We start from the raw sequence: 72,089 nt of genomic DNA on the forward strand, positions 1-72,089 counted from the left end.
AGGTCTGGAGAGAACTAGATTCTAGTCCTGATTCTGTCACAGTGCGATCTTAAGTAAATAATTCTGTTTCTCTCAGCTTCAGTGTCATCATCAGTATAAAGAAATGGAGATAATGTCTGCTCTCCCACCTCCCAGGGTTTCTGGAAGAATTCAGTGAGATAATGGATAGGAAAATGCTTTGGAAATTGTAAAGGGCTTTGTAAATGCAAGGTATTATTTTATATTTATGATTATTATTAAATCTTCTGAATCAAATTAATTTGTAAGTTTTAGGCCTGCCACTCATTCAATCTCAGGAATTTATAGGGTAGAAAGAGACTACTCATACTGCAAAAATTTCGGATTCACTTATGCAACAACAATATTTCTATGGTTTCTATGGTGCACAAAGGTTTCATGGGAGTTTAATGAGCATATCTTGATGGGTTGATGAAAATAATTAGAGGCTTCCTCTGACTACTCTCTATCAGAACTGTTTGACGCTCCCCGAGATTCTCCATCAGAGGCTGGCCACCTTTTGGAAGAGGCATAGCAAACCTTTGTTCCCTTCCATTCCAGTAGAAGACAACTGCAGTGAATCCTCTTCGTTAGGGATGGAGAGGAGGATGGGGATGGGGGTGCACCCCCCAGGCCAGATGGAGCCTTTTGGCTGAAGTGCTTACAATCAAAGATCTAGAATTGGAAAGGATGTGGTAGGGGGCGGGCATCTAGTTCAACCCTCTCATTTTATAGACAAGTCTTAGGAAGATGAAGTAACTTGCCCAAGGCCAACAAGGCCCAAGGTCAGAGGCAGGATTTGAATCTAGGCCCTCTGACTCTAGAGCCAGCATTCACTCCATTATGCTACAGCTCCCTGGATGCTCAGGTTGATAGCCATCCAGGTACCTGGAATTGGAGCCATTGGTCCTGTGGAAGCAGTGGGCTCTACACTGCTCTCTATCCACTTGTGCTTCCTTCCATGACCCCAGATACCACAGATGTCACTGAAAACCATCTCATATGCTAGCCCAAGTCTTTACTTGTTTATATATCCAAGAATCTGTGAGGATTGGAGCTTTGTTCCTTTGAAAGTGAAACCAAAAAGATTCAGCTATTTATCTATTTTAGGAAAGGGAGGGGGAACCCTCCCTACTCTGGCCCCCACCCTTGGGACTTGGGTATTCCAGATTCCTTCAGTCCACTCATCTTACTAGGTAGTGGCTATTTTTTACTTGCCACCCTCAGATCTACCCCCTATAGAGAGATTTCTTTGCACAGGCACTAGGTGGGAAAAGAAGAAAGAGGGCAGTGTTATGCAGAAGTACTCATCAACTCCCAGAGAGCAATGGTGGTCAGCTTGCTTTTCTTCTAAGAGGGAGAAAACCCCAGATGCAACTCTTCCTCTCCTCTGGAAAGTTTATAAAATATAATAATATGCATCAATAAGGTTCTCTCTCTAATTTTCACTCAAGAGCTTGTGGGAGGGGAAGGTAAAGGGTGAAAAGGACTCCTTTGGCACTGACATTCAGAAATAATGAAAGACTTCTTCCTTCTTTTAGGCAGATCATTATCCTAATCCCCTCAAGGAAGTGGGAAAGTAGTTACTACTCCCAAATGGATAAGTTAAGGGCCCCTAGTCTTACTTATATCACCAATACAATTATTTCAAGGGAAGATTCCTTCTTGGTCTCAACAGAGAGAGGGGAGACATTGTTTCAGAACTGATAGAGAAAGATTGATTTGGTTTCTTTTTCAGATAAGTACAAAGGCCTCCAGGCTGGGATAGTTTTAAAATGCAAGGGGTGTCATTTGTGGGCTCACAAGGAGGTCGGAATAGATACATCTCCAGTATCTCCTTCCCCTCCTTCCCCACCACTCCCCTTCTCTAATAGAGATTTTAATTTCTGCCAGGAGGGAACAGAGGAAGTTAGGGTCAGAGGTTGGCCTCTCTCCTCAGAGAGAGAGAAAGAGGGTACTGGGCTAGAATTATATCCATCTGCTCCCTTAAATATTATTAGTCTAGAGAATATAATTTTTAGGTTCAAGCTAAACTGATCTCTGTTCATTAATGGGGAAGGGGAGGGCCAAGCTTTATATCCAAGGCTTGATTCTTCTTCCCACCAAATACAACTTCCACAATGAATGCACACATAGTAAATAGGAAATAAACCTATTTTTTCCAAATTGATAACAAAACAGAAATCACAGAAAGTACATACACAAGAATACATTCCAGACAATACAGACTGAAGAAACTCTCCCACAGGGAGTGATATAACTTGGCTCAACCAAGAGAGAGAGAATCTTACATCTCATCCAAAGGGGAAATTCCCCAAAGTCTCTGAGGATAGAGACATGATGGTGATTACCAGCTTCTCTCATGCTGGCTTCTTTCAAAAGCCCTTTTATCTCTTCATTGACCTGAAGAGAGAGTGGCACCATGTATCTTTTTTCTTAAAGCTAGAAGCCAGAAGTTGAAGAGTCTGGAACTCCAGGTTCTTTACTCTGCCCTGGCCTTCACTCCACAGGATATTGGTTTCCACCAATGAGGAAAGAGTCCCATATGAATGACCTCTGAGGCTCAGGTTACATTAATATTTCACAAAAAAGGGAGTGAGTGAGGAGAAACTTTATTTTCTTCTGTACAAAAATGAAAGAATAGGAAAACTTTGGAATTAATATCTGTCTTCCCAGGCAGTGAGAAAGGAGGGAGGAGACAAAAGTCACATTGACTTCCTAGGGCAAACTCAATCAGTTAGATTTTCTCTTCTACCACAAGTGATTTCCCTCACATAGTATATTGTTTGTTAGTGATCAAACAGGATTAATAAGCACTTACTGTGTATTAAGTGCTGTGCTACAATACAAAGAAAGAAAAAACAATCCCTGATCTCTAGGAGATTGTATTCTAATGGTAGAAAGAACGTGTAAATAACTGTGTACTTATAAGTTATATGCATTCACTCTTCCATCTCTGTTGTTTTCCCTCCAGAAGAAAAAATAATTTTTCCTTTAAGACTTACAGATCCTCTTTTCTCTATACTTTATGCCAAGCCAAAGGCACCTGTCTATGTCAGCAAGACTTCATTCATTAGAGTGCAGTCTGTGTTTGGGAGGCACTAGTGCTTTCATTTGCATGTGGTTGGCACTCAAGGTTTGTAGTCTAAAATCCAGATTTTATGTCCCTCTAACACCTCCCTTAGACCTTGCTGTATGCTTCTACTTTTGACCCTGCTTCATTCTTGGCACTGCCTCCCACCCTTTCTTGCTTGTTGATTTATCTACCAGGCTCTTTGTATTGGTTGGGCTCAATGCATCTGTGACCGCCACTTGTGCTGAGGGAAACTCTAACACTTCGTATTATTAATTCATATTTGTGCAGTACATTAATACGGTCGAGGACACGTCCTTCTCCTACCTACCTAGCTCCGATAGTAAATCAATACTATCAACTATTTTGGAGAGCAATCTGGAATTATGCCCAAAGAATTACTATGCTACCTATACCCTTTGACTTAGCAGTACCACTACTAGGTCCATTTCCAAAGATTATTAGGGAAAAAGGCAAAGAATCTTTATGTTCTAAAATGTTACAGAAGCTCTCTCTGTGGTAGCAAAGAACTGGAAATTGCAGGCATTTGGGGAATGGCTGAATAAGTTGTGCCATATGATTATGATGGAATAGTACTCTGCTGTAAGAAATGATGAGTTTGATGGTCTTAGAAAAACACGGAAAGACTTACATGAAATGAAGAGTGAAATGAGCAGAACCAAGAGAACTTTGTATATACTAACAACAATATTGATTTAAGAATGACTTTGAATAAGTCATTCTGACTATTACAAATATCCAAATTAACTGTGAAGGACATATGAAGAAAGATGTTATCTGTATCCAGAGAAAGAACTGATAAATAGAAGTACGTATAGGATATATGTGTGTGTGTGTGTGTGTGTATATATACACACACACACACACACACACACACATACACACACACACACACACACACACACAAAACCTATTTATGTTTAATGGTAGCCATCTCTAGGTGGAGGAAAGTGAAGAAAAAAAGAAATTTATATGATAACTTTATTATATATTTAAGAGGAATAGCAAGTTGTACATTATAGATTTGCAGTTTCATGTGAAGTCATCTTTTTATTATGCTATGTTGTGAAAATGCTTGTTTTATTCCATAAATTAAAAATAAAATAAATTTTAAAAAACAACACTATCATTTCTGGAATGGACATGTCAATTATTTGTCCTATGACTCCAATCACTATTTCCTCTGACATCTCTGTTGAAGACATCTTTTCTTGGCTATCATTCTCCTCTATAGTCTTCCTTTATTACAAGCCATTTTTGTCTCATGGGTGCCTTTGGCAATCTGGTGAAACTTATGGATACCTAGTTAGAATAATGTTATTACATGCATAAGATAAAATATGCAATTACAAAGGAAACCAATTATATTGTAATTGAATTGGTTTTCAAAATATTAAAAAAAGTTCTCAGACCCAGTTAATGAACCCTTATTATAAGTTCCTTGAGGGTAAGGACTATATTGCTTGCTTGTATTTGTATCCCATCACTTAGCACAATGCCTGACCCCTAGGAAGGACTTAATAAATGCTTTTCCCCCATTTATTCATTCACTTTAGGTTTACAAAGTACCTTTCTCACAAAAATCCTGGGAGGTATAAGAGATAGTGCAAGTATAATTATCTGCTTTATAGTGTTGGGAATATGATGAACAATTGTGACTGCAGGTGGGAAATAGAGCAAAGATCGCTTGCCCTACCTGACCTAAAGTGACTTGCATGGAACTAAGAGCATTATTGGGGTGTTGAAAGGGAATGCCTCACCCCAACTCCTCCCAACTGCTTTGAAGTTTTGCTAAGTGGAGTCCTTGGGATAATTTGAAGGGTACCTAGGAGTTAAAAGGAATTCAGGACAATGACTCAGAATAGGCACCCTGAGTGGTGCCCTGAAAGCAAGGGTTCTAAAGACAAATTTAAAAATGCCCAAGAGAGTTTATAGTTAGTAGATTAAGTAAAGCTTACTGAGACTTGCATTACTGATCAACTAAAGCTATTTCCTAGGCTATAAAGCTAAAGCATTGGCAGACCCTTTCCTCTATGGGGAGAGGAGATGGGGCCAGGGTGGAGGATTAAGAAGGAGAACCTCATCACATTTGAAGAACATCAGGTAGCAACAGAGTAGTAGTAGCCATTCATTGAAGAATACACATTATCTTTGAAAACCTATAGATGGCAGCAGCGGAACAATGGTAGACCAGCTGAGAAGCCACATTGCCCCTGAAGACCTGCCCCATACTTAAGACCTTTCAGACTTGGTAGAACCAGCTGTAGCTTTTGTTCCACTGGCACAGCCTTCAAAACCCCAAGGGTCCCCTCCATGCCACAGGAGGCATTGGAGAGGGCCTTTGGTGGAGGCATTTGGAACTAGAGTCTGGAAAAATAAGAGGTTCAGCTTTCTGACATACAAGGAGGGAACAGTAACCAGACTCTTGATGTTCAGTAGGTCTGGAGAAACTCATAAAGTGATTGTACCATATTAGTGGGTAGCAAATTACATGTGAGCTGGTGATGCAATTTAACAGTCGAAGAAATGCCAATGTGATTAGGGTTTCTGTGTGAAGACAAAGTCAGCCAATTTGGGAGCTAGGAAAGTATAAGTTCCAGCTGTTGGAAATGTCCATTGGTAAGTTTGGACAAAGACTAGGTGACCAGAGATCATGAGTACTGCCGGCTGAATTGAGGTACACAGTAGCCCTGAATGAAGGATTCTCTCTTGATTTCACTTCTAAAATGACAGAAAGAAACCAATAAAGAAACTCTCGTGAGGATTTTTCTTGGGCTCTACTTCCAACTTTTCCCTTGATTGTTTGTGGGACCTTAGTCAAGTCAATTACTCCTTTAATTTAATTCACAGCAAGCAGTCTTTCCTGTCAGAAACAAAAGTCAAGACTGATTTCCCTGTCAGAAAAACCAGCTCTGTGCATGGGTATTCATCATAGCACGTTAGACATAAACCTCTTGAGTGAATTTATTTCAGAATCACAGAATCTCAGAATTGGAAAAGAACTTGGAGGTCTTCTAATCCTACCACATCCCTGAAAAAGAATTCCCTTTATAAATTCCCTGTCAAGTAGTCCTCAGCCTATGTTTGAAGACCTCAAGTGGCAGGCAGCCTGCTACCTCTGGACCTCTGCTTTGGGGTAGTTCTAATTATTAAAAAATTTTTCCGAACACCAAGCCTAAATTTATCTTTTTGCCCCTTCCAACTACTGTTCCTGCTTCTTTCCATTGGGGCTAAGCTGCATAAGTCTAGTTCTCCTTTCACATGACAGTCCTTCAAATATTAGAAAACAGCTACTATTTCTACCCAGACTTCTCAAGACAAAACCTCCCTAGTTCCTTTAAGTGACACATGCCATGAACTCAAGGCTGTTCGCTGTCCCAGTTTCTCTTCTCTAAATACTCTCTGGTTTATTAATGTTCCTTCTAAAATACAGCATTCAGAACTGAACAGACTATTCCAAATGTGGTCTGATTAGGGCAGAGAGTAGCAGCGTTCCTACTGCCCTCCATCTAGGCCCTGCGGCCCTCTAAATGCTACCTCACCCCAAATTACATTACTGCTATATCACACTAACTGCCCTTAAGCTTGTAGAATGCTAAAATGCTCCCATATTTTGCAGATAAACTGCTGTCTGGAGAGGCCTTCCCCTTCTAAAAACTGGTTCTGATATAATTGCTTTGTTTAATAATTCAAACATTTTTGGCTTCATCAATATGGATACTCCTCTGCTATTATAGATAGTAATTAACACCTACAGAGGTGGTCTATCATGAACTGTTGTGGCTGAGAAAAGAAAGAATCATCACCAGGTGGTCAAGCATGTGATGATTGGCTCCAAATTTAGCTCTTATTGGGAATGTTTCTGACTTGGAGGGACCAGTCAGAACTTCATGAGTGCAGAACCCCCACTAGTGAAGAGGCACTATATAACAAAAAAAAAATATCGATCTATCTGTAATTATATTTGTATGCATGTGTACATACATACATATTATATGTATATATACATATATTTCTATCATGAGAAGCTAGGTGGCATAGTGGATAGAGCACAGGGCTTGGAGTCAAGAAAACTCATCTTCATGAGTTCAAATACAGCCCTAAACACTTGTGTGACCCTGGGCAAGTCACTTAAACTTGTTTGACTCAGTTCCTCATCTGTAAAATAAGCTGGAGAAGGAGATGGCAAATTATTCCAGTATCTCTCCCAAGAAAACCCCAAATGGGGTCATGAAGAGTCAGACATGACTGAAATGACTGAACAACAACAAAAATAGTCCAGTATGATATAAAACGCATTATTAATTGAAGAGTAATTAACAATGAATGGTCATTCACCTCTTCAAGTACAAGTTGGCATGCAGAATTTTAAACAAATAGTTGAGGAAATTGATGTCCTTCACTTAGATAATCTTAGCCTTCAAATTTAATGAATTTTCAAACTAGATTCCAATCATGTATAAAATGGTGCACTATTGTGGGATTGTAGAAAGAGGCTGGAATGAATTAGGAGACCTAGGTACAAGTACTGATGAAGTCACTAATTTGTTTTGGGTCCTTGGTCAAGTCACTTCTAACTTCTTTGTGTCTCATTTGTGAAATAAAGTGGTGCATCCTTGGGCAAGTCACTTAACCCCCCCAGGCTTCTGTTTCCTTATCTACAAAAGGAAAGGGGTTGGACTAGATGGTCTTGGAAGTACCTTTCAGGTCTAAATCTAGATCTCTTGATACTATGAAGGGGGTATTTGGATTCAATGATCTCACAGATATATTTCTAGCTCTGAAATTTAATAATACTAAAAAATGCTTTAAGGTATAATATTATGACCCATCTTAATTGAAAATTGTAAATAACTAAAAAAGATGAGGAGAACAAAGTCTTAGAAGCTCTAAAGGAGTTTGCCAGTCATTACTGAAGTACTTATGATATAAGAGTAGAATGAATGAATGAAGGAATGAGTAAAGAATCTGTTAAGTGCTTACCATGTACAAAGAGCTATGCTGAGTGCTGGAGATACATATAGAAAAGTAAGACTTTTCAAGGAGTTTACATTCTAATGGGAAAGACAACATGCACAGAAAGTTTCAGCTCCTAGTCAGATGGAAAAAGTCCCATGGTCCTTGGGTATAGCAGCAAAGTAGGTGGTAATGCCTCTTCTTTAATGCCATTTCCACTGAATCAATCATATGAGTTTCTGGTGCTGAGAATTTTGGTGATAAAAATCTTCAGTAGCTATGGCACCTGTAGGCTGCAGTTCCATTGGGGCTGCTTCTAAGGGTGACAGCTAGAGGCACTCTGTTGGAAGCACTGCTATTCCCAAGGCTCTTGGGTTTAAGGTCCTGAGCTGTCTCCATCAGGATTTGAGGGGTGCTGGTGATCAAGGTGGCAGTAGTGGTGATGGTTTGACTTGCCTGGCAGATGTTGCCTCCTGTCTTTCCTCAGGGTGCCTTGCTGCTTCAACTAGGCTGGCTTGCTTGCCCTGTGGGTGGCTAATGGGTAGGATTGGCTGACCCCTTTTCCTCAGGTGACGCTTCTCTGGATTATGGCTGTGAGTAGAGAGATGCTCAATGGCATAAAGAAGCTCCACAAGTTAGTAAAATACTATTATGTCATTTTACATGGGTTGGGGTTGGGTGGGGAATCACAATTCCCAAGAAACTCAAAACTGCCAATGGGTAACACCTAGCATGCTTTGGAAAAGATAACAGTCCTAATGTTTCTGTGGGCTGTGAGTTTTCAAATCAGTGGAGTCTCCAATTTTATTTTTCAAAAATTTTATTTGTATCTTTTTTATATATCACCTTCATTTCCAATATTCCCTCCTTTTTTCTTACTCAGTGAACTATCTCCCGTAACAAGGAATGGATAAGAAATAAAAAAAAAAACTGAGAAAAAAATAACCAATGCATGAACTGAATCTGCTAACACATACAGTGTTCCACACCCATAGTTCCCTGACCCCTGAAAGCCTATCTTGTTCCTTCAATTAAAATGTTCCAACCTACTCCCCCACTCCCATCACAAACAAATTTGTTGTTGTTTCTCTTTACATTTTTTTAGTGTGTATTATTTTCCTGGTTCAGCTTACTTCCCTTTGTGTCAGTTTATATTAGTTTCTCCATACTTCACTGAATTCATCATTTATATTCATGCAAAATCAATTTATTTAGCCGTTCCCTATCAGTAGATGTAATGGACATCTACTTTCTTTCCAATGCTTTGCTACAACAAAAAGTATTGCTATAAACATTTTTAGTGAATACGGAACCTTTCTTTTTGTCTTGGACTTATCTGGGCTTACATGCCTAGCACTGAGATCAAAAGGTATCGCCTTTTTTGTTAACTAGTATAATTTCAAATTGTTCTCTAGAGCAGTGGGACCAATTCACAGCCTCATCAGCTGTGTCTTTTTCCTGTCCAGTGGTTCCCAAAGTGGGCAGTCCTGCCCCCTGGGGGGTGCTGGGACCACCCAGGGGGTCACTAATAACTTCGGGTGCTATTGCACACTTAATCTGAGATTTCTCTCCTTGTTTATGAGATTTCCAGGGGGTGCTGAGTGATTTTTCTTTTGAAAAGAGGGTGGTAGGCCAAATAAGTTTGGGAACCTCTATGTAGCCCTTCTGACACAGCCTATGTAGGTTTGGTTACATGTGCCAATTGGATGAGTATGAGATAAAACTTTTGAGTTGTGATTTAAATTTCTTTTATTATTAGTGATTTGAAGTGGCCTTTTTATGTGGTTGTTAATTATTTGGTTTTTTTTTTTGAGAACTCTTTATTCATATCCTTTCATCATTGGTGAAAGTCTCTAATTTTTAGTTGGAAATTAATGAAGAAATGGGATTCTATTTCTAGTGGTCCTCTTCATAGCCAACGTTTCAGTACTATATCTATTTGATAATGGAAGGAATCCCTGCTCTCCTCTTTAAAGTCTGAAGATGCTTTACTTTTTATTTACATAGCCATGAAAAAACCCTGAACATCCAGGGGCTAATCTATTAATTTCAGGTTGACATAGAAGAAATAGGGGGATATCATGAAACAAACTGAATACAGTTTGCTTCCTCCCTGGTTTTGTTTGTTTGTTGAGATTTGGCTAGATTGCTGGACATGGCATCAGTGCCATACCAGCTAGGTGACCACAAACAAATCATTTAGCTTTTCTATATTCTCATTTTTTTCATCTATGCCAATAGATAATAACATCTGTGATACTTCTTTCTTTTTTTTTTGCACTGAATGTGGTGACTTTATTGATGGTACACAATACAGGACTCTAGGCTTCTCCCCCTTACTACAGGGGTGCTTTGGGACAAGGATGTGAATGGGATATGGATCCCCAGTACAGGAACATAGGTTAGGAATGTAGGCTCCCCAGTGGTGGATCTCCTTTTTTTGGCTGGGGATGAAGGTTCATGGCTTTCCACTTTACTCCTGGGAGGCCATGTAGACCATGAGGTCTACTACATGGTTGCTATAACCATACTCATTGTCATACCAGGTAATGAGCTTGACAAAGTGGTCATTGAGGGCAATACCGGCGCTAGCATCAAAGGTAGAAGAGTGACTGTCACTGTTGAAGTCACAGGATACAACCTGGTCCTCTGTGTAGCCCAAGATGCCCTTCTAGGGTCCTTCAGATGCTTGCTTCACCACTTTCTTGATCTCATCATATTTGGCAGGTTTCTCCAGGCAGCAGGTCAGATCCACAACAGATACATTGGGAGTAGGAACACGGAAGGCCATGCCTGTGAGCTTCCCATTCAGCTCAGGTATAACTTTGCCCACAGCCTTAGCAGCACCAGTGGAAGCAGGGATGATGTTCTTGGAAGCACCACGCCCATCACGCCACAGCTTACCAGAGGGGCCATCTACTGTCTTCAGGGTAGCAGTAATGGCATGGACTGTAGTCATGAGTCCTTCCGTGATGCCAAAGTTGTCATGAATGACCTCGGCCAAGGGGGCCAAGCAGTTGGTAGTGCAGGAGGCATTACTGACAATCTTAAGGGAATTATCATATTTCTCATGGTTCACTCCCATCACGAACATGGGGGCATCAGCAGAAGGGGCAGAGATGATGACCCTCTTGGCTCCACCCTTCAAGTGAGCCTCAGCCTTTTCCATGGTGGTAAAGACTCCAGTGGACTCTACAACATACTTGGCTCTAGCATCTCCCCATTTAATATTGGCAGGATCCCGCTCCTGGAAGATGGTAATGGCTTTTCCATTGATCACCAGCTTCCCATTCTCAGCCTTGGCAGTGCCCTTGAACTTGCCATGAGTGGAATCATATTGAAACATATAAACCATGTAGTTGAGGTCAATGAAGGGGTCGTTGATGGCCATGATGTCTACTCCACCTGAGGTGAATGCAGCCCTGGTCACCAGGCGCCCAATACGGCCAAATCCGTTGACTCCGACCTTCACTATCTTGTTTCAGGGATGCGATGCAACTGAAAACAGCAGATCCTGGCACCGAACTTGGAGAAAAGCCGAAAACTGTGATACTCATTTCACAAAGAGTATTGTTAAGTTCAAACAAAGTTCAATTCACTTCAGTATTTATTAATTACCTTCTCTGTGCCAGGCACTGTGCTAGGTACTGGTGATATAAATACAAAAATGAAAGTCCCCTTTCCCAAAGAGCTTAAATTCTCCAGCAGGAAAACATGTACACAAATAAGTAAATGCATAATATATAAAAAGTGATTTTGGGATGGGGGCACTAACAATGGGGAATAGAGGAAAGGACTCTTCTAGTTGAACTGGCCTTTGAAGGGAGCTAGGGATTTTGAGGGTGGAGGTGAGGAAGGAGAAATTACAGGTGTGGGGGACAGATGATTGAGCAAAGACACAGTGATGAGAGGTGGAACATCTTGTATGTGGAACTTCTAGCAGGACAGTTTGGTTAGAACATGGAGTATGTAATTATCTGGAAAAGATTGACTAGAGTTAGATTGTAAAAGGATTTAAATGCCCAACTGATCAGTTTGGATCTTATCCTAGAGCCAATAAGGAACCACTGAGGCTCACGTAATCAGATATGTGCTTTAAGAACATCAATCTGGAGGCTCTGTAAAAGAAGAGAGGTCAGGGCTAGCTCAGACCAGTCCGTTGGTTCAAGCTTGAGATTATATTGCAATGAAACCTTCATGAGCCATAAAATATTTAACAAAGAGAAGTTTGTTCAAGCATAGAAAATGTCAATAAGGGTGCAAAATTGGTTCAAGTAGAAATGGCTCCTCTCTGCCTCCAGGCCTCTCATAGGAACAGCGCCCAATCAGAGAGATCAGTTGACTTGCACAATATAGTGAGAATTCTGTAAAGTCTGAAGAGCACTGACTCTTCATTGGTTAGGGTTTTTATACCTTAGCCATGTCAGTGGCTCAAGCCCTAATCCCCCTGACCAATCAAATTCAGACAATGGCCTCCCTTTAAAGAGAAACCATCCTACCCTGCATAAAACAGATACTGCTCCTATCACACATGGAGACAAATTATGAGGCCATTGCAGTAGTTCAAGAGAGACATGAAGAGATTCTGTATTAAGGTGCTTATGGTGTGAGTGGAGAAAAGTCACTAGAGATGTGGTTCAGATGGAATCAACAAGATTTGGCTATGGATTGGATTTGAGGTGGAAGGGGTGGTGAGTGAGATGAAGCTCCTAGATTGTAATCTTGGTGACTAGAAGGCTGGTTGTTGTTGTTTTTGTTCTTTCTCTGTTTTTGAAGAGGACCAATGATATCACAAGTGATACCTTGATTTGCACATGAATTGGTTTTAAATGAGGCAGAGTTGTTCAAAGTCATCAGCCTCACTCCCTCTTCCAGAGTCATCAAAGTCCAGTGGCAAGACAAAAGTCAAGATGATTGTTGATGGCCCAGGGATGCAGTGGGTAACCTTAGTGTCTTTGCTGTCTGACCGAGCTCTAAGCACTCCTGTATCAGTAAGGCAACATGAGCATGAACATGCCTGTATAGTTTGGAATTGCAAAGTATAAGAGATTCTCTAGGTAGAAGGCAGAGGAAGTATAACATTTATTTAGACGCCAGAGGATCAAATCTCAGAACCAGTAATTCCAATTCGGTAGAGTAGTTTGTATTCCAAAACCAGCAAGTCCACCTCAATGTAACAACAAGGAAATTATCACACAGTATTACAGCAAGGAACCAAGTCATCCTATAACCATCCCCCCTGCTGAGGCCTTCCTGTAAACACTCACAATTCTAACTGTCTGTTTGCCTGAGTTTTTTCCCTTCTCAGTTCTCTGGTCTCCACAGCTCCCTGGTTTCCACTCTCTACTCTGCACTCTCTCTGCAGTTCTGTCCACTCACAGTTCCTACTTCTTCTTCTTGGGCTGAATTCTGAATCCTGACCTTGCAATGGCTAACTTCTGGGTATATATACTCTTTTTAGGGCCTGAGGGCTTCATGCCCAATCAGCTAAAGGGTGTAGGCCTGCCTACAAACAAACCTTTAATGAAGCTTCCCTTAACTGGCCACACCTGAGGCCTATTGAATGAGTGGGAAAGGTCTTTAGTCACTGATTGGCATCACAACTCTACAGCTCCTTCGACAGAAGGATGATATTGCTCTCAAAAGGAATAGGAATGGGTTTAGTGGGCATGATAATGAACTCTGTTTTTCCTGTATTTAGTTTGAGGCACCTAGGAAACATCCAGGCAGAGATGTCCAACAGGAAGTTAGAGATGTAGGACTGGAGCTTAAGGGCTAATAATGTATTTAAAGTACTTTGTCAACTTTAAAGTACCATTTAAATGTTAATTATCTGTGGGGGAAGTTGGGCCATTTTTTTTGTAGATAGGGGCTTTTCTGAGCCTTTATGTCCTTGTCTATAACATGAGGGGTTTGGCTTGACTCTGAGAGCTCTAGATTCTGTGGTCACCAAAGGAAACAGCTAAGTGAAATGGAGGGTGCTTGTCCTGTAAGGAAGAAAAAAAAATTAGTAAGTTCCTTCTATATACCAGGCATTGTGCTCAGTGCTTCTTACAAATATTGTCTCATCTGATTCTCCCCCAAACCCTGTGAGGCAGGTGATGCTATTACCCCATTTTCAGTCAGTCATTTTTCAGTTGTGTCTGACTCTTTGTGACCCCATTTGGGGTTTTCTTGGTAAACATACCGGAGTGGTTTGCCATTTCCTTCTTCAGCTCATTTTACAGAGAGGAAGGTTAGGCAAACAGGGTTAAGTGGCTTGCCCAGGGTCACACAGCTAGTAAATATCTGAGGCCAGATTTGAACTCAGGAAAATAAATCTTGAGTCCAGGCCCCACATACTCTTCACTGTACCACCTAGCGCCTGTTAAGGAAACTGAGTCTAATGGAGATAAAGTGACTAACTCAGGGTCACACAGCTAGTAAATGTCTGAAGCTAGATTTGAACTCAAGTCTTTCTGACTCCAGGTCTACTGTTCTATCCACGTGCCACCTACTGCCATTTAAACACAGGTAGAAACAATGCAAAATTTCTAGGTCACACAATGTTGCTATAAAAGACCTAATGTTTTTGAGAACTGTTTGCAAAGATGCTTCATTTAAAAAGGTAGGATCATAGCTCTAGAGCTGGAAGGGCCTTCAGAGTTTAACTATTCTGACCCTCTCATTTTATAGATGAGTTAACTGAGGCCCATGGAGGTTAAGTGACTTCTCCAACATTACATAAGTAAGGCAATAAGCATTAGCGGTTGGATGTGAATGTTGGTTCTCTGATGCCAGAACCAATGCTGTTTCCACTGTACCAGTTACTGAAATCTTTCTGTCTGTCTGTTGCTGTTCAAGGCTGATCTTTTCAGTGATTCTGGGTATCAGTTTCTTGACCCAAGTTTTGACTTCAAGCCAGCTGGTTGTCTTTAAGAGGTGAAAAGAATTTTTAAAAAATCAACACAAACTGGCTAGTCCTTTTCAACCCTCAAGTGCCAAGAAAATGTTCTCAAGTATGTGTCTTTTCTTTGTGGGCAGTTTGGAACTTACTGGACAGGCAAGTGTTGAAAGCCTTGCTGTATTTGCTCAGTGGCTGAGTTTCGCCAGGACAGCCCAAATTCCCTTCTAGACATGTGGATCTATTTTCTCAGAGCAGGGACAGAAGTGATATTTTTCATTTCTATGCCATAATTATTTTTGAGAGGTTGGAAAGTATGAAGCTGTTTCTCTAGGCAGAGCTTTACTGTATTGGGGGTGGTGGTGAGGCTGTTCCTTCCCCCTAGAAGTGACAGAATCCAGTACATGCTTTCTACTTTGAGGACAAGCCAGCAGTGACATTTGTAGAGCCTGGTTCAATTAAAATAAGATGCTGTGTTTCCTCTTTCTTTTTGGAAAAAAACCTATAGTTTACATCTGGAACGAGGCCATAAATGTCCATGATTCTAGAAGACATCACCTCAGTACCTTTGCATATGGTACCCTGAAACCTACAATGCCTTCACTGACCATATCTATCATGCCCATTTTGTTTGTTTTTGAGACTAGGTCTCTCCATCTTAACCAGGCTGGCAATGCAATGACCATTCAGAGATCCAGTCCTATTACTGATCAACTTGGGAGCATTGACTTATTCCTTTTCTTACCTGGGCTGTTTAACCCTTTTGGGGCTGGCTGGTCACCCTGCTGGACTTAGTATGGATACTCTACCGACTTTAGCTCCCTGTAGCTTACAGCTCCTGAGATTATGTGATCCAACAGCCTCAGACTCCCTGGTAGAAAGGAATACAAACATGCTCCTGGCTGTATCCATCATATCTTTCAAAATTCATTTCCACCAGGAGGCTTTTTCTGGTTAAATCCGGCTTAAGTTGTGGCTCATAGAGCTGGTATTACTGCATCACTTACGTAATTCACCTTTGTTTACATATTATTTGTATGATAAATAACAGGTACTAGACCTGAGATTTTATTGGGTATAGAGAACTTCCAGGTAAGGAAACTCTATCAATTCAGGTTGACACCTTCTCTGCAACTTAAAGTCTTCAGGGCACTGAGAGGGTTAGTTTTTTACCCAGCATCACACAGTGTGTGTGTGTCAGGAGTAGAGCTTGAACACAGGTTTTCCTGGCTCTGAGGCTAGCTCCCTACCCATTACGCCATTCTGCCTTTCATGTCATTAATAGAGAATACTTTATTCTTCCGGGTTTCCAGGTAAAAATAACAACAATGACAAAAAGAATTTGAGTGCAAATTATTTGCATTAAATGGTGTGTGCATGCGTGCGTGTATGCGCGCACAGACTTAAACAAAAATGTCTCCTGAATAGCTGAGAGACCTTGGTCAAGTTATGTTGACTGATGAACTATCTCCAAGGTCTCTACTAACTGTTGACCCTCTCTGAACTTCAGTCTTCTCATCCAATATGAATAACCCAAAGCCCCCTTCCAGCTCTAACATTCTACAATTCTATGATTTTGTGACCATATCTTAGACAATTCCCAATGTCCTACAAACAGTAAATACATTTTAAATATTAAATAAAATATGCAATTTTGTCCATATTTTTGGTGTTTGTGAGTCTGTGGCTATTTGAAAGGTAGGTACTGCCATTTGAAGGGACCAGGGTCATCTCAGTATTTAAGACTGACCATTTCCATTCTACTCTGGGCCATACAGATCTCCCATTTTCTTCATAGAGACAGGAATCTAGAAAAAATCTTCCAACTTGGTTACATCCCAAGGTGGGAATAGGTGATTAAAGACCCCCAACTGCACTAAGAGATAAGCCTGTCAATCAGTTTAAAAATTTGTGATGTCCAAGAGGTGAGTATATACTTTGTAAGTACTCTTAGAGTCTTTGTGCATATTTTCTCCAAGGTACCAAGTAGGCAAAACATTTCACACCGGTCAGGAAATCAGGCTCTATCCAGTTTTTTTTGGAGGGGTTAGGTGGGAGTATATGAAGGGGTCTGGACCTGTGACTTTATTCATGTAGGATATCTACAATGTGGGAACCCTTTCTTCTGATGTTCATGGGCAGCTCATATGTAACTCATGGTCTTATAGTTTGCTGAGGGAGTAAAAGTTTAAATAATTTTCCTTTGCCCACACAATCTAGTACATGTTAGGGTAAGATTTTCAAACTAGATCTTCCTGGCTCCTAGGCTCACTTTCTAGTCACTATAATAAAGTCACTTGTAGTCTAACACTTCAAAGGATCCGTGATCTTGTTGATTTCGGTACCACCTCCAACCGTGTAGATCAATTAATCAAGAAATATTTCATAAATTTCCTACTATGTATCAAAGTAGCCACACCTCATCATGTGCAATTTTTGTTTGTGTTCTTCCATAAATCTTCTGTAGGGAATTTACCTAATGTGCTGGAGGAATTTCTCCGGGGCTTTTATTTTTTTTTAACAGTTATCATTGTAATATTTAAGCTACCCATTTGTTATTCCTCATTCTCAATATTAAACTGGTTCATCTCCTTTTCCAGTCATGTATGTCATTGATAATATCTTTTATGATACTCTTTGCATGGGAGTCATGACTGGTAGCATGCTACATAGCTTACCTAGTCCCACCATGCATCCTTCTACATTTAACTGTGAGGAAATTTTGATTCTCTTAATATCATGGTGTTCAAAAATTCACTGTTATATGATATATAGCACCATTATACGGCATATGGCACCATTATATGGAGGGCAGCTAGGTGGCACAGTGATTTGGAACTGGAATCAGGAAGACCTGAGTTCAAATCCAGCCTCAGACACTAGCTGTGTGACCCTGGGCAAGTCACTTAACCCTGTTTACCTCAGCTTCCTCATCTATAAAATGATCTAGAGAAAGAAATGTAAACCACTCCAGTATTCTTGCCAAGAAAACCCTAAATGGGGTCACAAAGAGTCAGACGACTGAAAATGACTGAACAACAACAAACTATTATATGAAACCAGGAAAGTATTGACTATAAAAAAATGCTCAAGCAGCACACACAAAACAACACTCACAAAAAAGTAAGCAACATGGGATTGTTGGAAGCATTTACATTTTTAAACATTTATTTGTATGATTCATATCAAGTTTAGTTACAAACCACACAGCTATGATGGACTGACAATGTGTCTTTCATCTGATGACCAGCCTAAGTTGAGACAGATCTGTCACCTGCTTCATCAAAGGGTGGTACATTTTTTCAGCCACAGCAACTCTCAAAAAGAGTTTACTGAGTTTTAGGGGAAAGAAGAGAGATCAGTATTAGTGGAGGGCATACCCCAACATAGGAAAGCATTGAAGTGGAGAGAAAAAGCCAGTGTTAATAAATAGAAAAGAAAAATTGATTGCTTCTAAATCTGCCATAAAATTTGCTGAAGAAAACTAACAATTAACCTTGGCAAAGCTATAGATTTGGCGAGACATGGGGTTACAGTTTTAATGTGATTTTTGCATCTTTTATTGCAAGGTAAACTATTTTGACCTCAGAAATCACAAGAAGAAATAAAGAAGGAAACAGGTTGATCATATGAAAAGTTGAGTTGAAATTTGGAAGGAGAAATCTAAGTGTGAAAGAGTTAAGTTAGGGACATATTTTTAACTTTTTTTAACATTAGTGGGAGTTTGAGAGCTTTTGGATGAACAATCCTATCTGCTTGTGTGGGTAATAGAGTCTGGGTACAATCACTGCCATGTCTTTATTATTTGGAGCCATTGGTTCAAATGGCTGTATTATTTTTAAAAATAAATTCAGGCTTGTATTGGCTGCTACATGTTAGATGATAATTAATACATAGTGCTAAGTGCTTTACAATTATTGTCTCAAATTATTCTCACAACAACACTGGAGGGTAGGTGAAGAAACTGAGGCAAATAGTCTCTTGTGACTTGCCCAGAGTCACATAGCCAGCAAATAAATGAGGTGGGATTTGAACTCAGGTCTTCCCGGCTCCAGACCCAGTGCTCTATCTACTGTGTCATCTAACTGCCCATCAATTAATCAAAAAGCATCAATTAAGAACCTTTCACGTGTCAGGCTCTGTGCTAGGCCATCTAGGCTTTCTCTATATGGACAGTGCAATCAAGAAAAATCCTCTTCAGTGCCCTACCCATGAACTTGGAGCTCAGAGTGGGATGGGGGCAACCTCTGTTTACATCTCAGTTTCATCCTGAATTTCTTTCCTATATAGTCTATGAACTAGAGCCCACATTAGTGGCTGTTGTGGTTTTGGCTTGGGGATGGAGAATACTTGTCTATCAGGAGCCATACTATGAGAGGTATCTCATTTCTTTGCCAGAAGCAACCAGATGACTTTTGGTTTACAGAAGGGTAAGAATATATTTCCCATTACCAATTTCTAAGCCAGTTAGTTCCCACTAGTGGTATTTTAATCAAATATCAAGAGACCGTCTGCATTTTTTGTTTACCAACTCTTCTAAAATGGTCCCCAAATGATTTTAATGCTTTTCCTTTCAGAGGAGAATATAGGGATTTAAAGGGAGAGGATTTTATTACAGGCAGATATATCAGGGTGAAGTCCAGAAATGTCTGTATCTGATACAATGACTCTAGCTCATTTGGACACCCAAAATGACATTTATGGTAAGGGTACATTTGTTTACTTCACGTATTTGGAGAAAATACCGAATGCAAAGAGGAATAAACAATTATCACCTACGTCAGGGTCCTGAGGAATTTGGGTCATTGTGGTCTATTTTCCTATTTACTGCTGTTCATTCTAATGACTCAAAAGATGCTAGAAATAAAACTGGGCAGGGAGATCTTACCCATTTTATTATATTACCCGTGGGTAACCAAGAATGCATCCCACAGTCATGAATTCCTCAAATAACTTTTTTTGGTCTGATTTGACTTGAGAAAGTGTGGTTTCTGGAAGAGGACCTGGTGATAAGGCATGTTTCATTAGCAGAATTCTGATCTAGTTCAAACATAAATGAATTCTCTTTTTGAATCTAAAGAGGTTGGCCTGAAGTACAAGGGTCCTCCTGGGGACATGGCATAATTTCTATCACACATCTTTGACTCTTAACCTGTTTTAGATCTGAACATATGAAGCTTTGCCTCAAGGGGGAGACTTCAATGGCCATTTATTATAGTACTAGCTACTGCACATACTTTGTCACCAAAGTCCTATTCTGATGATTCATTGTGGCATATAGGACATAGGATCTAGAGCTGGCGAGAATGTCAGATGTCTTCTAGTTTCCCTTATTTTGCGCATGAGGAAACAGAGGCCCAGATCAATAAAGCGACTTGCTCAAATTCATATATGTAGGAAATAGCAGTGTCAGAATTCAAACAGGTCCTTTGTCTCAAGATCCACAGCTTTTTCCACCATACTGTTCTTCCCCCTTTGGTCTATATTCTAGGATGGTGTGCCAGCAAAGAACATACTTTTCTAGAAGAGACCAATGCAGAAAAGTTTTGAGGACAGAGCCAGTAATGGACATCCAAGTCTATTCTTGCTAATGAGGTTAGTGTGTTATAATGGGACCTCCAACCAATGTGGTGTACACTCCCCCCAACGATGCCTCACTCTTTGTCTGGGCTTGGCTCGCTCATTTCAAATTGTTTTCATATTACTTTTCGTATTAAATTCCCAGAGACAGAGTGAAGGTGTTCATACCCCATACTGTTTTTAGTCCTCACTGTAACATACTTGTCTTGTTATATTTTGGGGGCTTGTCCTTATAAAAAAGGGTATTAAAGAGAGAGTGTATCTTACATTCAGTTAAAAGGGACTTTTCCTCAGGGCGTCCATTCATTCACTTAACAAGCATTTATTAAAGGCCTCCTATATGCCAGGCACTATTTTAAGCACTGAGGATACAAAGACAACCCAACAAAACTGTTCCTGACCTTTAGGGGCCACTGGCCCAAAAGTGGTAATTTTTTTTCAGCCACAGACATTCATGAAGATTCTATCAGTAAGTCCTTACTGTGTCTCAGGCATCGTGTTAGGTAATGTGGATACAAAAATTAAAAAGTTAAAACAGCCCCTGCTTCTAAAGCTATTACATTCTAACAGGGGAGAAAATATGCACATATCTAAGTATATTCATGTATAAAGCAGATACAAGGTAACCTTGGAGTAGAAGGCATTAGCATCTGTAGGGGTCAGGAAAAGCCTTATGCAGAAGGAGGCACTTGGAATGAGTCTTGAAGGTTAACCTTGATTCCAAGAGGCAGAGGTAATGAAAGAGAACATTCCAAACATGGAAGAAAGTCAAGGTGAAGGCACCAAAATGGAAGATTGAGCGGGATGTGTGAGGAATAGCTAAAAGGCCAGTTTGATTGGATTGTAGAATGAGTGGACTGGGATAATGTAAAAAATAAAGCTGCAGAGGTGGGAAGGATGGGGCCAGGTTTTGATGAGTTAAATGCCAAATGGAGGAGTTTGTACTGAATACTAGAAGAAATATGGAGCCTCTGTTTGACCCGAGTTGTGTGACCTTGGGTAGGTCCCTTGACTGCTATCTGCCTCAGTTTCCTTAACTGTGAAATGGTGATAATAAGAACACTTACCTCTCAGGGTTATTGTGAGGATCAAAGGAAATAATGTTTCTAAAGAGCTTAGACTTAGCTGGAACATAGTAAATAATAATAAATGTTTGTTCATCCTTTTTCTTCCCCCATGTGGTGGGTGAAAGATGAAATGCCTGATGAAATAAAGGTTTGAGCTTCTGAGTATTTTGATTTGTTACACAATTGATACCAATTGCCTAACAAATTGAGACCAGGCCCCCTCAGCTTTGGCGCTAGACCCCAAATACAGGGAGACAGATTTTTACACACTGAAAAAAATTAATCAAATAAAGCCAATTAATGAAAAGAAAATAAAACATTAGGCAATCTGATTTCTAATTAGAAGAAAGATTAGATACTTTACAAGTGGGAGAGGGAGAGTGGACCTGTATAATTCCCTGCGTTTAGAAAAAGAGGTTTCCCACTCTTCCCAAGTGTCTGTAAACAATCAAAGGAACGTGGAAACAATAGCTGATTGAGCATTACAGGGCCAGTTTTCAGATAAAACATATGGGCTGCTTGAAATGTACAACTGCGAGAAAACTCCTTGCATAAATCTTTGGATCTGACTCAGTTTCTGGTCAGCATAACCTAGGTCCTTAATTAAGGGTCTCTAAGCAACAGGTAGAGGTGGTCCAGCTTTCTAGCCATGCAGGTCAAGGTTCAAACAATGAACTAAAGTTTTTTTTTCCTATTTCCACAATTGAATAAAGTTGTCTCCCAAGAGATAAGTTGGATAGACCCATAATTGAATAGAAAGGGAACTGAGCTACTTCCAGAATTGAGTCACAAGATCACCAGATGGAGTCAGTGTGGTTCACTCAATTCCCACAATTAACCCCTTGCTGTCCTAATCCCCTCAATTCTCTTACCCATTGGAGTTTAAAGTGTGTGTGTGTGTGTGTGTGTGACATAGTCAGGGCTGTGCTTTAGGACTTTCGCCCCCTAGATTGTAAGCTCCTTAAGGACAGCTAATCTTTTGCCTTTCTTTTCTATCTCTAGTGCTAGTACAATGCCTGATACATAGTAAGCACTTAATAAATATTTATTGATTGATTCACTGAAATGTTTTACAAAGTCATGGAGGGTAGTGGTCTGTGTCTGTAGGGGAAATACCCACCTGATAGAATTATAGATCCTTGAAGGCTTTAGGTTAGTAATGATATCCAACTAGTATACTGCACTTTATTAGGAATGTTCACTTCCATTATTTTATCCCACTCCTACTCCCCCAGCAACCCTATGAAGTCGGTGGACAGGTATTATTATTTTTATTTTACATCGGAATACATGCTCTCTCTCTGCACTCAGGTTGTGGTAAATTCTGTGGGGACGGATGTGTCCATAGCAGGTTGGTCCTTCCCAAGATTTATACTAAAGTCAGTGCCTGAAGCAAAATTGTACATTATGCAGTGAAAGGAGCATTGGGTTTGGGATTCAGGCACTTGGATTTGATTTGGCTCAAAATTTACTATGTCTGTGACAAGTCATTTCACATTTCCTCATTTGTTAAGATGGAGGGGGGTAAGGACTAGGTCAGGGGCTCTTGACCTGGGGTCTGTGAACTCATTTAAAATTGTTTATAGCTGTTTTCCCCAATATCATTGATTCCCTTTATAATCCTATACAGTATTACTTTATGCATTTAAAAGCTTTATTTTAAGAAGGGTTTTATAGGCTTTATCAGGCTGCCAATGGGGCTCATCATGCAAAAAAGTTAAGAACTCCTGTATTAAATGGTGGTCCATGAACCTGAATGGGGTATAAAAAGACCTTATAGGCTTTTTCCTGTTGCTATGACTCTAAGCAGGAGAAATTTTCTTTATGTGTTTCCACCTCCCCTTCCAGGTCCATTATTTCTTTCTTCCTGATATACTTCTCTTTCCCCCACTGTCATTCCTGAGACCTTCAATGCTTTCCTCGAAACATAGTTCTCAAATTATCACCTCTTTACGTCTCATCTTTCGTTCTTTCAGTGCCCAGATTTAAGGTAGTTCTCACAGAGGAAACCAATCACCATCTATCCATCCATCCATCCATGAAACATTTTTGAGCTATTTATTTTGCTATTTGTGAATTCAAACTAAGATGTGAGTGATAACTTATATTTACTCCTTTTAGATGTATTTACATTCATAAGATGGACTTAGTAAACAAAAGAAAAAACTAGCTCCATATTATGGCACTTTAGTGACAACCATGTGAAGTAAATCATGCAATATTATTATCCTAGAGAAGATAGAATATAAGCTCCTTGGGTGCAGGGCAGGAATTTTTATCTTTTTATTCCTTACACCTAGCATAGGACGTGGCACATAGTAGGTGCTTAATACATTTTTTTGTTAATTAAGAAATTAATTCTCATTTTATAGATAAATAAATCTGAGAGGTTCAGTAACTTACTAAGCCCACATGGCTATTTACAGTTAGAAATCTGACTTTTAGCCAGGTCCAATGCAATTTACTCTGTTATCGTGCTGTCTCTTGTAATGAGTCACTAATGGAACAGTTCCAAGTAAAGTGACAGGCAAATGGAGGCTCTGCTGCTTATTATCTTTATTGTCTGTATGACATTAAACAAGCTACATCAGACCCCTTGGGATCTTAGTTTTCTCATCTGTAAAATGAGAAATTGGACTAGAATGATTTCTAGGGTTCTTCCTAGTTCAAGTTCCCATTATTTTTTCAGAGGGGGCCTGACAGATTTCTCTCAAATCACTTCCACTCTAAGACTGTTCTGGTCATTGGTGCCACTAGGGGTCTTCCATTAGGCCCGAGGCCATAAGGAAACAAGAAAAGAAAGTTCAAAGAGAGGAAAAAGATAATAGATTAAGAAGGGAAGGAATGGAAAAGAACACAAAAAGGAAAAAAAAAGAGGCAAAAGCAAAAAGAAACAAAGACAAAGGGTTTGTGTGGGGAACGTGTTGAGAACAACCACATGGGTCAATCATGGCTTGGTAGTCTAACCTGAGAATCAAGACAAATGGATTCCAGAACCATCTTTCCCTTGTAGTCTTGAAAAAGGAAATTAGTCTTACTGTACTTATATTTAAAGAATCATAATACCTAATTCTTTCTTTTAGCAGCTTCCAAATAGTATTTTTCCAGTTACATGTAAAGATAATTTTTAACATTCATGTAAAAATTTTTTGAATTCTAAATTCTTTCCCTCCCTTTTCCCTTTTCCCCTCCCCAAGACAGTAAGAAATTTGATAAAGGTTATGTATGTCCACTCATGTAAAACATATTTCCATATTGGTTATTTTGGGAAAGGAAAAACAGATTAAAAGAAAAACATTATGAAAAAAATAAAGAAAGTGAAAATGGTATGCTTCAATCTACATTCAGATTCCATCAGTTCTTTCTCTGGATTTGGATAGCATTACCTATCATGAGTCTTTTGGAATTGTCTTGGATCATTGTATTGCTGAGAACAGCTAAGTCACAGAAGAACTAAGATTACAGTTGGTCATCACACACTGTTGCTGTTGCTTTGTATGATGTTCTGGTTCTGCTCACTTCACTCAGCATCAGTTCATGCAAGTCTTTCCAGGTTTTTCTGAAATCTGTCTGCTCATCATTTTTTATAGCACAATAGTATTCCATTCCATTCATATACCACAACTTGTTAATCCATTCCCCAATTGATGGGCATTCTGTCAATTTCCAATTCTTTATCACCACAAAAAGAACTGCTATAAATATTTTTGTACATGTAGGTCCTTTTCCCTTTTTTATGATCTCTTTGGGTTACAGACCTGTGGTATTACTGGATTAAAGGGTATGCACACTTTGATTGTCCTTTGTGCATAGTTCCAAATTGCTCTCCAGGTTGCATCAGTTCACAATTCTACAAACAATGCATTAGTGTCCCAATTTTCCCACATCCTCTCCAGCTTTTATCATTTTCCTTTTCTGTCATATTAGCCAATCTGATAGGTGTGAGGTGGTACCTCAGAATTGTTTTAATTTGCATTTCCATAATCAATAGTGATTCAGAACATTTTTTCATATTTCATATTTCTTCACCTAAAAACTGCCTTTTCATATCCTTTGACCATTTATTAATTGGGGAATGATTTGTATTCTTATAAATGTGACTCAGGTCTCTATATATTTTAGAAATCAGGCTTTTATCAGAGACACTTGCTGTAAAAATTGCTTTCCACCTTTCTGCTTTCATTCTAATCTTGCATAATACCTAATTCTTGAAGGCTTTGTAATGATGTGGTCAGATTAGTGCTTTGAGATCCCTCAAAACAAAAGAAGTTAAATTACAGAGAATCATAGATCTAGAATTGGGAGAGACATCAAAAGCCACTTAGTCCAATTCTATTATTTTATAGATAAGGGAAATGAGGACCAAAGATGTTAAATGACTTGCCCTAGGTGGTGTGTGTGTGTGTGTGTGTGTGTATTTCCTCGACTATAATAAAGGAAAAAATGCATACACACATCTATCTATTTATGTTTCTAAATTTCCTCAAGTATAATACAGGAAAAATTACACACACACACACACACACACACACACACACACACACACACACACACATACACACACACACACAGAGTTCTCTATTTTATAATCTACTTCACAGGGGTGTTGGTGAGGAAAGCGCTTGTAAAATTTGACATGTTCTAGAAATGCGAGTTACTATGAATTTTGAATGCCAAACTAAGGAGGTTCCTTGGGCAACATATTCTAATATTTAATAGTTGTCATATTCAGTAAATTCTTCTCTTGCCTAAGTCCCTGATGTCCCCTAACTCTTATTCTGATTTCAATGGAGATGGAGAATGACTGCCATCCTTTGACTAAAAACCCTTTGTAAACTTGAAAACCATAAGTGACCAAACTTTAGCTTTGTACTCTTTGGGTTAAAGAGTCATTTCAGGGGAGTCCTTCCCTAGCTTCTCTTTAACTATTGTGTTCATTCTGGCATTGTGGTTTACTAATGACTAATACTACTACCATACTCCAAATCAATCAGAGAAAGAAAAAAAGTCCCCACATGTACAAAAACACGCATAGTAGCCTCCAACTTAAGCCTCCAGAAACTTAAGGGATGCTCACCTTTTGAAGAATAGCTAGGCAAATTCTAGTTGGTATATAGCTGTAATTAGGATACAATTGCACCACAAGAAATGAAGAAATGGATGATTTTCAAAGGAAACTAGGAAGACCTCTATGAACTTAGGTAGAATGAAGTAAGCAGAATTAGATCAATTAATAACTTGAAAATAAAATTACAAAGAAAAATACTTTGAAGGGCTTTAGAACTATGATCAATATAGAAACAAACCATGATGCCAGCATGCTGAAGGTGAAGCATACTACTCATTTCCAGCCAGAAAAATAATGGACTTAAGATGTATAATTACAAATACATTTTTGCATATGACTAATATAAAGATTTATTTTCTGGACTATGCATATTCTTTATAAGGTTTTTTGTTATTTTATTGTTCAGTTTGGGGGAAGAGTGGGAAGAGAGAGAATAAATTTGCATAAAATAAACAAATTTTTAAAAAGGGCTATTAATAAGCTGGAGAATGTCCAGAGGAAGGCAGCTGAGATGGTGAAGGACCTTGGATCTATGGCATATGAAGATCAATTGAAAGAGTTTGGCATGATTAGCCTGGAGAAAAGGAGACTCAAGGGAGACTTGATGGATATGTTCAAGTATTTAATGGATTTTAATATGGAGGTGGGATTAAAACTTGTTCTTTTTGTCCCTGGAGATCAAATCAAGAGCAATGAAGGGAAATTGCAAGAAAACCAGCTTAGGTTTGATGTCAAGAAAAAACTTCCTGACAATTTGTGCTGCCTAAAAGTAGATTGTCTTGCCCCCATAATTGAATGATTCATCCTCATTGGAGGTCATCAAGCAGAGGCTGGCTGACAACTTGTCTGTTATGTGATAGTGAGAATTCCTTAATGTATGGCTTGGCCATTGAGGTCTCTTCCAAATCTCAAATTCTGTCAATTCTTTTGAATAGTTCAGCTGCGAGATGAGTGGAGTACTTTTGCCAAGGGAATTTTTCATTATAAGTACTTGGGAAGTCAGCGTAAAGTAGTGGAAAGACCATTACATTTGACATCAGTAGACCAGAGAAGGGAACATCTGGATAACAAGATGGTATCTGACATTGGTATTTTGATTTCTGGATCATGGCTTAAAAAGCAGGTTTGACAGACTCCTGGCCAGGGATAGAGTACGCTTAACAAAGGCTAGTAAGAATGTATTTGTCTAGTATCTCATATATAAAAACAAAAAGACTTCAAAATAAAAACTGGGGAATGAGAAAACTGCTGTTGAGGAACTGGAGACTGGTGGAACTCAAGATGTTTCTGTTAAGCCTCCACAGCTCCACAATACCAGTTGGGACTATTGTGAGCAAGGAAGCAGAAATGGGTGAGTTGGGATTAACTATGATTCCAAGGTGATTGATTTGTGTCCCAGCTGTGGGTGCTTTGAGCAAAAGGAATATAAAAGAAGTTTTTAGGAATTGGGGGAAGGGATATTTTCTGAGATCCCAGGAAACCTTCTTGCTGGCAGATTTTATTTTTCTGAATTTTAAAAAATTGCCTACGGAGCTGCTTTTACCTGGGAGTATTGGGATATGTTTTTAGTGAAAGGACTTAAAAACTTTATTAATCCTTGGGCTCTGAGTGATCCACTGGGCCAGATGTGGAACCATGACTGGGACAATTGCCTATCCACCAAACTACCTTTCTTGGAGAGTAGCAATAAGGAAGAAATTTTTACCAGACAAAATTCAAGAAATGAGACAATGCAAAACTTGTGTCCTCAAACATCTCTATAAATGCTCAGAGTTTATGTAAGAAGCAAAAAGAATCAGGGATACAAATGAGAGGAAGCAAATAACTTCATAGCTATCACTGAGACTCCAGATGGAACCTCTGACCAGGACTATAGCTCTGAGTAGGTATACCTTAAAAAAATAGAATATATAAAATGGTGAGATGTGTATTAAGAAAATATACAAGATAACATACTCACATAAGGGAATCTAATATCCAGAGTTGGTGAATATGGAGTTTCAAGGGACTATAAGATTAATAGGAATCTGATGCAATAAGTAAAAAAAAATGATCTTGGGCTACATTAAAATGTATAACATTCAAGAATAAGGAGGTGATGGTCCCCTTGCAGTCTGCCCTGGTCAAACAATCTCTGGAGCACTGTGTTTGGTTCTTGGTGCCACAGTATGAGAAAGGCATTGATGAGCTCTAGAGATTCCAAAGTAGAGTGACCAGAATGATGAAGGGCCATGATCAAGTCCATATCATATGAAGATTGACTGACAGAATTAGGAATGTTTAGCATGGAAAATAGGACTGGGGAGGTGGGACATGATAGCTTTCTATAATTTTTGAAGGTATGTCGTATAGAAGAGTTATTAGACTTACTCTGTTTGACCCAGAGTAATGGATAGAGGTAGGGCAGCTAGGCGGTACAGTGGCTAGAGCACTGACCTTGGAATCAGTAAGACTCATCTTTGTGAGTTCAAATCCAGCCTCAGACACTTACTAGCTGTGTGATCCCGGGGCAAGTCACTTAATCCTGTTTGCCTCAATTCCTCACCTGTAAAATGAGCTGGAGAAAGAAATGGCAAAACACTCTGGTATCTCTGCCAAGAAAACTCCAAATTGGGTCATAAAGAGTCAGATATGACTGAAAAATGATCAAACAGCAACAATAATGGGTAGAGGTTGCAAAGAGGCCAGTAAGAAAACAAACTTCCTAATAATTAAAGCTATCTAAAAGTAGGATGGACAGCCTAAGATGGACTAGATTGTCAAGGAGATACCTTCTAACCCTAAAATTCTATGATTGTGTAACCAGGAATTAATTCCTGGTTCTGCCACTGAATAGCCATATGAACTCCAGAAAGTTTAAACTTCTTTAAGTCTCACCTCCTTTCTGTAAAATGAGGGTTTTGAACTTGGCACTGGGAAAAGAGGAGAGATGTAGCTAGGGAAATAAAGAAATAAGTGTTTATTAAGCACTTACTACGTGCTTCTGTCTTTGCAAATATTATTTTATTTGATCCACACAACAACCCTGGGACATAGATGCTATTTTACAGTTAAGGAAACTGAGGCTGACAGGGGTGAAGTGATTTGCCCAGGGTCATATTGCTGGTGATTGTCTGAGACCAGATTAAAACTCAGTTTTTCCTGAATCCAGGCTTAGCACTCTACTATGCTGCTTAGTTCCCTCTAGGGTGAGGCAACCTGGGGTCTGTGCCAGTGTGCTGAATTTAGAAGATGCTGAAAACACTTGAAAACTTCAACAGAAAAAAACCACAGAATTTAACACCAGTTTTAAAAAATTGACCAGATAATATACTTTTTTCTTCTTTAGGGAAAATATCCCAGATAAGTTCCTCCCTAGAGTGATCCCACCATAATCTCCTGAATAGCTTTCCCAGAAATGGCTTCACATCGTTCCATGATGTCTGCCCATGTGAGTGTCTCAGAACGATCGTGTGTTTCATGACACCTGTTCTATGCCATGGTAAATCCTGCCACAGGCACAAAAATTGTCAGCTACAACTCTAGTAAAGAATCCTCATCAGAAGACCAGGCTGAATCCTTGTTCTGCTGCTTGTTACCTGTGTGACTTTGGGAAAGGTATGTCATCCCTCTGGGTCTCTGTTTCCTGATCCCTGAAATGAGAGAATTTAGATTATATAATCTCCAAGTTTCCTTCTTGCTCTAAATCTACTACCCTGTGATACCCAAGGTCTGTGATTATATCCATTGGGATTGCTTTGAATACAAACAAATACAATTTAAAAGTTTTTTAAAAAAATCTAACTCAGATTCACTTTGTGGTCCACTAGGACCCTTAGATGTTTTTTAGTTGTACACCAGACAAACTGGTTTTTCTCTTTCTTGTATCTGTCCTCCTTGTTTTTGCTTTCTAAGGGTCCTTTGCTTCAATGCTCCCTTCTGATTGCATTGGAATGGACAGAAGGTTTTCATAGTTAAGAGTTCCCACTCAACAGCGAAGATGGCTTGTCTGGATTCTTTTATTTCCAAGAGTTCTTTCTTTGTGATGGGTCTGGAGCAATTTAGAGTTTATCTTCAACATGGGAAACATTATCCATCAAATAGTATTCCTCAAAGCCCAGGCCTCAAAGCAAGAGAGTTGGCATGGGATCACATTTGGTTGTGGAAGCACACAGAACTATGGAGATTTATGCTTCTGTTCACAGCAATTGCCCTCAAGGAGGTCCTCCCCATTGCTTTTTCAACACTTTGTAAGATCTTGTGTGTTGACATGGTGACTTGGAGGACAGCTGAGCTGTCTCTGTGCAGAATCGGAACAGAAAGAAATGGGGGCCTTCGAGGTGGGCCCAGCTGAGTGCTATGAACAAGAGCAGATGTCTGCTCCATTCCTGGTTTTCTTCTTTTTTCCCCTCACATTACTGCCTTTAGTATTTATTTATTTATTCATATCTATCTATCTATCTAATGTTTCTGTATTTACAGTGCCAGCAACATTTCTTCATGCAATGCAATGGATACAGAATATATTTGTGCTGCCCAAGTTCCAATAAGATAGAAAAATGAAAAAAATTGGGCATTCTTCTGCTGAACCATTTTTAAAAGGGAAGGCCATGCCCAATCAAAATGAAGGAAAAAAAAACTAGAGATGATAGAGGGTAGGTGCACAACAATGGAGATCTTCCCCAGGGTGTTGGAATGTTGCTGCTCTCTGCAGCCTTTGGGGTGGAAGAAGTCTCGAGGTCACCTGAACCTTGGTTCTCATTCCATCTTGTTCTTCTCTTGTGTCACATTCCTGCTTTCTGATCACATCAGGCCAGGCTAAGGAAGAAAGCAAGAGCTTGGTGGGCATGTGCCTCCCTCCTCCCTCCCCCGTGGGGGGGTGGGTGGGATGGATTCTCCAGCTGGATCCAATAAAATCCAGCTCGGAGAGAATTCTTCACAAAGTCAGATGAGGGACTGACGGTCCCGAAATGCTCACACAATTCTTGCAGCTGTGGAGTCCTTAAAGTCAGAGAGTTCCAGGAAAAAAAAAAAAAGACAATGGTTCTGGAAGGGCTCCCACGTCTGCCTCTAGGCAGCTCATTTGCTCAATGAAGTTAATTCATTAATCATTGCAGATACTTTTGTTCCTTCTCCTTTGAAGTTGGCCCCAACTTTTATTTTTCTTTAGGTTGAAACGTGGTCAATTACATTCACCAGAGTTTATCTCCATGAGGAACCTGTCCTATGTTAAATACATCCAGTTGCCAAAACATCAGTCTCTGATATTTTTCCATTTTGATATGTGCAGCTCAGAATAGGCTGAAAAGTTTTCTATATTTTTCAGGATTTAGTTTTTTCTTTGACTGGGTAACTAACTAGTAAATGCCCCCCAGTTAGAAGAACTGGTTGTGACAGTCATTCACTCTTGTTCTTGAGAGGCGCAGTGATTATCTTTTCCAGGGGTGGGTGCCGGGTGGGGCATTTGTTGCTTTTGCTGAACTTAATCTCAAAAATTCATTTGTTCGTTCAACAAACATTTATTAGGCACTTAATGTGTAAAGAGCATTGTGCCGGGTGCCTGGGAAAAGACAAAGTTTAGCGAAATACAATCACTTGACAAACATTTATCAAGCTCTCACTACCATATTAGGTACTGTGCTAAGTCCTGGGGATACAAAGAAACAGTGAAAACACCCTCCGCCCTCAAGGAGCTTAGATTTTAATGAGGAAAAAACACAAGTACATCATTATGTCTATATAAGATACACATAAAGTAGATACAATGTAATGTTAGAGGGGAAGGCTGCTGAAGGGATAGGAAAAGACCTCTTGCAAAAGCTGGCATTTGAATTGAGTCTTGAAAGAAGTTAGGGATTTTAAAATACCACCCCTGCCCACATGGAACTTACAGTTTGCCATTATAAGTAAATACTACAGGGTGTCCGTAAAATCTGGACACATAGGAAAAATGCATATTTTGAAATATTTGGAATATTAACAGACCTTAGCCCCCTTGACTTCTTTTTCTGGGCTAGGCTAAGGGAGGAGGTGTACTCAATGAAAATCACAGATGCAACACACTTGATCGAATGCATAAAGAGTGAATGTGCTAAAATTGAGGGCAATGTGGAGTTACTGCATCAAGTTCACGCGAATCTTGCAAAGCGCATCAACCTTTGCATCACAAATGATGGAAATCATTTTGAAGATGTTATTTGTTAATATTCCAATTAAATAAAATGTTGTTGAAAATTTCATACATTTCATTTCTTGAAAATATGCATTTTTGCCTATGTGTCCAGACTTTAGGAACACCTTGTATTTTATTTCCAAAGATACTGTATTCTGTCTCAACAATTAGACTGCTTCCATATCAGCCAAGTGTTTCAACAATCCGGCTAGCAGCTGCTGTAAGGGTGTAAAACCAACAACAACCAGCTCACAGAACGCTGCAAGCCCAGGTCCTTCTGATCTGCTTTACTTAACGAAAGCAACGTAAGGGGTTAACAATCTTACTTTAATCAAGCATACAGATAACATCCACCTAGTTCAGGGGAAAAAGCCAGCACCCTGAATTACAGACCAAATACAATTTGTAGTTATCAACATCCAAGTGTTCAGCCGGGGAGCTCATTACAATGGCTGGCCCAGAGTCAGGCACCACTCTTGCTGTGGCTAAGAGCTCTGAGAAAGAAAGCCAACCTCTGCGCTTATATATCCTGTTCAGGGCCCCAAGCACCCCAACCGAACCCCGTCTGGGCATGGAATAGTTTCCCACTGCCAGTATCACATCAGATACTAATCAATGACTTCCAATTGTCTCAGTGCTGAGAAATACAAAAACATCCCACTTTATCTGTCCCATTCAAATAAAGGCCAGAATCATTAAAGGTCAACAGCAAAAAGTCTCACCTTAATTACTATTACACCAAGACAGGCTTCCTCTTTATGTCCCATCTAAATGATCTGTCCCCAGAATTTTGGAGGTAGCCAGAGCTCCTATTTACCAAACTCTTTCTTATTCGTTTCCTTTTGCAAATGTGCACGTTTCTAGTATTTTGAAGAGTTAGCTTTATTTTCTGTCACAAATATACTCTTTTAACCTTTATTTGTTGGCCCATCAGGACTAATCCTGATCACAGTTAGAAGCCTGGGTCCCTAGCATTGTGAAATAATGGAAAAAGCTCTGACTTGAGACCAGGGGAACTGGGTTTGGATTTCAGATCCAATAATTACTAGCTTATAAATATATATAGGCTCTTAAAAGCTCCATTTAAAGCTTTTTATGACTTAGATCCAATTTATTTTTCCAGCCTTAGTATACATTATTCTCCTTCATGCACTCTTTGGTTTAGCTACACTCTTGTTGATGTTGTTCAGATATTTCAGTTGTGCCTGACTCTTAATGACCACATTTGGGGTTTTCTTGGCAAAAATTCTGGTGTGGTTTGCCATTTCCTTCTCCAGTTCATTTTACAGATGAGAAAACTGAGGCAAATAGGGTTAAGTAACTTGCCCAGGGTCACAAAGCTAGTAAGTGTCTGACGCCAGAGTTGAACTCAAAAAATGAGTCTTCCTGACTTAAGGCCCAGCACTGTCAACTGTGCCATCTAGTTGCCCCTTAGTCGCATTGGCCTTCCTCTTATTCCTCACATGCCGTTGTCTTTCCATATCTATGCCTTTGCATGGGCTTTTCCTCATGCCTGGAACATACTCTCTCTTCACCTCTTCCTCTTGGAATCTGGAGTTTCCTTTAAGCCTCAACTCAAGACTCTAAGATAGCTTTTCTGGTCTCTCTTCACTGCCCCCCCCCACCCCTACCCCAGCTACTATGCCTCTTCTCACAAAAAGAAAACTGTTTTGTATTTTGTTTACATACATATATAATGCCCTCTCCAAGAACTTCTCCCCCTCCTCACCCAAACTGGCACGTATAGGTTTGAAGATTGGGCACTGAAGGGCACATTTACTATATCCACAAGTTCCAAGTATACTCTGTCTATACACAGAGTGCTGCTACACCGAACCTCACAGTGGTCCACCCTCTAAAGGGCTCCTGGTTAACTTTGGTGTCATCTAATGGGCTAGAAACTCTGCTGCAACATGTCATGGTTGATGTGTGAGAGGATAGAACATCTGTCTCCCCTTGCTGCCCTCTGGTAAAGGCACCTAAGTCCTATTTCACAAAGCTCTTTCCAGTCTTGAACGCCTAAAACTCTGACTCAGGGCTGGCAAATTTGTCTTTTAAGAGGTGCCCAGGGTGTGGCTACTTTTTTCCTGTCCAGTGCTAATTCAGATAGGTTTTTCACTTTGTGAAGTGATGAAGGAAATGGCAAACCATCTTTGCCAAGAAAACCCCAAATAGGGTCATGAAGAGTTGGACATGACTGAACAAGAAGAAAGTGAGGAAATGTCTTCATACTTCATTATCCTATTAATATGTTACCCCCTTTTCTATCCCTTACTCTCTTTGATTACCACAATTAGCTGGCAAGTGAAGGAAACAAATCTCTCTTATCCCATACTTTCCCTTTGGATAAGGTTTTGTTGTCCCAAGAAAATGAACCAGGGTGCTTTTGGGTACTGACTCTGGGCTACCTCCTTGACTCAACACTCAAGAGTTTGTGGGTTGGGTCGCCAGCTGTGGGGAGGGTGACTTCTTTTATAGGTTCCCCATGTTATTCTGTTGTTCTCCACTCTTAAAATGATGGCTCATGAGCTCCTTTTCCTGAACTTATCTTTAATAGTTTGCAGACACAATTAACTCAAGGCATTTACTAGAATGGCATAGTGAAAAAAAAAATAAAACTATATAACATTTTCCCTATGAACCAGGGGTTACTCTCCCATAAATACATGAAGTACCAATGGAAGGAATGGGTATAAATTTAGGGTATAATGTACAACTGATGCCTCTGGTACTCCAGAACTCCACTGTCTTTTCTCTTTATATGGATTACTCAAAATAGTCACAGCTGGACACAGCGTCCATGCTGTGTAGGTTGTTCATCTGGAATACCCGGGCCTGTTCCTTTCTGTAGCTTGACTCTCAACCAACAAAGTTATTGAATGCCTAGTAGTCTCCCTTTTCTACTGCCTAAGTTCTTGCTCCTTGAAGCTGCTTCCTGATTTGAATACTGCAATTCTGGGTGTGTGTCATCAGGGGAACTTGTTTCTCTTCTTACTTTTTATTGCCCAACTTTCCAAAATGCTCCCTGCTATATATAGCTCTGCTATGAGACATCATGCATGATATGGGGAGAGGATAGAAAGTCCTCTCCCTTCACCCTGCCCTCCAATAGAAGTACTGGAATCACATGACACAAAATTGTTCCTTTCTTCAAATGCCTCAAAATCTTAAACTAGATAAGAGCTATCGGTATTTTTTTTTAAAGCGTTACCCAGGATGTGGTCTATCTCTTTCCCAAACCTAGAGAGAAGAGGATATCCCAGAGGAGAGTGTGGTTAAAAGTGTCAAATATTGTAGAGAGGTCAAGAAGCAGGAGGATTGAGAAAAGGTAGTACAATTCAGAAATCTGGAGATTATCATAATTTTGGGGAGAACAGTAAAGGGCTCTTGAAAATGGGAAAGAGAGAGAGGAGAGAGGAAGGGGAGGGAGGAGAGAGAGAGAGAGAGAGAGAGAGAGAGAGAGAGAGAGAGAGAGAGAGAGAGAGAGAAAGAGAGAGAGATTGAGAGAAAGAGAGAGAGATTGAGAGAGAGAAATATGAGGCAATCTATGAAGGAATGGGATGAAGGGAGAGTATAGGATAAGGCTGGCCTTGTCAAGAACTAAAGGCACCTCTTAACCAGATTAGAACAAAGGAGAAGATAGTAGGGGATCATGTTCAGGGCATAAGAGATGAAGAGGGTGGGGGAAGAGGGATTAAATGGCTTAAATTTTCTTGATAAGGGATAGTTAAGATAGATAGATAAGGGAAGAAGAAAGCTGGGACACAATTTTTACAACTAGTATCTCTGATAAAGGCCTCATTTCTAAAATATATAGAGAACTGAGTTAAATTTATAAGAATGCAAGTCATTCCCTAGTAATTGATAAATGGTCAAAGGATATGAACAGGCAGTTTTCAGGTGACGAAATTAAAACTATTTACATTCATATGAAAAAAATGCTAAATGCAAATCAAAACAACCCTGAGGTACCACACCACACCTATTAGATTGACTAACATGACAAAACAGTAAAATGATAAATGTTGGAGAAGATGTAGGGAAATCTGAACACTAATACATTGTTGGTAGAGTTGTGAACTGATCTAACCACCCTGGAGAGCAATTTGGAACTATGCCCAAAGAGCTATAAAATTGTGCATACTGTTTGATCCAGCAATGCCACTACTAGGTCTGTATCCCAAAGATATCATACAAATGGGAAAAGGACCCACATGTATAAATAATATTTATAACAGCCCTTTTTGTGGTGGTCAAGAATTGGAAATTGAGGGGGTGCTTATCAATTGGGGAATGAACAAGTTCTGGTATATGAATGTAATGGAATACTGTTGCTCCATAGGAAATGATGAGCAGGAGGACTTCAGAAAAACCTAGAGAGACTTAAATGAACTGATGCTGAGTGAAGTGAGCAGAACCAGAAGAACGTTGTACACAGTGACAGCCACATTGTGCGATGACTAACTAACTAGCTCTTCTCAGCAATACAGAGTTCAATGCAACTCCAAAAGACTCATTATGGAAAATGCCATCCACATCCAGAGAAAGAACTTGGAGTCTGAATGTAGATGGATGCATACCATTTGCTCTCTTTTTCTTTTGTTGTTTTGTTTCTTCTTTCTCGTGGTTCCTCCCACTGGTTCTAATTCTTCTTTACATCATGACTAATGTGAAAATTTATTTAATATGTATGTATAGATAGAGCCTATATTGTGTGTCATCTTGGGAAGGAGGGAGGAAAGGTAGGGGAGAAAATTTAAAACCCCAAATCCTATAGAAGTGAATGTTGAAAATGAAAACCAAACAAATAATAAATAAATAAAATGAAATAATTTTTTTTTGATAAACTATGAAGTGAGCTCCTCAACTGAGAAGATGGGGAGAGGCAGTGCTAAGGAAGTTTAAGAGAAGAGGTTGAAGGAATTGTAGGAAGATGACAGAATAAGACAGGTAACAACCTGGCTCTCCCAAATTACCACATAAATTACTTGAAATTTGCCACAAAACAGATTTTATAATGGCAGAAATAATTAAAATTGGAGTAAAGCAGCTATCCAGCCTAAGACAACTTGGGAGGACTTTAGAAAGATCTGACCTCTCAGGGTGATGATCTGGCCTGACTGAAGTGCAGATACCATGGGAGGATACTTCTGAGTCAACAAACAGCAAGCCCTGAGTGCCTTGGATTATAGAACATTAAAAGAACTAAGAGGTCAGAAAACAGCAGCATGAAAAACCTGAAGCTTGAAACATTATCCCACACATCCCAGGAGCAGAGCCTGACTCTAACATAAAGTTAACAGCCAAGAAATAGGCTGCTAAACATGAGTAAAAACAGAGCAAGAATCAAACCATACTTTAATGATAGAGAAAATCTGGGTTTAAACTCAGAAGAAGATAAACAGCTTCTTGTAAAACCTCAAAGAAAAATATAAAATGGTCACAAATCCCCCAAAAATTCTTGGACAAGGCTTAAAAATGATTTTAAAAATCAAATAAAAGAGGTTGGGGAAAAATGGGGAAAAGAAATAAGAATAATGCAACAAATCAAGAAAGTTATGAAAAGAAAGTCAGCCAATTGGAAAAAGAGATGCAAAACTTACAGAAGAAAACTACTCCTTAAAAATTAGAATTGGGCAAGAGGAAGCTAATGACTTCTTGATGTCATAAGAATTCAAGAGATAATAAAACCAAATTAAAAAATAGAAGAGAATGTGAGATATCTCATCAAGAAAACAAGTGACCTGGAAAACAGATAGAGGAGAGATGATATAAGAATTGTTGAAATACCTGAAAGTTATGATAAAAAAGAGTCTAGGCACTATGCTTCAACAAATTATTAAGGAAAATTGCCCTGAAGTTTTAAAACTAGAGGGTAAAATCAAAATTGAAAAAGATCCACTGATCACTGCCTGAAAGAAATCCCCAAATGAAAATTCACAGAAATATAAGCTAGTTTCATAGCTCCCGGGTCAAGGAGAAAATATTACAAGCAACTAAGAAGAAAATTTGAATATTGTGGAGCTGCAGTCTGGACAACACAATGAAATAATATAAGTACTAATTATATATGTACTAAATGCTATAGCATTCAAATTTTTAAAGGAAAAGGTAAATGAATTGCAGGTGGAAATATATAGCTAAACAATAATACTGGGGGATTTCTACCTTTTCTTCTCAGAACTAGATAAATCCAACCAAAAATAAATAAGAAAGACATCGAGGACATTAATAGAATCTTTGATAAACTAGATATAATAGACGTCTGAAGAGAACTGAATGAGAATAGAAACGAATAATGACTTTTTCTCAGTGGTACATGGCACTTTAAAAAAAAACTGACCATATGTTAGGCTATAAAAATTTATAGTTAAATATAGAGAAGCAGAAATATTAAAGTCATCATTTTCAGATCATAATGCAATAAAAATTATATTTAGTAAAGAACCATGAAAACACAGATTAAAAATTAATTGGAGACTAAATAACCTAATCTTAAAGAATGAGTGTTATTAAAATTAAAGAATTAAAGAACAAGTCATAGAAAAAATAAATAATTTTATTATACAGAATGATAATAATGAGACATATCAAAACTTATGGGATGCAGCAAAAGCAGTAATCACAAGAAAAATTATATCTTTAAATGCTTACATCGATAAAACAGAGAAATAGTAGATCAATGAATTGGGTATACAATTAAAAAAAAACTAGTAAAAGAACAAATTAAGACCCCCTCAATTAAACACCAAATTGGAAATTATAAAAAATTAAAGGTGAGAATAAGAAAACTGAACCTAAGAAAACCATTGAACTAATAAATAAAAGTAGGAGTTGGTTTTATAAAAAAAAATAAAATAGATAACCCATTGGTTAATATGATTAAAAAAGAGAAAGAAGAAAACCAAATCATGAGTATAAAAAATTGAAAAGGGTGACTTCACCACTAATTAAGATGAAATCAAAGCAATTATTAAGAGTTATTTTGTCCAACTATATGCCAATGAATTTAACAATTTAGGTGAAATGGAAGAATGATTACAAAATCGTAAACTACCCACATGGACAGAAAAAGAAATAGAATATCTAAATAAACATATTTTAGACAAAGAAATTGAACAGGCCATAAATGATCTTCCTAAGAAAAAAAGATCAGGACCAGATGGATTTACAAATGACTTCTGCCAAAGACTGAAGGATCAACTAATTCCTATATCAAACAAATTATTTGGAATAATAGGCAAAAATTCCTATGCCAGATTCCTTTTATGAAACAAATATGGTGCTGATACCTAAATCAGGAAGAGTAAGAACAGAGTAAGAAAATTTCACTAATGAATATGGATGCAAAAATCCGAAATAAAATACAAGCTAGGAGACTGTAATAATACATTACAAAGATTATTCATTGTGATCAACAAGTGGACTTTATGTCAGGAATGCAGGACTGGTTCAACATAAGGAAAACTATTAACATAATTGATTATATCAATAACAAAAGTAACAAAAATCACACGATTATATCAATAGATGCAGAAATAGCTTTTGACAAAATATAACACTTATTCCTATTAAAAACACTTGGGAGCACAGGTATAAACTGATTTTTCCTTTAAATGATAAGAAAGCATTATCTGTAATGTAAATAAGCTAGATTAGATTCTAGCTTATTAGGTCATGAGGGATTATCACCATTAATCACAATTAATATTCAATATTGTACTAGAAAAGCTTTCAGTAACAATAAGAGAAGAAAAAATGGAAGGAATCAGAATGGCAATGCGGTAATAAAAATATCTTTTTTTTTTTTTTTTTTGGTAAATGATATGATGACATACTTGGAAAATCCTAGATACTCAACTAAAAACCTAGTTGAAACAATGAGTAACTTTAGCAAAGTAGCAGGCTATAAAGTAAACTCACATAAATTATTAGAATTTCTATATATTATCAACAAAATGCTACAAGAAGAGATAATAAGAGATAGTTTATTTAAAATAACTGTAGACATTATATGCCTGGGAGTATACCTGCCAAGACAAGCCTAAGAACTATATTAACATAACTATAAAAGACTTTATACAAAAAGTCAGATTAAAATAATGGGAGAAAATGTTAAATGTTCATGGATGGCCTGAGCCAATATAATAAAAATGACAATTCTACCTAAATTAATCTAATTATTCAGTGCCATCCCAATTAAATTACTAAATAATTATAACTATTAATGAGCTAGAAAAAAATAAGTAGAAGATTCATTTGGAAGAACAAATGATCAAGAATATCAATGAAAAAAATGTAAAAGAAGGAGATCTAGCAATACTAGATGTTAAAGTGTATTATAAGGTGATAATTTTTTGTTTATTTTTTCTGTTTTTAAATTTATTTATTTAATATTTTTAGTTTCCAGCATTGATTTTCACAAGAGTTTGAATTACAAATTTTCTCCCCATTTCTACCCTCCCCCCACTCTAAGGTGGCATATATTCTGATTGCCCCATTCCCCAGTCAGCCCTCCCTTCTGTCACCCCACTCTCCCACATCCCCTTTTCACTTACTTTCTTGCAGGGCAAGACAGATTACTATGCCCCATTGCCTGTATATCTTATTTCCTAGTTGCATGCAAAATTTTTTTTTGAACATCTTCTTTTAAAACTTTGAGTTCCAAATTCTCTCCCCTCTTCCCTCCACACCCACCCTCCCTAAGAAAGCAAGCAATTCCACATACGCCACATGTGTATCATTATGTAAAACCCTTCCACAATACTCATGTTGTGAAAGACTAACTATATTTTGCTCCTTCCTATCCTATCCCACTTTGTTCAATTTTCTCCCTTGACCCTGTCCCTTTTCAAAAGTGTTTGTTTTTGATTACCTCCTCCCTCTATCTGCCCTCCCTTCTATCATCCCCCCTTTTTTTTATCTTCTTCCTCCTTCTTTCCTGTGGGGTAAGATTCCCAATGGAATGTGTATGTTATTCCCTCCTCAGGTCAAATCCGATGAGAGCAAGATTTACTCATTCCCCCTCACCTGCCCCCTCTTCCCTTCCTACAGAACCACTTTTTCTTGCCACTTTTATGGGAGATAATTTACCCCATTCTATCTCTCCCTATCTCCCTCTCTCAATGTATTCCTTTCTCATCCCTTAATTTCATTTTATTTTTTTAGATATCATCCCTTCATATTAAACTCACCCTGTGTCCTCTGTCATATACATATATGTGTGTATGTATATATATGTATGTATATGTATATGTATATGTATATGTATATGTATATGTATATTCCCTTCAGCTACCCTAATACCGAGGTCTCATGAATTATAGACATCATCTTTCCATGTAGGAATGTAAACAAAACAGTTCAACTTTAGTAAGTCCCTTATGATTTCTCTTTCTTGTTTACCTTTTCATGCTTCTCTTGATTCTTGTGTTTGAAAGTCAAATTTTCTATTCAGCTCTGGTCTTTTCACTAAGAAAGCTTGAAAGTCCTCTATTTTATTGAAAATCCATATTTTTTCTTGGAGCATGATATTCAGTTTTGCTGGGTAGGTGATTCTTGGTTTTAATCCTAGCTCCATTGACCTCCAGAATATCATATTCCAAGTCCTTCAATCACTTAATGTAGAAGCTGCTAGATCCTGTGTTATCTTGATTGTATTTCCACAATACTCAAATTGTTTCTTTCTGGCTGCTTGCAGTATTTTCTTCTTGATCTGGGAGCTCTGGAATTTGGCAACAATATTCCTAGGTGTTTTCTTTTGGGGATCTTTTTCAGGAGGTGATTGGTAGATTCTTTCAATTTCTGTTTTACCCTCTGGCTCTAGAATATCAGGGCAGTTCTCCTTGATAATTTCTTGAAAGATGATATCTAGGCTCTTTTTTTGATCATGGCTTGCAGGTAGTCCAATAATTTTTAAATTATCTCTACTGGATCTATTTTCCAGGTCAGTGGTTTTTCCAACGAGATATTTCACATTGTCTTCCACCTTTTCATTCCTTTGGTTCTGTTTTATAATATCTTGATTTCTCATCAAGTCACTAGCTTCCACTTGCTCCAATCTAATTTTTAAGGTAGTATTTTCTTTAGTGGTCTTTTGGACCTCCTTTTCCATTTGGCTAATTCTGCCTTTCAACGCATTCTTCTCCTCCTTGGCTTTTTGGAGCTCTTTTGCCATTTGGGTTAGCCTATTTTTTAAGGTGTTATTTTCTTCACTATTTTTTGGTTCTCATTTAGCAAGTCATTGACTTGTTTTTAATGGTTTCCTCGCATCATTCTCATTTCTCTTCCCAATTTTTCCTCTACTTCTCTAACCTACTTTTCCAAATCCTTTTTGAGCTCTTCCATGGCCTGAGAGCAGTTCATGTTTTTCTTGGAGGCTTTTGACGTAGGCTCTTTGACTTTGTTGACTTCTTGTGGCTGTATGTTTTGGTCTTCTTTGTCACCAAAGAAAGATTCCAAAGTCTGAGTCTGAATCTGAGTCCATTTTCGCTGCCTGGCCATGTTCCCAGCCAACTACTTGACCCTTGAGCTTTTCGTTGGGGTATGACTGCTTGTAGAGTAGAGAGTACTTTGTTCCAAGCTTGAGGGGATGAGCTGTTGTTTTCAGAGCTATTTCTATACAGCCAGCTCTGCCACGCCCCCTCCCCCAAGAACCACCAACCCGGAACACGACTCAGATCTTCAGCAGGCTCTTCACTCCTGCTTTGATTCGCCACTTAATTCCTCCCACCAGGTGGGCCTGGGGCTGGAAGTAACTGCAGCTGTAGTCCTCAGAGCTGCAACACCTCCGCTGCCCCCAGGGTGGTGGCCCAACTGAGAACTCCTTTCACTCTGTCCCCACAGTTTTTTCCTACTAACCTTCTCTATTGTCTTTGGTGTTTGTGTGTTGAGAAGTCTGGTAACAACCATAGCTCACTGATTCAGGGCGCTAGGGCCTGTTCTGCCCAGCTCCTGTTCTGGTTGGCAGGCGCAGCCCATGCTGGGCTCTGCTCTGCCCTGCTCCCATCTCTGTGCATGATAGACCTTAGCCAGCAACCATCCAGGCTGTCCTGGGCTGGAGCCCTGCTTCCCTCTGCTATTTCGTGGGTTCTGCAATTCTAGAATTTGTACAGAGCCATTTTTTATAGGTGTTTGGAGGGTCCTGGTGGAGAGCTTTAGGTGAGTCCCTACTTTCCAGCCACCATCTTTGCTCCTATATGGTGATGATTATCCAAACTATCTGATACTGCGTAAGAAATAGAATGGTAGATCAGTGGAATAGAATAGATATATAACACACAGTAGTAATTGATTATAGCAACCTTTTGTTCAATAAATATAATGATTTAGGCTTTTGGGGTAAGAATTTACTATTTGGTGAAAATTGTTGGGAAAACTAGAAAGCAGTCTGGCAGAAGCTAGATATAGACCATTATCTTATACCATTTGCCAAGATAAGGACAAAATTGTTACATGACCTAGACATGAGGGTTATATCATAAGTAAATTAGAAGAACATAGAGCCCATTACTAATCAGATTTATGAACAGGAGAAGAATTCATGAATGAAAAAGAAATAGAAAGTATTGTGAGATGTAAAATGGATAATTTCAATTACATTAAATTAAAAAGGATTTTTACAAATAAAACCACTGTAGTCAAAATTAGAAGTAAAGCAGAACACTGGGGAAAACTTTTATAGATAGTTTCTCAAATGAAGGTCTTATATCTCAAATATATAGAGAACTTTGTTAAATTTATAAGAACATAAATCACCCCCCTCATTGGTAAATGGTCAAAGGACACTAACAGGCAGTTTTGTAATGAGGAGATCAAAACTATATGTTTATATTAAAAATGCTCTAAATCATTATTGATTAGAGAAATGTAAATTAAAACAACTCCAAGATATCATATCATACCTATCAGATTGGCTAAGATGATAGAAGGGGAAGATGACAATGTTGGAGGGGATATAGAAAAATTTGGACGCTAAAATACTGCTGGAGGAATTGTAAACTGATCCAACCATTTTAGAGAGCACTCTGGAATCATGCCCAAAGAGTTATAAAACTGTATAAAACTACCCTTTGGCCCAATGATGCCACTATTAGGTCTCTCTTCCAAGGTCATCAGAGAAAAAGGAAAAGAACCTATATGTTTTAAAATATTAACAGCAGCTCTCTTTGTGGTGACGTAGAACTGGAAATTGAGGGGATGCCCATCAACTGGGTAATGGCTGAACAAGTTGTGGCATATGAGCATGATGGAATACTACTGTGTTGTAAGAAATGATGATCTGGTTGAATTTAGAAAAACATGGAAAGACATGCATGAAATAATGAAAAGTAAAGTGCCAGGACCAAAAGAATGTTGTATATAGCAGTATTACTTGAAGAATAGTTGTGAGCAACCAAGTTATTCTGAGTACTATAAATACTCAAATCAACTATAAAGGACCTATGAAGAAAAATGCTATCTACTTCCAGAGAAAAAAATGATAAAAGGGACTATATGTTATGTACTATGTATAGTTTCACATATATATCTGTCAAATGTGTCAAGTTGGGAGGAAGAGAAGGAAAGAGCTTGCTTGGAACTCAAATGTAACAAAAATAATTAAAAAAAAGAGAGAACAGGTTTACAATAGTTGCTAGGTAAGTAAAATAGAGATTAAGAAAGAGTAGGATTTTCTTGCTTCACTGAAGGTGCGATTAAGTCCAGACAACAAATTTGTAGCAGACCCAGTCAGCACAGTTGTGTGACTTTTTCCACCTTGATTCAGCAGCTCATGTGTGACAACAATTTGGCTAGCAGCAGCTGTTGAGGTGTAAGACCTAACAAGACCAGCAACAAGAGCGGTGAGCACAGGGTCTTTGATCTGTTTTACTAAGGAAAGTAACAGTAAGGGGTTAGCAATCTCACTTTAATCAAACACACATATGTAACTCACTTAGTTCAGGAGGAAAAGCCAGTACCCTGAACTTCAGGGCAAATACAAACAAATTACAAACAGAGACAATATAAACAGACCAAATCACAATTCATAGTTACCAAGCAATCAATGCTTCTGGGGGGTGGGGCGGGGCATTTACAATGGCTTACACAGAGTCTCAACACTCCTTCCATGAGTGAGCCCCAAAGGATAAAACACCAACCTCTGAGTTTATATACCCTGTTCAGAGTCAAAGGATGTCACAACATGCGACTCAAACCCATGTGACCTAAAAGCATCACAAAACATGTGACTCAAACTCATGTAAACTAGGCTTTCCCTTGAGGCAAGCAGGTCATCAAAGACTCCCGATTTAATCAAAGAAACAAAGGCCAGGCTCATCAAGGGCACTTGATTAAATAAATGGTCCAAAAGAGAAAACAGTAAAAAAAAGTCCCACCTTAATTACTGTAACAGCATGGTCCTCCAGTGGTACTTGCTGCTTTCATGTTCTCTCAGTAACCCTCTCTGCCTAGAGCAGCAGATTGATGGCATCATCCAGAAGCTCAGTCTGCTGAACCCAGTACGACAGCATGGTACACTACCTCCTTGGCAGAATTATTGTGAGGAGAATATGTTGTAAAACTTAAAATGCTATATAAATGAGAATTCTTAATATTTCTAGATGCACTCTGATACTAGCAATGTGTGTTAACAGTCCCTGGCTGCTTAGAGCCGCTTAGGTCAGAGTTTAGGAACTCTGACTCTTGGATGGCCAGTGTTTATAAAATGGGAACATAGGAATTAAGCCATTTGCTGCTGTTCTTTCCTTGGATTCCCTTGGCCAGATTCCTTTTTGGAATGTATGAATAAAAAGAAAAGTGTCTCCTCCGCTACCACTCCAATTCCTGTTAAATTGAAGCCTCGTAGTAAAAGGAGATGTTAATGGAAGACTATGCAAAACTGAGGCCTATAAATTCTAACTTCCACTGGACCATTGTAATTCATATGCTGGGTCAGGGATCCCCTCATAAGATGCGTAGGTGGAATGGGAGGAAACAGTGGACAGGAGGGGCAGCCAAGAGGGGTGGGTAGAAGCAACAGAAAAGGAGGGAGACTACTTTTTGTAGACTTAGGATATTTGTAGTTTATTTTATTTTACTTTTTGAAATTTTAAATGTGTTTTATTTACTGAAGCTTAAGAATGCCTTTAATGATAGCAAAACATCTTACTTAATAGATTAAAAAAAAGGCCTTGCTTCTTCAATCATTTCTTTTTTCTTCTGCACTATTCTTTTTCTTTTTTCCTTTTTTTCCTCTAATTTTCTTTTATTGTCAGGTCTGTGTTCTTTCCCTCCCATCTTCACACCCCTCTCCCACTCCAGACTCCTATTAAAAACATGTAGAGTCAAGTAAAAATAAATTCCCACACCGGCCATGTCATTCATATATGTATATATGTATACACACATACATACACATTTATATTTATATGTATGTATATATATCTATACTGTCATTTTGACTATTATAAATACACAAGTTAAAAATAAAGGGCATACGAAGAAAGATGCTATTTGCATCAGGAGAAAGAAGAGATAAATGTACATATATATATATATATATATATACAACAGTTTTACACACATATATGTATGTATGCATATGTACATATGTATTGTGTATGTTTATATATATGAAACACCTATTTGTGTTTTGTATATATAAAATACCTAACGGTAGCCATCTCTAGGGTGGGGGGAGGGAAGGAAAAAAGGAAAAAATAAAAAATTACAAGAAAGTTGTGTGTTCTTTTTGTGAGACTGTGTCACAGACAAGGGGCAAGAGGTGCTGTACCAATGATTGTTACCTTAGTAAATACCCCTTTCTAAAAGCTACCTAAGACTGACTGACTAATTTTCAACTGTTTATCTGGGGGCTTGAATGGGTGGAGCAAGCGTGTTATTGGGGATTTGAACTGATGACATAAGAGAAAGGCACCCCCAGCCCTTCAGGGATACTCATAGAATCTAAAGGGGGTGACGTAGACTTGCTTAGCAACCTATTTCATCTGTGTGATTGAAGCTTGGGATTATATGGGCTAAGATAATATGGGCTACTTATAAAACAGGAAATAAAACTTTTGTTGAAATAGGTGATTCTACTTCCATATAAAGGGCTCTGTGAACAGCTAAAATTCCCTTTCATAATTTACTATGTCCCAAGAAGCAATACATAGAAGTATATACTGGCATTTCAGTTTTTTCTTCTTACATTTAATTCTGTATTGCTAACTATTTGTAACAAATAAAATCTTGATATAATTTTAATTTGTGACAGCAGGAAATTTCATGATGTTTGGTATGATATAGGGTTACATATATATATATACATATAATTTCAGAAATTCCCAAAATGGTGATGGAATTTGGAAGCATGACCTTATACCATGCCAAACATTCTGAAAGTTTAAGAAATTTATCCAAGATGTGGAGATAAACATGTGTCAATGATCATCAATTAATATTCATTAAGTGTCTGTTATATGCCAGACACTGCTCTAAGCACTGAGGATACAAAAAAAGTCCCTGAACTCAAGCAGTCTAAGTACAAATAAGCTACATAGCAGGAAAATTTGAAATAATCAACAAAGGGAAGGCACTAGGGTATTGGAAAATGCTTCTTGGAGAACGTGAGACTTTAGCTAGGGCTTGAAAGGAAGATAGGGAGGCAGAGATGAAGAGGAAAAGCATTCCAAACTTGGGGGATGGCTAGTGAAATTTCCTGCATTTGGGAGATGGTGTGTCTTGTTTGAGGAACAGTAAGGGGGCTAGTGTCACTGGATCAAAAATAATTGGGAAAGGGGGAAGTGAGTATAAGAAGACTGGAAAGATAGGGGAGAGGGACAAGTTTTGAAAGGCTTTGAATGCCAGAACACAGAATTTTATATCTGATCCTGGAGGTAATATGGAACCACTGGAGTTTGTTGAATGTAAAGGTGCTATGGTCATACATATACTTTAGGAAGATTGTTTTGACAATTCAGTGAAGGATGGAATGGAGTGGGTAGAGAATTGAGTCTAGGAGACCAACTAGAAATCTATTGCAGTAATATGAGCATAAGGTGATAAGAGCTTGCAGCATGGTAGTGACTGTCAGAAGAGAGAAGAGGGTATATGGATTAATTGACACCTATTTTGTCACTTGTGGGACTGTGAAAATGTGGTCAACTCTAAAATTTTTTTTTGCATTTTAAATCTCGACTGTTTTCTTGAGTATTTTTATAAAGGATACCTTTAACAGATGAATAGATCCTTCTCATAAAGATTATATAGAGATGAGAAAGTAGGCATAACTGGAGTATCACACCTGTGGTGAAATATTGATCCAAAAAAGTGCTGTCTTTCTTCATCTCTGAAACCCAGTTTCTCTCTCTTAAGCGAAGAGAGATATTCACTGTTTTCCCTTTGTGAACATCTCCCGGATTCCAAATTCTAATCATGGATTTCTTTTAATGGATGACCTCATTTAATTGTAAGGAATTGCTCTTAATTAGTTGCCTACCTACTTCACCACAGACTTCTTAGATTTTATATCATCATGCATCTTTGTCTATGGCGCATGACAGCACTTCATGGATGCACCCACCTCCAAAATATGTCTTAAGATTTATTTAACCCTTATTTTAAACCATGCTTTAGCATGTTTCTCCATTTCCTGCATGGCTACTTTCAATTTCAAGTTCTTATCTGTTTATTCTTTGATATAGTAACTTGGTTAGAAACATTCCACCTCACTGACTCTAGAAGAAAAGAAGCTGTGAAGGATTCCATGTTGGACATCTGCCCACCATTTTGCTATACAGTTACTAATTATCTTGACATGCCAATTTGCTGACCTGAAATTGCATGGGTATTTTATGTGTATCCATTCTGTGGACCTTTTAACAAAGATGATGATTTGAAAGTATCTGTTTGTATCCAGACTCAATTTGATCTGGATTGCACTGAGTGAGTTCTCTAGGATGGAGCAATGTCCCCATTGGTTTCTTCAGGGAAACAGCTTTGGTTGAATTGTAAAGATTCTCTTTCTTTATTTAGCAAGTGATGGATCTGGAATTTGATGGCTATTAAGTCAGCAGGTATTAGAGGCCATCATCTACCTGCTTTCACTATCTATCACTGGATAGACACTAGTCTATCTGATCACTGGGCTATCTCTGGAAATATGATTTGGAAAAATTTCAAAGGAAGACATGAAAATGAATTTGTGGGGTCCTCTTTTGGGTCTCCAGTGGAAATATGCCCACATCAGAGAAAGACCACATGAGTTGGCATGATTAGCAGTCTCTTTTCCAGGGAGGCCTAATGTTCCAATAGTTTGGCATGTTTTGAATTAAGATGGAAGTAAGTTGCCAGGATGACATGGGGAAACTCACATCATACATAATGCCTGTCAGCACCATGCCTTGATCAAACCAGTGCTTAGGAGTCCTTCAGTTTAATGAGTCCAATACACACCTACAGGTTTTATAAGCTAACACCAAAGAGCATTAGAAAAGAGTTGAACATATGCATTTCTGACACAGCTGTGAGATTTCAGGTATTTTCCCCACAAGACTTCCCAGTGGGTCATATGGCTATAAAACGTCACCCTAGAAGTGGAACCTGGGAGTCATTGTGGACTTGGCAGCTTGCTTGAAATGGCCCCTCTCTTTCAAGGCCAGATGACCACTCTCGAGGTTATTACCTGAATCCTTCTATAGAATTGCAACAAAAAATTTAGCTGAAGACTCATTAAACAAACACTGGGTCCCAACCTAATACCACATGAACTATGCAGTTACATATATAGACAGGAAAATTGGAGTTGATACAAATTCTCAGAGAATGGGGAAAGTGAGGGTCTTATGAACTGTGTTTTCTGTTTGAGCTTTAGCAAGAATCTGTTAATTTCAACTCATGTTCAAAGCATTTTTAAAACTTATTAGCTCATTTTCTTGTCTTGGCAAGTAGATTAGACACACACACATATTATACATTAGAGACAACATGGCATAGTAAATAGATAACTATCCTTGGAGCCAGAAAGACCTAAGCTCAAGTCCCACCTTTAACACATTGGCTGTGTGACCCTTTGCAAGTAACCTTAACCTCTCAGTGTTTTAGGCAACTCTCAAAGATTGTAAGTAACAGAATAGGTGCTGACCTGCCTTGGTGCTGGGTGTTTGCTCAGCTGGGGATTCTCTACACCAGTGAAGTCACAGGTTCACTCATCACCATCATCATCATCTCATCATCTTGTGACTAGGTCAGGGCTGTCCAAAATGTGGCCAGCTGCTGCATTTGGCAGTGTGATTTATGCGGCCCACCTACAAGCATAGAAATTTACATAAATGCTTTAGTAAACAAAGCCAAGCTACTGCAGAACTGTCACTAAAATGGCAAATTAAAATTATATTGTCTATTGTTTCAATAAAAACCTAAGGTTGGACAGCCCTGGGCTAGGTGATGCAATCAAATAGAGTCTGGACTTGGAGTCAGGAAAACTTGAATTCAAATCCAACCTCAGACACTACCTTTGTGATTCTGGACAAATCACTAAACTGCTGCCTGACTCAGTTTCCTTAACTGTAAAATGGGGATAATAAAAACACTTACTTCCCAGAGTTGTTGTGAGGATCAAATGAGATGTTTATAAAGAATTAAACACAGATCCTGGCACATAGTAGTAGCTTGATAAACACTTGCTTCTTCCATATTTATCATTTATCCAGCTGCACATACAGGGTCAGTTAGGTGGCACAGTGGATATGGCCTTGGAGTCAGGAAGACCTGGGTTCAAATACAGCCTCAGATGATTACTAGCTGTGTGACCTTGGACAGGTCACAACCCTCTTTGCTTCAGTTTCCTCATCTGTAAAGTGAATTGAAAAGGAATTGGTGAACCACTTTGATATCTTTGCCAAGAAGACCCCATATGGGGCCACTCTGGATCAGACGTAATTAAAAGAATGACTGAACATCTACGTACACATATACACACATATTTGTCACAGAGATATATACATGTACTTATATACATGTATATACATATATATACATATTTATGCATATATATGTGCATACTTTGATGGAAAATCCTGCAGGACCCTAGAGTTACCATGTTTCTAAATATCAGTTATCATGGTCCAGGCCTATAGATGTAGAAAATTAGACTCAATTTCTGCTAACACCAGCATGAGCATATATCCTGATAGCTGCTTTGTTAGTGAAATCCTTGTGATTCCAATTGTTGCTGACTCTTTCCTCTAAAAGGGAAATGAGGAAAGCAAATTCAGGTTCTGGGCAACTGAAAGTTTAAGGCTTTTCCTTCTCTGTCACCTTCCATTCGTGGATAAATATTCAAAATCACTGGTAGTGTTATTAAAGAAATGACTTGAAAAGTCGAGGCTTATATATCACTGTGACCACTCTAGTGCAGGGCCTGCTTCACCTGGATCAGTGCAATAGGTTCCTAAAAAGTCTTCCTACTAGAGCCATAACTAGCAATGTTTATTCCCAGGACATTTGGAAAGAAACACTTTGTTAATCCAGTTACATGGTGGAAAGATGTCAGTGGAGACCCTTGGATGTCATGAAGTCACTGCTGAGGAAGCTGTGTATTTGTGGGAGATGAAGCGGGGTGGGTGGGGAAGAGCAGGATAAGTCTAGATCAGGGGGAAACTCATGTGTGGGAGCCATCAGGCAAGGAAACCAGTCATTTGTGTTAGCTAATTATTCTTATCTAGGTGCTAAGCTCAATCGTTTCTCAGTCACTGAAGCATCCTCTAAATTTAGCATAAATAACTGCCAGCATTATCTTTATCTGACCATATTACTCTTCTGCTCAAAACCATTTAAGGGACCCCTGTCAAGTCAAGTTCAAGATCCTCTAATCTGGTATACCCTACTTTTTCATTCTTATTTCATGGTATTCCCCACCATGGAATCTATGATCCAGCCAAACTAGATTATTTGACATCTCTGATATTCTCACTTTCCTACCTCCATGCAATTTTTGACTTGGAATACTCTCTTCTCTCTTTTTGTCCATTGAATTCAGACTTATTCTTTTAAATTTAACTTTTTAAATTTAAATTAAATTAAAATTAAAATTTAATTTACCACCTCCACGAAGCCTCCCCTGAATCTCCTGATTAGTAGTGATTTTCCCCTCCTTCAGAACTCAAAAAACATTTTTTGAGTAGCCCTCTTTGTGCACTTATATATTATTTTGGAGTATAGGTCATGGAGTATAGGCTTATAGATTTAGATCCAGAAGAGACCTTCATGATCATCTATTCCAACTCTCTCATTTTATATATGATCCCACCTTTTACAGTGAGCCTTCCCTAACCCCTCATCCCTCTAATTATTTCCTATTTATACTGCATATAACTTACTTTGTATATATTTGTTGCACATTCTCCCCACCCCTGCCATTAGATTATAAGCTTCTTGAGGGCAGGGACTGACTTTTGCTTCTTTTTGTATCTCCAGAGCTTAGCACAGTGCCTGGCACATAGTAGGTACTTAGTAAATGTTTATTGATTGATTTGTATATGAAGAAACTGAGATCAAGATAGTAAATGGCAGATCCAGGACTTGAAACCAGGTGTTCTGACTCCAAGTGACAATATCTACTGACATATATATAGCATTTTAATGTTTGTGAAGCATGTCATGCATGCTACCTAATTTGATCCTGATAATAACCCTGTTGCACAAGGACTGGACTTGTAAGCAGGAAGATCTGGGCTCAGATTCCATCTATGATACATTCTGACTGTGAACCAGGGCAAGTCATTTGAAACTTTAGTACCCTAGGCAACAACTCCAAGTCATAGATGGATCACTGTGGGAGCTCCCTCTCCCTATGAAATCATCTGTCTAGAAGAACAACAAAAAATCCTTTGAGAATAGAGCTGCAGATTTTATCACCTCTGTTTTATGGAAGTGGGAGATGAGGCTTGGGGTGATTAAGTGACTGGCCCAGGGTCACCTAGATAAAGAAATGCTAAAAGTGAGATTTATCCCAGGTCTTTCTGACTCTAGCTATAAAACATACTATCCTGCCCCAACCTATCCCCTCAACTAGGAGAGGGCAGTGGAAGTCTTACTTAAACTTGGCATCACTCTTAGCACCTGGCACAGTAAACAATAAACAAATTAACTTGAATAGATCTACGAAGATGTTGTGAGTATTAAGGAATTGTGGGCTTCATACGTGGCAGTTTACATCCACTCTGATCTAAGATCACAGACATGAATGATCTCTCTAGTCCAAAGAAGCTTCACTTGGGCCAAAAGAAGTGACAGGAGGCTGCAATATATACGGCATACTGCACTCCTTTAAGGGGTTCTTTCTCAAACAAGACATGAAATGAGAATTCCCCAGCTAGCATCCCTCTTCTCATCATTACAGCATAATTGGCACAGCTGGCTTCCCCTACATCTGTAGGAAAGATGTTGCTGATTGCTGAGCACATGCTATTGGCTGTGATTGTCAGCTGTTTGGGGTTAGTGCCACATGTTTCTGTGTGATCATTCCAATTTCATTCACAATAAGGGCTATTCCAATGGACCCCATTAACCACTTAAATATGGAGCTACATGGCACAGGTCAGAGCAATAACATGGAAGCAGCATGAAGTAGGCCAGAATGTTCTAGTAGGTACTTTATTTAAGCCAACTGTATTTCTTTCAGTTGCATCCAATAAAAATAGATTGGGTGGATAGATGACGGGGCAGGGGGCTTCAAGGAGACAAGACTCTTTCAGCTTTTAGGATTCCCTCCATCTTCTTTCTTTGCCCTACGTGGTAATTCATTTCATTTTGTCTTGGTGTCATAATTTACCTATAGCTCAGAGTCAGCAATTTTTTTCTAACAAAAAAGACCCTTCTGTAACCTTTCCCCATTGCCTCCAAAAGAGATCTCAATACTGTATAAATTTTAAAAAAATTATGAAGGCTATCTAACATTGTATATTAGCTGTTTATAAATACCTCATGGAAAGGACAATGTTGTCATTAAATGGATAGACTTCTGAATTGAGAAGGACTTTTTAATGTTTCTGTTGGTCAGGATTTCTCGTTCAATTTGTTGTTCCCTCGCCGTCATGCCTTCCTTTGATATAATGCTTTACAGTTTAAGAAATGCTTTGATGTAGAGCCGCAGTATGTCAGAACTGCAAGGCACCTTAGGGATTTCTAGTCCAACTCCCTCATTTTACAGATGAGGACCCAAGGAGGTTACGTGATTTATTCAAGGTCACACACATAGTAAATGATGGAGTTAGGACTCAGACTTTAGACTTGTGAACCCAAATCCATGGCTTTTTCTAGTATACTCTGCTTTTAGAATTTTGAGTAGCTGGTGGCAAAGTAGATAGAGTGCTAGACCCAGAGTCAGGAAGTTGTTACTTAGTCCTTTTTTCAGTCATGTCCAACTCTTTGTGGCGCCATTTGGGGTTTTCTTGGCAAAGACACAGGAGGGGTTTGCCATTTCCTTCTCCAGCTTATTTTACAGATGAGGAACTAAGGCAAACAAGATTAAGTGATTTGCCCAGGGTCATACAACTAGTAAGTGTCTGAGGGTGGATCTGAACTCAAGTCTTCTGGAATTCAGGCCTGGCACTCTATCCACTGCACCACCTAGGATAGGAAACCACTAGAGATTTTTGAGCACAGAAGTGTTTGACCATATCAGTGCTGAAGGAAGATTAGTCTTATGGTGATACAAGATAGGTTGGAAAGGGGAAGAGAGTAGGGGTTGATCTATAATGTGGATATTTTAGGAGTCCACTAGCATGAGAATGGGGCAGCTAGGTGGCACAGTGGAGAGTGCTGGGCCTGAAGTCAAGAAGACTCATCTTCCTGAGTTCAAATCTGCCCACAGACGCTACTTGTGTGACCCTGGCCAAATCACTGTATCGGTAAGCCAATAATAACAAGTAGATGATAATTGTCACAATGCCTGTGTGGTTCTGTATCGCAAAGTGTGCGAGACTCCACGCAGAAGGTAGAAGAAGTAAACCATTTATTCAGACACCGGAGAACCAGATCCCACTAGCCATTATCAGAGCACTAAAACATTCTACACACAATATCACAACATGGAGCCTCACCATCCCAAAACCTCTCCGACCCCCTGCTGGGGTCTTCCCAAAGACAAACTCATGGTACAGCTAAGTGAGCCTGTTTGGGTCTAACAATCACAAGGGCGGCCATTAGTAGCCATAACCGCTCTCTCTCTCTCTGCATTTCCTGTGACATAACTTCTTTTTTCTTCCAGGAAGCTCCTCCCACCACATGTAACTTAGGCTTCCTCTGATGTAAGCAGGTCACACGGCCTATTAATGGGTGGGAAAGATCTTGAAAACTAAATTGCTATTACAGTCACTTAACCCTGTTTGCCTCAGTTTCTTTATTTGTAAAATGAGTTGTAGAGGGAAATGGCAAACCACTTCAGTATCTTTGCCAGGAAAACCCCAAATGGGTTCAGGAAGAGCTGGACACAACTGAAAGGAGTGAACAACAACAAAGCATGGGAATGGAGGCAGCATGGGTTAAGGGACTGAGGGACTGATTTTGGAGTCAGAGGATCTGGGTTTGAATCCCACCTCTGCTGATTATTATCTGATGATTTTAGGCAAGACTCAATTTCTTAGTTGTAAAGGGTTGGATTATGCAGTCTCTGAGATCCCTCCCAGCTTTAGTTCTATGATACTTATACTAGGAGGTGAGTGGTAATAGAGGAGGGGATGGATAAAGAGCTATTGAAGAGGTAAAATTAGCAAGACCTGGTAATCAATGGGCAACAAAAGGTGAATGAAAGAGATTAGTCAAAGGTTTACAACATGAGAGTCTGAGAGAATGGTGTTGTCATTGACAGAAAAAGTGAAGGCAAAAGAAGGAGCACATTTAGGGAGAATTACAAGCTCAGTTTTGATAATAAATATTTACACTTATAAAGTGCTTTAGGATTTGCTTTTTTTTTTCTCATAGTAACCCTGTGAGATAGTGTAATTATCAGTCCCATTTTACATATGAACAAACTGAGGATCAGAGAGACTAGGAGACTTGCCCGTAATTACACAGGTAATAAGTTTCAGATCTATGACCACAACTTATTTTTTACTTTAAATCCATTGCTGCTTTAACTATGTCATTCCTTTCCTCCAATAACTACTACAGATTTTATCTTTTACCCAAAACTTATAGATCTGCTATACTTTCATATTTCTGTTGAAGTTATCACTATCCTCCTAGTCACCCAGGTCTATTAACCTATATTGTTTGTAAACTTGTATATTTGGCTCTTTTTTCTCCTTCATAGCACTTCTTCCATTCCATAGCTAACTAGTGACCGAGTGTAATGACAATTTGGATTTGAAGATCTTTCCTACCCATTAATAGGCCATGTGACCTGCTTATGTCACAGGAAGCCTAAGTCACATGTGGTGGTCCTGCTGATTTCTCCCCCATGACATCTTCCCTGTCTTATTCTCTTGTCTCCCAAAGCCATCACCCTAATTCAGGCTTTTATAATTTCTCGTTCATATTATTGTAATGGTTTGCATCAGTTTCTTCCTCCAGTTCATCCTTTACATAGTTGACAAAATAATCTTCCTAAGGCATAAGAGTCTTCAAAGATTAATCTGGTACCAGAATATAGGATACTAAAATAGAGAGATTGGAGACTAGAAAACTATTGAAATAGTTTAAGAATAAGCATTAGGACCACTACTAGGTCTGTATCCCAAAGAGATCATAAAAAAGGGAAAATGACACATATGCACAAAAATATTTATAGCAGTTATTTTGTGGTGGCCAAGAACTGGAAACTGAGGGGGATGCCTACAATTGGGGAATGGTTAAACAAGTTGTGGTATATGAATGTAATGGAATACTATTGTGCAATAGGAAATGATGAGCAGGTGGACCTCAGATAAACCTATAAAGACATATATGAACTGATGCTGAGTGAAGTGTACAGAACCAGGAGAACATTATACACAGTAACAGAAGCACTGTGCAATTATCAGCTTTGATAGACTTAGTTTTTCTCAGCAATACAATGATCTAAGACAATTCCAAGTGACTCACAATGGAAAATGTTATCCACATCCAAAGAAAGAGCTACGGAGTCTGAATACAGATTGAAGCAGACTATTTTCTCTTTTTTTCTTTCTTGTGGTTTTCCCCTTTTGTTCTGATTCTTCTTTCACAACATGACTGATGTGCAAATAGGTTTAATATGATTGTACACATATAGCCTGTATCAGGTTGCTTGCTGTCTTGGGGAGGGAGAAGGGTAGGGAGAAAAAATTTGGAACTCAAAATCTTGTAAAATGAATGTTGAAGACTATTTTTACATGTAGTTGGAAAGAAATAAAAATACTATTAAGAGGGAAAAAAGAATAAGGATTAGGACCCAGATTAGGATAATGGTAATGGGAACAGAATAGAAGAGATAAATGCATGGAGTATTCTGCAGCCAGCTTGAAAGGCTCCCAAGAGCCTCTAGTTAAAGTTTTAGTGTAACCATTTACACCTCAGAAATCTGCAAATGCTACAAAACAGGCTTCATTTATTGTTTTGTTCATTGTCTAGACTTATGAAAGTGAAGAAAATCTTAATAATGCAGATTAAATTAACAGTTGTGTCATATGTACTTTTTGGGGAAGAACTGTTCATTAGTCACTTATCAGCATACCCCTGTGTGAGACATTATGAATGAAGAATTGATGGGACATGGTGACTAATGAGATGGAAGACTAGGGAGGGAGGGAAGAAGGGAAACACCAAGGATGAAGTAAAGTTTCAAGCCTTTGTGCTTCAGCAGATGATGAATAGATTGATGGAACACAAAGTGCAGAGGGAAGTTGGACTTAGGGAAAAGAGGATAAGTGTGGTTTTAGACATGTGCTTAGTATGGACTTTTGCCTAGGACATGGAGATGGTTATGTAGAATTGTGGGCATTAGTCAAAAGAAGATTCTATTTGTGTGCACAGGGAATAAGGGGTTAGAGTATTTTTTTCCAGCCATTTGTTTTTCATTTCAATGCACTGAAATTGTGCTAAAGGTTGTACAGTTTTGTTGTCAGTATTCTACATGTGCTTTGTGCTGTGCTCTGTGTGTGTGTGTGTGTGTGTGTGTGTGTGTGTGTATGATATGAGTATTTGTGTCCTTGCTCAATACATGCCACTGCATAGTGATTATTTAATAAGTAGAAATTAATTCATTTAGATTGCACTTGGAAATTTAGGAGGATAGGATCATAGGTCTTGAACTGGAAGACTTTAGAGATCATTTAGTCTAGCATCCTCATTTTGCAGATAAAGAAACTTAGGCAAAGAATGTGGCATGGCTTATCCAAGGTTCCATAAGCAGTAAGTAGCAGTTGGGACTCAAACCCAGGTCTCCTGATTCCAAACACCTACTATATCCCTGCTTGGCATTGTGCTAAGCACTGGGGATACAAAGAAAGCTAAAAAACCAAAACCAAGACAAAAACAAAAAGGTACTTCCTGTTCTCAAAGTGCTCATGGTCTAATGGGAAAGACAACATACAAACAATTATATACAAACAAATTATATACAGGATGAATTGGAATTGATCAATAGAGGGAAAGTATGAAAGGGGATCAGAAAAAGTTTCCTATAGAAGATAGGATTTTAGCTGGGACTTGAAGAAGACCAAGAAAGCCAGGAGGTGGAAATGAGGAGGGAGAGCATTCTAGGCATGGATAGTTTCCAAAGAAAACTCTTGAAGTCAAGAGAGGGAGTGTCATGTGTGAGGAATGGCAAGGAGACCAGTGTCATTGCAGAAGAGTATGTGAGGGTGAGTAAAACAAATAAGACTGGAAAGGAAGGAAGGGGCCAGATTATGAAAGGCTTTAAAAACCAAATAGAGGATTTTATATTTGATCCTACAGTTATAAGGAGCCACTGGAGTTTATTGAATGGGGGGCAGAGAGTGAGGCTGATATGGTCAGACCTCAGCTTTATATGGGTCTATGGAGTAGGGAGAGACTTGAGGCAGGGAGAGTAACCAGAAGGCTATTGCAATAGTCCAGGTATGACGTGATCATTCTGTCACATGGGGAAGGCTAAAGTTTGCACATGTGTTATCAGTAAAATAAATTTGAAAGACATAGTAGGTTTCTCAGTCAATGAATAATGTAAGTAAGATTCTGTTTTTGGTTTGAGTCTGTAATTTCATTCATTGTAGGGAGCAATCTTCCTCTACAAATGCAAAACTAAAATTGTTATGCAACTTATTCTTAGAAACTTTCCTAAGACTGTGAGGTGAGTGGTTAAGTGGCTTGCCCATGGTTATATTGCCAGTGCATGCCAGATTCAGGAATTGAATCTAGGCCTTTTCTCCAAAATTGGCTATTTGTCCCTGCAGGCTGGCTATCTGCTATACCAGGCTGCCTGTGAAGATTATAAGGAGAATATTCTTTACTAAGAGAACAGTTTTCACGTACTTTAGAAAAGTATCCACTTACATACCAAAAATTAATTACAATGTGAACAGAGACAAACACTAAGATAGTGCTTTGAAACTGCTTTTTTACAAGCCATTATTTTTTCAAAATAAGTTTTTATTGATGTCTTCTGTTTCTTTCATCATCATAGCTATCCCAAGTATCCTTCATTTACCCCTTCCAGAAAGCATCTCATATAACAAATTGGTATTTTTTAGAGAGGAAAAAAACCAGCACAAGTTATCGGTACATTGGAAAAAGTCTGAAGACATGTGCAACATGTAATACCTGTGGATCTTCCACCTCCACAAAGAGGTGGGCCGGGGGTGTATTCTCATATTTCTTCATTTGAGTGACGCTTGATCTTTAGTTTTCTTACATTTACTGTGTGGTACTGTTCTTTCCATTTACTTTGTTGTAGTTACTTTGTATATTGTTTTCTTGACTCTGCTTACTTTACTCTGCATCAGTTCATATAGACCTTTAATGCTTTTCTGTATTTATCACGCACATCATTTCTAGCACCACAATAAAATTCCATTATATTCATGTACCAAAATTAGTTTAGCTATTCCCCAACTGATGGGCATCTGCAGTGGCCATTCCAATTCTTTGCTATCACAAAAAGTGCTACTATAAATATTTTAGTGTATATGGGAAGTTTCTTCTTTTCAGTAATTTATTTGGGGTATAAGCCCAATAATGGAGTCTCTGGCTCAAAGGGTATGGGTATTTTAGTCACTTTATTTGCATAATTCCAAATTGCTTTCCAAAATGGTTGACCATCACATAGCTCCACTATGTTTAGTGTGACTATCATTTGGAATTATGCAAATAAAGTGACTTTCTTTCATCTCTGGGACACAGTTGGAGAACTACTCTGGCAAAATGTCACAGTTACAAATCTTTTTCCACTCCAGAATTCTCCTTTGTGTCTTCCTTAAGGCCCTTCTCTGCAACATTTGAGCAAGGATACCGTTAGTTGAAAAATGCAATGGCTAACCACTTTTATGATACTTAAAAGACAAAATAAACCAAAAGATAAACTTTTAAGAAAAAGAGATTATTGTAAGAATTATTATTCTAATTTGAATCTTATTCTAATTATTCTAATTCTAATAATTATTCTAATTAGAGATTATTCTAAGAAAAAGAGACATATTCTAGGGGAAAAAGGAGTGGAAAAGACAGTATCCATCCCAACATTCCTAGTTCACAATTCATACACAGCTCCAGTACTGGAGTTTGGTACTGAGTCTCTGTGGCACTGTTACCCTCCATGTCATATTCTTGTCACAGTGGTCCCCACCCCTCTTCCACTTCCATGTTCTCTTTGGCACCATTGGTCTCTCTCTTAAATTTTCAGTTGACTGCAATCTCTAAGGTTGGGAGGATGGGTCTAAATCAGGGCTGGGGAACCTGTAGCCTTGAGGCCACATGTGGCCTTCTAGCTCCTTGCGTACAGCCTTTTGACTGAGTCCAAGTTTTATGGAACAAATCCTTTTATTAAGGAGATTTGTTCTGTGAAGTTTGGATTCAGTCAAAGGACCTCACCTGAGGACCTAGACAGCCACATGTGACCTCGAGACCACAGTGTCCACACCTCTCTGCTTGTGTATAGGATGGGGCAAAGTCCTTTGAAGGACTGAGAAGGGAAATGCTGGCATGATTTCAGCCCAACTAGTAGGAACACTCCTTTGGCAACTTAATCTCTTTGGCAATGCCAAGATAGTCCTATGCAAGATATGTACAAAATAGACCCTCCAACACTGATTATTGTCATTTTTGGTCATTTTTTGCCATCTTGCAGGGTATGAAGTAAAACATTAGGGTTGTTTTGATTTGCATTTCTCTTATTGTTAATGATTTAGAGCATTTTTTCCTGTGGTTATGAATATTTGCAACTCTTTTGTTTATTCATATCCTTTGACCACTTATCTATTAGAGAATGGCTATTAGTCATGTATATGTGTATATATACGTATATATATATATATATATGATAATTGTTTACATATCTTACATAACAAACTCTTATCGGAGAAACTTGACACAAAGATGTTTTTTTCCTTTGACCACTTCCCTTTTTTTTTTCTAGGTGCATTAATTTTTTTTTATGGAGAAGCTTTCCAATTTCATGTGATCAAGGTTATATATTTTATCTTTTGTAATTACCTCCATCTCTTTTCTTTTGGTTAAGAATACATTTCCTGCCTATAGCTGTGAGGATATAATCAGTTTGTCTTTTTTATAGTATGATATTTAATATTAAGGTCATGTATTTATTTAGAATGTGCTGTGGCATATATAAGGTACTGGTCTAAGTCTAATTTCTGCCATATTTATTTCCTATTTTCCCAGTAGGTTTTATCAAATAAGGAATTTTTTTTTCTGGGTAATTTAAGTTTTTCACCTTATCAAGTTATTAAGTAATCCACTCTATTGAGTTCTATCGTTTCTGATTCTTCTTTGCCTAGTGTGTTCCATTGATCTATTTCTCTACTTTTTTTTTTACTGATAAAGCCATTCTTATATAATCTTTAGAGATGGCCCTGCTACTGCATCCTCCAGTATCCTGAGCATTGCCATCTGCCCTTCCCTGCCCTGTGCCTTATCATCTGATCTGCTGCCGAGTCCTAAGAACACTGGGCCTAATTATAATATCCTCTTCCACCACAAAGGTCATTGGACCTTACTGCATTTTGTGCTCCCATCTGACTTATAAGTGAATTTTCATCTATGTGTATTGTCTCCATCTATTAGAATGTGAGACCCTTGATTGCAAAGACTAGCTCACTTTTCTATTGTGATTCCTCATCACTTAGCCTAGTTGTTTATTATAAATTTATTTATTGTTATAAATTCATTCATTCATTTGCTTACTCTACTAAGCAACACTTAAACACAGTTTAGTAAGATACTATACTTAAATGATTACAGTTGTGTTTCTTTTTAAAATCTCTATTGTAAACAAAATTTTGTAGTTTACACTTCACACTTATTCAGAAAGGATCTCCCTTAATTTTTCTGAATTTGTGAGTTTATTTAAAGCAGGGAGAGGCAGCATAGCATAGCAGATAGACAGCTTCACCTTAAGAGTAAGGAAGCCTTGGATACAAGTCCACTCTGTGACACAGATAATATGAGAAAAGCTGCTTAACCTCTCAGGGTTCAGGCCAATCTCTGACTGTAAATTGCTGAATGGTAGCAGATCTGCATTGGAAGAGAGAGTTTTCTCTTCTAGAGTTCCCCATACACTGATGAAATTACTGATTGGACAAAATCTCACCACAACAAAAAACCTTATATCAGTAGGGATTAGGACTGTGTCTTCTGTTTCCTGTGAAATTGAAAAGAGATCATTTCAACATTCTTCAGTTAAAGGCGCTTGGTAAATATTTGCCTACAATATTTCAAATATCTCGAAGACACTGACTCTGTCATTTTTCTTCTTTGTTTGCCTTGCATTGTACACTTTCCAACATACCATAAATCTTTGTTGACCTCAATTATCAATTAAATTGCCTGAAGGACCTATAGATGGATTTATATTCCATCGCATTAGTAAAACAGATGACAAGTTACAAAATTGGCTTATTAGTTTAAATTTTTAACAGAAGATTTTAGTGGTTTTCTTTTTTTATCCGCCATGTGTCAGTTTGGGGGAAAATGATCTCATAGATATTAACCTTGTGGCTATTTCCCTGCTTTCCCATGGAGAGGATTTAATTAATTATGGATAGAGCTGTGCCTTAGAAATTCGATGAGTGGCATCACTCTACAGTTATTATATCCAGTAGAAACATGAGTACTCTCTTTTTTTTTCTCATCAACGAATCCAGGTTTTCTATCAAGGGGTATTAATATTCATCTGCCTCTTCCACAGAGTCTTGTCATATGTGCTATAGTGTAAGTTTAAAGTAAGATAAGGACACACACACACACACACACAACCCTCCAAGATTTCTAAAAGTCTAGAAACACAAATATGGATAAACGTTTTTCAATGAAATATTTATTTTTCTTTCCATTATGGTAGTAATGGGTTTCATTCACAGGCTAAAATCAATAGATGGTTTTGGAATTTGCCCCAGAACTTTTACAAAGCTCATCTAGAAATTTGAAAGTACCAGCTGGAAAGAAATTTAGACCTGCCTGAATGAACTTCAAAGGAGAAAATCAACTATCATTGTTAGAGATCATTATTTTAACACTTATATTTCACTTTCTCTGTTCATAAGATTTTAGGGTTCAAGTTTGAAGGGACTTCAGAGGTCATTTGAATCAACCCTATTATTTGATACCTAAAGAAGGTAAGGCCTAGAAATGTCAAGTGACCTGTCCAAGATCACAGAAGTAGAAAGTAGCAGAGCCAGGATTTGAATGGAGGTTCTCTGATCCAGTGCTTTTTTCTGTAACATCATATTGTGTCTCCAACATTGGATACACACGATCTCATTGTACACACATTCTCTTTCCATGGATAGGAAGTGAAAACTTAGGACAAGTAATTTCCTCAAGGTCACACAGCTGGTTAAGGAGCAAGGAAGGGATTTAAACACTAGTCTTCTGGCTTTAAGTTCACTGGCCTTTCGCTTCTACCATCCTCCCCTTCTGCAAAATTACAGATTCACAAAATTAGAGAGTTGGAAGGGATCTCTGCAGTCATGTAGTTCAACCCATACTCCAAAGAGAATCACCTCTAACAAACCCAGTAACTGATCATCTGGACACACGTTCCCAAAGTAGATGATGCCACCCCCTGGGGGTGCTGGAATGATTGGGGGTCGGGGTTGGGGGTAATAGTATCCTTGGATGATGCAAATTTCAAACGAAAAAACATCAAAAGGTTAAAGAAAGTGGATTTCTGGGTGGTGCTGAGTAATTTTTTTAAAGAGCATGATAGGCCAAATAAGTTCTGATTCTGGACCCTCAATGAGGGGAAGCCCATCACTTTCCAAGGCAATCTATTTCACTCTTATCTAACTCTTACTTATTAAAAATTTTTTTCTTATATCAAGAATATATCAGGCTCTTTGCAACTTGAACCCTTTACTCTTGGTTTTTCCTTCTGTAGTCAAGGAGAACAAATTTAATCTTTTTTCCACATGATATCCTTTCAGATATGTGAGCACAGTCGTCACTCTCTCCTCTCCACTCCACCACCCTTCTATTGCCTAGGAAACCTTAGTTCCTTTGAGAGAGGAGCCAGAATCATCTGAGGTTATTTCATCTCTTTCGGTATCTCTCCTCCCTGAAAATGTTTTATATTTACTTAGCTGCTGTCTGACTCAATAGAATGTAAGCTCCTCAAGGGTGGGACTGCTTTATGTTTATATTTGTACCTCCAGTGCCCAGCACAGTGCCTGGCACACAGTACAATCTTCCTGTTCCAAGTCTGGGTAAAGAGAAAGGCTCATAATTGAATAAGGGCTTTAGCATCAGTTAATCAAACATTTATTAAGTGCCTTCTCTAGGTCAGACAATGTCCTAGTTGCTGCAGATATAAAGACAACAGTTTAACTGTCACTGCCCTCAAGGAACTTACAATCTAGTCAGGGGAGATAATATATACATAAGCAGGTTTAAATAAAACAAATAAAACGTAATTTTGGAGGAAAGACTCTAGTAGTTGGGTAGAATCATCAAAAGCTTCATGTTGTCTGTCCTTTGTTCTCAAAGAGGTCCAAAGATGTGATGAAGGTGCTGTCTTGATTTGCTAGTGAACTGGATTTATGTGAGGCAGAGCGGCACCAAGTCACCAGCCTTATTCTCTCCTCCAGAGTCGTTGGGGTCCAGTGCAAGATAAAAGTCATGATGACTTGAGTGTAGAAGATAGAGCTTAAGCTGGGCTTATAGGAGGAAGGAGATCTAGGAGCGTTTAGAGGACTCATCTTGGCTGGGTTCCAGCAAAGGAAATGTTCGGATACATTCTTGTTCCACGCCTATCAGTGACTGACTCTCCTTTGCTACACCAAACATATTTATTTTTGTATGGTACAGCATTTGTAAAAAAAGTTTCTCATTTTTAAGGTGATTACTCAACACTAGTATTTTTATACATCACGTTAGCTATTAAGCATTTCCTGGGCTGCTTTGGCTGGTGATCAGAGTCTTTACTCAAGCCAGCAATTTTAAACCCAGGCATTTTTTTTCTTTCTCTTAATTATCAGGATGGCCTACTGGATCTCTCTTTGGCTTAGTTTCTTCCTTTTGAAATACTCTCCACAAAATGAGTGAATCTTGTGTAACATTCCATTTGGCTCTTTCAGACATAGGAAGAGTGTTTCTGGTCTTTATGGGAGAGCTTAGTAAAACAGGTATAATACATGCAAAAGATGTTTTAGGGTTATGTCAAGGTTGATGAGAAAGTATTTGAAGTCCACTAAAGCTGGAAGAAGAAAGATACTCCACAGGTAATATTACACTGTCATCTGGGGATTTACAGAAGGAACACATTTCTTAAGCATTGTGGTGATTTTCCAGTTTGTAGCCCAGGGCTCTTTCATATAAGAAGTATGCAATTAAGGTTTCAGAATGATGCAAATGATGAGGCCTTGAGCAGAGTTCCTCTTTTGAATTAATTACATTGGAGAAATATATTGTGAAAAAAAAATGAACGAAGCACCAAAGGCATAATAAAAGAAGGATGTGTTTCATGCATTATGGATACAGCAATGTTTATGGTGATTGTAAGCCTAGCCCACCTAACCAAACAAAGGGCATATATCCTTGCTCAGAGAGGAGAGAGATTTAAATAAGATTTCAAAAAAGCTGTCTATGAGTTCCATACTTCAAGGACCTCTTATTTGGTCAGTATAGATATTCTGACCACTAACACAGATCACAACCCTTCTGTGCTTTGGTCTTTGTGAGATGCTGTGGGGGAAAATGGTCATTGTAGGAGCAAACTTCTGGAAGGAAAAAGCCTTGTGCTGTGGCTAGAGAGTGATAGCCTTAGAACAAGAAAGACAAGGGTCCAAATCCTACCTCTGACTCTCTTGTGCTGACTTCGGGGAAGTCATTTAACTTCTTGGAGCCCTAGGCAACTCTAAGACCATTGGGGGCAGAACAGTTGCTTGTCTTCATTGGTAGAAGGAAATTTTCTAAACTGATGAAATTTTAGGCCTATTCCTAATATAGATATATTTATATATATACCAAAGTAATGTATATTTTTTGCATATACACCTATATGTGTTTATGTACTTTTGCATATCCTTATATGCATGTCTATGTCTATGTCTATGTCTATGTCTATGTCTATGTAAATGTACATAGGTCAACTTTCTGGTGATGAACTTTTCCTTACCAAATTGAGCTAGGTTGCTTTTTGGATAAAAGATGTTTAAGTCTATGAGTAAACATCCCCCCTCCTTTTACTAAGAAAGTAGGCCATATTGTTAGGAAGTGGGGAGAAGTTTTAGAAGCGATCATACCGTTTTTTAATGGAAGGTGCCCTGGAAAGCATCAATGAAATGTTGTTAGCCAAGAATGGAGATAGGTGGTCTAAGAGGTTGCCTCTCTGACTCATGATTTCAGAAGGCTAGGAATGTACTTGTGTGTTCTACTAATTTCAGTGAAACTTGAAATTCCATTAATGGAGGATGAATCTTTTTTCATTTCACAATCAAGGAACGGGCTTGAAATGTAGAGGCCCTTGAGAGACATGCCACATTGACTTAGATTCCTGTGGCCAATAACAGAAACTTTCCTGAAACCAGGCTTTATTGGAGAACATCAGTAGAAAACAAAGGTTATTGGATACCTTCTGAAGAGATGCAGAAACTTGAAGGGGAAGAAAGGTCATACATAGAAATGGGAATCTGGGAATGTCTGATCCTGGCATCAGTCCATTTTCAGAGCTTTCTTCAGGGTTTTAGAGTAGAATTAGGGGATGGTTAAGGTTTCTTCTGGATCTCTATTCAGGGAGGACTTGCATCTCTGGTGTGAGGGCTTTTTGAGCCCTTTTCAGGGCTGCTTATCTACTGTTGGCGCCCACCTTCATCCGACTCTGATCTATGGTTCTAAGAAGGGTTAACATGTCAACAGCCATACCCCCAGTAAACCAGCTCAGCAGACAGGCTAAACCAGGTTGAGGGTAACTGATAGGTCTCAAACCCGTCGGTGAGTGAGGACGTGTCTACCCCAAATATGTGAAGACTTCCCCCAGAAGAATGGACAGATGAGAACAATTTGTTCCAATAGCCATGGAGGCAGCTGAAGCAGGCACTGTGGAGTGCTCAGAGCTAGGTCAAAGATACCAAGGTCACCCACTACATCCTGGTCCATTGCTAATTGTCTTGATTTTTGTCTTGCCACTGGACTTCTATGACTCTGGGAAAAAGAGTGAGGCTGACTTTGTGCAACTCTGCTTCACTGAAATCCAATTCACCAGTGAGTCAAGACATCACCCTGTGATATCATTGGTCCTCTTCATAAACAAAAGATGAACAACAGTGGTTGATGTCAAACATGAACAACATTTCCAAACCTCCCTGATGGCCTAGTGAAGTAAAGCTGAGATTCTGCAATGAGGCCAAGATAAGTCAATAAATATGAAGTCTGATACTAGAGCTTAAAAAATCGACTTCATTGGTAAAATATAGTAGTGGTGTGGTTAGATTTTTGTATGAAAACAATCTGGGAGTTATAGTGAATTTTATGGTCAATATGAGTTAGAAAGTTTGATATGGTAGTGGAAAAAACTAATGATATCTTAGGGTTTATTTAGAGAGGCCCAGAATAAGCTAAGTGATACTCCTTCTCTGGTCAGACTACAGCTGAAACACTATATTCAATTTTTAGTACCGTATTTTAGGAAGAACATTGATAAGTTGGAGAGCATTCAAGAGGGTAAGAAGGATGTCGTAGAAGTTGAGACATAAACAGTGAAGGAATCATAACAATCGTAATAATTTGTATGTATTTAGATAGTACCTACTTTGTGCCAGACACTGTGCTAGACACTATTGTAATAATAATATTAGCTAACATTCATATAGTACCTACTATGTGCCAGGCAGTGTGCTAGATGCTTTACAATTATTTGATCCTCATAACAACCCTGGGAGGTAGGTGCTATTATTAGCCCTTTTTTACAGTTGATAAAAAAGAGAGATTAAGTGACTTGCCCAAGGTCACATAGTTAGTAAGTGCCTGAAGCTGGATTTGAACTCAGAACTTCCTGACTCCAGGCCCAGCATTCTATCTACTCCACCACCTAGCTGAATTGTGGATGCATAGCCTGAAAAAGACTCTGTGTGTGTGTGTGTGTGTGTGTGTGTGTGTGTGTGCACGTAATAGCTGTCTTTAGGTATTTGAGTGCCTGTCATGAAGAAGAGATTTGATTTGCTTGACCCCAGTGGGCAGAACTAGAAGTGATCAGTGGGGAAGAGAAGGGAACAAACATGTATTAAGTGCCAGGTACTGTACTGAACACTTTACAAATATTATCTCATCTGATCCTCACAACAGTCCTGAGAGGACTTATTATTATTATTATTATATTATTATATATTATTATATTATTACCCCCATTTTAAAGGTTAGGAAATTGAGTAAAGTAAAGGTTAAGTGACTTGCCCAGGGTCACATAGCTAGTAGGCGTCTGAAGCCAAATTTGAACTCAAGTCTTCCTGACTCCACGACCAGCACTCTATACTGAGTCAACTGGGAAGTTTCAGAGAGGCAGATTTAGCCTCTATGTCAAGGGGGAAGTGCGTGGAAGTGAATCGTCCTAACGTGTAGAGTGACCCAGGAATCAAAGGGGCTACTTTAAAAATCTCCTAAGAGCAGGCTTTGTTGGGTAGGCGAAGGAGGACTGAGGAAGACAACAATGGTTTGGGGCTCCTCATGTTTTGGGGCACCTCATAAAGACAAGGGAACAACTTGAAAGGGGGTAAGGGCGTAGAAAAGGGAGTCTGGCATTGAGTATTTTAAGAGTGTTGGGAGTTGTTTAAGAGTATTTTAAGGGTGTTAGGTGAGGTGATATATAAAGTTTCCCCTGACCTGGTGCCATCTTCTTGGGCTTCCAGTAAAGAAGGGCTAATGACCATTGGGGAAGGATGCTGTAAGAGGGAGTTCCTGGTAAGGTGTGGGTGGGACTAAAAAACTGAAGTCCCTTCTAATCCCAAATCTGTGGTTCTATGAACAGGTTTTTTCATGAGGATCTCTTTTGCACTTGGGAACTGGAATGAGAACAACAAAATAGCATTGGGGAATAGCAAAGGAACAGTGAAATTTAGCCTGCCCAAATGGGCTGGTTGATATCACAGGCTGAGTAGCTGAGGGGTGGGAAAATTTTTTTCCTTCCAAATCAGAATTGTTCTGGTGAAAACTAAATCGATCACCGCCTCGGATCTGTGCCTTGGGAATCTGATCAAGTTACTTAACATTTTCCCTTTATTTTTTGAGTGTGACTCTGTTTATGCCTTGTATCAACATACTGAGTCCATATATCACCAATAACTTGTTCATAACTTCTGCATGTTATCTCTTGGCTTTTGTGTAATATGTGGGATTGGAATAATTATTACTTGGACTGTTTGGGAGAGATTGAAAACATATGATTTGAAGCAAACATACATTTAAGGAAAGACAGCATTTGGAACTTGTTAGCTTTCTGTGTGCTTCAAAAAATAATTTTTTTATAAAGGCAAACGTATGGGATTCTAATGCTTTGACTGACCTGGGTGAGCACAATAAGGGGACTTAATGCTTTTCTTTCCAAACATAGCTTTCCTGGCCAGAACTGGCTATCGTGATTGGCAAGTGTTGCAATTGTGTTCACTGGAAAACAAATGATCTCATAGACCGAATGGCTCCATAATAAGAGTTATGAAATAATCACAAATAGAGGAAGTCCTTTGTTTATACTTTGGAGCCATCAGATGGGCATCTTTTACTTCTGGGGAGGGGGAGTTAGGGCTAAAGGTGGATTTATTTACTTGATGGACTGTGACACTGGGTTGTTACCAGGTTTGTTACCTTCCACCCTCTACTCCCTAAAGCACAGTATAATTCAGTTTTAGATCTTGGTTTTCTAAGACACCTCAAGGTCAAGTGACTAGCTCAAGGTCACCTAGTGAAAATGGCTTTTGGCTTGTATTTGACCCCAGGAAACAAGGATTTCTTGATTCTTGGCTCTTCCCTAGAACCATTAGTCTTTGAAATCTCCTCTGTGGTTTGTGCTCATTTGTCTATGGCAAAGTGATGTATGTAACTACAGATGTTATTATAGGAATTAGACAAGAGGTTGACTAGTAAATGCCTAACAGTTTCTTTTGAATTTTTTTTTCCTCAGGAGGTGATGCTATAAAGGAAAGAGAGTCAGTGTGTTTTGGCAGAAGGACCTTGGGATCTGGAGACAGGAACTAGGCTGTGCTATATAATACCTGTGTGATCTGGAACAACTAATTCCCCTTCCCTGTTCACCCCTCCCACATCTCTTTTCAATTTCATTTTATACATATTTCACTGTCTATCATGTACAAGGCAGTAGGGATACAAAGACAATTCTTGCCCTCAAGAAGCTTGAGCTTCTTGATGGGGACTATGGGGACTAAGGATGGGGACTATGATGTGTATGCTGGCAAGTAAAAAGAAAGTAGATACAAAGAAATACAAAGTAATTTCCAGGAGGGAAAGGTCTTATGAAGGAGATAGGGTCTGACATACTTTGAAGAACACCATGGATTCTGTGAATTGGTGTTAAAGAGAGGTTACATTCTAGACACCTAGCGATTTATGCAAAGACATGGGTAGAAAAAGGGTGGTTATGTCCAAGGAACAGCTAGGAGGCCAGCTTAACTGGAACAAAGAATAATGAAAGGATATGA

At 38.7% G+C, this 72,089-nt stretch overlaps 1 pseudogene; it reads right to left on the reverse strand.

The window, feature by feature from the left end:
* Nucleotides 1-10,421: 10,421 nt before the first annotated feature.
* Nucleotides 10,422-11,522, reverse strand: LOC118858217 (annotated as a pseudogene).
* Nucleotides 11,523-72,089: the final 60,567 nt, after the last annotated feature.

This window comes from Trichosurus vulpecula, chromosome 7 (assembly GCF_011100635.1).
Source record: "Trichosurus vulpecula isolate mTriVul1 chromosome 7, mTriVul1.pri, whole genome shotgun sequence".
Taxonomy (NCBI): Eukaryota; Metazoa; Chordata; class Mammalia; order Diprotodontia; family Phalangeridae; genus Trichosurus; species Trichosurus vulpecula.